The sequence below is a fragment of the Amborella trichopoda genome, chromosome 11, assembly GCF_054954075.1.
Source record: "Amborella trichopoda isolate Santa Cruz 75 chromosome 11, AtrichopodaSantaCruz75HAP2 v2.0, whole genome shotgun sequence".
NCBI classification, from domain to species: Eukaryota; Viridiplantae; Streptophyta; class Magnoliopsida; order Amborellales; family Amborellaceae; genus Amborella; species Amborella trichopoda.
In genome coordinates, this window is record NC_142346.1 from 13,178,926 (window position 1) to 13,251,014 (window position 72,089).

A 72,089-nucleotide genomic window follows, 5' to 3' on the forward strand; every position below is an offset into this window, starting at 1 on the left:
CAAACCACACCCTTTAAAAATTATTAATTTGATTAAGCACTTATTGAGTTAAGTAGGGATCAGGTTATAAATGATTTTAATTTGAAGATCCTATGAGGTGCCGCGATTTTCGACGCATTTTAATAGAAATAAAAGCATTTTTAACTATCGGCAACGCCTCTCAGGCCATGTACTCGGCCTTTGCCAATGCCGAGTTACTCGGACGAATCCTTGTCCAAGTCTTGTACAAAGCTGAAAGCCTTGAAAATTTAAAAATTTGCCTAGCCTATATAGCGAGACCGACCGAGTAACTCTTCCCGGCCAGAGTGGATTCGGGCCAATTGCTCTAGCCTGATATGACTCCAGGTCCTAGTCATGGCAGGAGACTTAGAATTGATCTGTGATAATTTAGGGCCAATCTTAATCTTAAGTCATTGGCTTCCATCCGCCGTCCAATTTAAAGCGACGGATGTGAGTCTTGAGATACATGTATAGAATATATTTGTGTGAAGTTGCATAGAAGAGTTTTCTTCTACATTATGTATTAGGGAAATTTACGGAAAAATTCCATTTTATTTTTAAAATTGAGAAATAATTCCCTCTAGTATATGTTTATACTCAAATCCCACTTTTAAGAAAAACATTGTATTTTAATTTTAATTTCTTAACACGATGGTTTAAGCTCTTGGGCATTCATATTTCTTAATTCTTGCCATCAATTGAAAATAAGTAATTAAATAAAATGAACAAAAACCCCTGAAACTAAAAAAAAATTCAGAGTATTTTGGTTATTTTATTTTATTTGTATTATTATTTTTATTTTTTATAATTATGCGATAGTGAAAAGTACGAACACGCAAAATTAAGATTAATATGATGAATAGAAAATGAATAAAATATAATATTTTCTCTTAAAAGTTAACTTGAGTACATAATATGCAATAGAGGGTGTACTATTTTTAATTTCATAAACAAAAATGGGGTTCTCTCCTAATTTTTATTGTGTATTATTCAATAAAACGTGCATAAAAATGCAATACAATCAGGTATGCAATGGAATTTGGCATTGTACCGGAACTCAGCCAAGTCCATTCGGACTTAGCCGAGTTACTCGGTCTCGCCCTATGGGCAAGGCCGAGTACCCCCAAGTTGTGTGACAACTCGGCATATTTAAAAAACAATTCAAAAAAAAAAGAAAAAAGTTGAAGTTACGTTATATAATTTTTTCTTACATACCTTTAATGTATTTGGCAAAGAATGGTGATGGCGAGTGCTATTTCTCCATGATCATATTTTATATATACATTTTGGATTTTTAAAAATATCCCAAATATATGTTTTCTTTAACTTTTTAACCTTGGTATACTTTTTAAACGTGTTTTAGGTTTTGAATTTACTAATACATATTTTATTTTTTCAAAAAAAAATTGGTTTTTATCTTTTTTTTTGAGCTTTCGGTCCTATGCTGGACTCGGAGATTCGGCAAACTGACTCGCCGCCGGGGCCAAATTCCCATGCCGAAGCGGGTTTCTGTACACTGAAATCTGGTATATTGTGACTTCCAAAGCAATCTGTCACTTAACCTTAGTTATGGACGGTGGGCTCTTACTCCTCTGCTGTCTTTTTCTTGATTTTATTTATTGAGTACTTCTTTTTCATTTATATCTCTCTATGTATTTATTCCTAGTTATGGACACAATTCATTTGGACCCATACCAATATCACGTATACACCACGGGTCTTGAGTCGGGTCCAGGCCCATTGCCACCCCCGCATTGTTGGGACGAGGTATAATAAAGGGCGGGGATACCAAAACAATGTCAGGTAGTGTAAGTTGGGGTTGACCCAGCCCGAAATTTTAGTTTGTGCTTGGATGGGCGAACCCGAATTCATGATAATGAGGACTGAGCTCGACCTAGACTTAAGTATTGGGCAGAGTCTATAAACACCATAAAAGAATTTATGAAGACATGTAAGATACATTCTTGTAAATAAAAATCGACTCAAACTTTAGACAGGTTCGCACCAGCTCAGCCCGCAGCCCTTACAGTAGGGGTGGCAATGGACTGACCAAACCCGGGACCTGACAAGTAGACCAGACCTTTGGTCCAGGTATGGATCTAAATTTTGGACCCAAAAAATGGGGTTCGGGTTCCGGTCTAGGTCCATCTGAACCCAACCCACATTAATGTTGCCAACATGTTTGTTTTTTAGGAATTTTCAATTATTATGTAAAACATCGCATATGATGCCAAAAAAAAAAAAAAAAATCGTAGTTATAGGATGACAATGGACCCAGCCAAACCCAAGACCCGACGGATAGTCTTAACCATGAGTCCGGGTAGGGGTCCAAATTTTCGACTCAAAAAGTTGGGTCCGAATCCAAAACCTGGAGCCAAATACCATTCGAGTCCAAATCGGGGTCCAGCCAAATCCGAATTGGACCCAACCCATTCCCACCCCAACTTAACACGCGGCCAAAACCAAAACCCCGCATGCTGGCGGATGTGCTGAGTATTCCAGCTGGGAAATGCATTTACAGTTTTTCTAGAAAATTGACCATGTTTTTGTGTTTTTAAATTGATATTTTGGAGCTATCTGCAAATTGCCTCTTTTTTTTTTTTTCAAATTACCAACTCGTAATTTCAATTGATACTTTGGAGCAATCAGCAAATTGTCCTTTGTTCATATTACCAGCTATAATATATTTTATCCATGGGATACAGTAATAAGGGGTGCAGGCAAAACGACGAATACTAGCAGTGTAATGGTGAAGAGTGCACCTCTCATCCTTCATTCTCTTATCTCTAAACCATTGTTTCTTCCATCTCTGAGCATGGGGCAGAGGATATAATATTAGCAAAATATCTATTGTTAGAGTTGACATAAGTTATTAGGTGAAGTTCTTTTTATTTATGTGAAAGAATAAATGCATCGAATAATTTAAGGCTGTTATAATTGCCAAAATTAAATAGACTTGGCTAGGTGGCTTGGCTTTGGCGTTGAGGACGCACCCAGGGGTTGACCTCTATATAGGAAATTCCAATATGCTGTTTTTCTAGATTTCCCATTTCAACTTACTTAGCTGTGATTTATTTATTGATAAACTTTTTTTATTTAGGAAATTCTCACTAATCTCCTCATTGAATGTACGGCTATGTTTCTTGCTCGGAAAAATAGTATCTATTGTAACACATTATCTCTAATTTATTTAGAGCTTGTATTGATAAACTTTTTTCATTTAAAAAATTCTCATTAATCTCCTTATTGAATGTACAGCCAAGTTTCTAGCTCGAAAAAATAATGTATATTGTAACTCATTATCTTTTTGCATTGATTATGATACACTAATCATGAGGTGTCTACTCAGCGTGTAAGCTAGTATTAGTGATTATAAAATGGCGATGGAAAACCAAGACGAATCTACTCGAACGCCTGGAAATTGTCCAGTCCGGTCAAGTTGGGTGAGTCTTACCTAACCCGGGATGGTTCACATAGATCACTATGAAGGAAAGGGATCTCCCATTAACGTTCATGTAAACTAAAAAAACTCTCCTTAGATTTTCTATTCAATTTCTCAATTATTTAAGAAATTTTTCGAGCAATGCAAGGGAAATTTATAAAGAGTTCCTATATTTTTTGGAAATAAAAAAACAGACCCACTTATTTTAAGTTTACACTTAGGTGTCATTTCCTCTCATTTTACCCCTGGGGTCTTCCATTTCCCAAGAAAAGGCTAGTTCGAACATTAGATGTTTGAATACAAATACTTTCTAAATGCAAGGAGAAACTGTACATTCAATGTGGAAGTCATCCTCTATTCACTTTGAAAAAGAGTATAGCATAGTTTGGTAGCTCAAATTGTAAAATAATCTCCATAATAGAAGACTTATTTAGATGGAAAATCATTTTTGTTACAAGAAGGCCACAATTACTCTTGGCCATTAGATATTAAATTGAATGGCTTGGAGGAGTCACCAATTTCGAGGAATTCTTTTTTTGAACTTTGAGTATAGTCAATAACATAATTACAACGACTTAATTGAAATCTGAAAGACACAAATGATTGTAACCCTCTGAAATTAAATTCTCTTTATATACCTTTCATCTTGAAAATAATCATATAAGGATTCTAAAGTAGATTAAAAAACTATAAATAATATATTTTACCCAATGGAGCGAGTGTGTGAGCACGAAAGAGCCAACTATGATAAAAAAAGTTTGAACATAAAAAATTTATTGAGATGATAGCCTCTCATTAAAGGGTGAGGTTTATATAAGGTGTCAACCTTAAACAATCACAATAAGGTGCACCTCAAAATTCCAATTTAAGATGTATCTTAGGTGTCGAAACTCTTATGACCACACTAAAACGTATTTTTTTGCCCTTATTATGAAATCAAAAGCTCAAAAAATAATGCAAATCTAGCAATCTATGGACACTGAAATATCTTGGTAATGGACGTTCTAATAGTGTGTTACAAGATGTATTATTATTAATACTTTCAATTCAATTTTTTTTTCATATTCATACATATCGAAGTGGAGATAATCAATTGGAGGGTTTTCTAATGATGAAACAACCTGTTGAGGTGCACCTTACCTGAATAAGGTCGACACCTTATACAAACTGTTTCCCTCATTAAATACACACGTGATTCCCTTTCTATTTGTAACTCGAATGTATTAACGTTTTGATATTTGGATGCCACCGCAAGCGCACACTGCATACTTTCACACTTGGTTAAAATGTAATTTTTTATATAAAATTTGCTTCATGCGGGCTGGATTTCTACAATATACGGTCCACTGGTATAAAGCATCCATCCTAAAGATTGATGCAAATAGGTGGTCCATCTAAAACAATTGTAACAAACGGTCCAAATGTTTTTTTAATATAATTATTATTTTTAGTCTTCAATTTTTTTTTTTATATTCATGATCTCTATGTTAAAGATTATATATTCTCTAAAAATTAAGGTCAAATTTAAAAAATATATTTATTTCCAAGCCCCCATTTCTACAATATGCGGGCCAGTCACATGCTAACGGCATCCTAAAATTTTAGGATCCACTTAGAATTATGGTTATTTTAAAAATTGAGTTTTCAATCCAAATAAGTCTTTTAGAGTATGCTCTAATGGTACGATACTATACACCCTCTTTTTTGAAGCAAATAAAAGGGCTTTTTACTATGAGAGGTGCACTCCGAACATTGGGATTCCGGACCATCCTTGAAATAAAAAAAAAAAAGTGGGTTTGGACATCTGAAAGTCGTAACTGCTTTAACAAAAAATAAAAGACCTCACTTTGTTCATCGGATGTCTGATCTAAAAGTGAAATAGAAATAAAAAATTTTATGATAAAAAAAAAACTTGCGCATTAAAAGAAGGGTGCGTTTTCTACAAAGTTGCAACCCTAAACAATCCAATTATGGTTGACCTCCAAATTTTATCAAAACATGTAATTTTGTTGTAAAAAAATCTTAGGACTATCTTAAAATCTATTTTCATATCTTATTAGAAAATTTTAAACTCCAAAAACGGTTAAAATCAAAGAGATCTATATAAACATATGAAAATCTTGAATATAGACGGTCTAGATAATGTGTTGTAAGATGCACTATTTCTGAGACTCAAAAGCTTTGTTTTATATATATTCATACATTTCGATGTCAAGATGATCAAATAGAGGGTTTTCCAACATTAAAACAACCTTTCCGATAGATTTTTATGGTGCATTTGTAATTCTACATTTTAAAGTTGCAACTTTATATAAACTTTTCCCTTAAAAGAATATATAGATTTATTTTAGGATGGGTTTCTATGAGTCGGCCGACTCATATGTACATATGTGGTCCCCCACCCAAATTCATTTTAGATGATTTTCTTTTTCATTTTTTTTCTTTCGTTTTTTTTTTTTTGTTTTTTGTAGATTCATCATCTAGGCCAAGATGATCATAAATATGAAAAGAAAAATAAACTTTTAAAATTAAAAATATAATTTTGTAGTATTTTTTCTATGCACCATCTATATCTTATATGTAGACAATACACTTTAGATAACGTCTGTCAGTCAGCAGGCTCTTGCAGCTGCATATTCATGAAACATTTTCCTTTAATTTTTTCATAAAATATATGAAGGTTTTTTTATAAATTTCCTGCAACGCAAGGCCCAATTCTTTCGTTTTCTCTTCTACGATAAGTTTTCAATGAACTTTGGGTGAATTAGATAAATAGGGGCATCTTGAAGGTGTAATTGTAGAGTGGGACTTCCGGGCATAGATAGCGACAAAATTGTTTTTTGGCCTTTTTTAACATAACACGTTTGTACAAGTATTATTATATACTAGTAGAGGCACGATCTATTACAACGTTTTAATTTATGCATAAACTTGAAATATTTTTATTCTTTAAATATATAAATAATTTTGACATTTTAAAATCATAGTTATAAAAAATTACTCTAAATAATATTTTTTAGATAATTCAATAGTTTACTTAAAATTTTTGAACCCTTGAAAAATTAAAATAAATATTAAATCTTCTAAATGGATTTGATGTTTTTTTTTTCATAATTCCCGCTTATTTTTCTATAAAGGACTCCTTTCAAGGAAATTATTTAATTAATAGAATAGTTTATTAATTTAATAAAATACTTTATATTTCTTAAGTTGTCTTTTATTAACAATACATACATAATTTTCGAATTATGTACAATGAGAGCATTTACTTTTGATACAAAGAGGTCACAATTACTTAAGACTATATGATGTGAAATCTGATAGTTTGGGTGTGCTACGAAGTTCGATAAAATTTTTTTTGAAGTTTGAGCTTGGTCCTAATTTCACGTCCAATTATCAAAATTAATTGTGATCACATCCAATAATTATGGCCACCTTGTACCAAAGATAATACATGTGGAATTTTGGAATTGTATATAATGAAAACCATTTACCTTTGATATAAGGAAGATACAATTACTTACAGCTATCCATTGTGAAATCTGATAGCTTGGGTGTACCAAAAAGCTTGAGAAAATATTTTCAGAAGTTTGAGCTTTGTCAATAGAATAAATGCAACATCTAATTTTATATCCGGTTAATTGTGCTCACATTTGATGGTCAAAATTAATTATGACCACTTTGGCATGAAAGATAAATAGTCTCATTCTACACATTTCCGTATATTTACTAATGGAGTGACCTTACTTATTCCACAAAGTTGAAAAGAGTGAGGAAAACTTGCTATACAACATGGTCCTACGGGATCATATTGTATATATGTCCTAAAAAATAGAAGACTTATTCAATGACATTTTTAATTTAAAATTAGAATAATGATACGAGAGGACCCTCTCCCACTTATGTGTGTAAGACCCCAAAGGATCACCATTAAAGTTGGTATGTATCTCTAAAAAAATTATTATATGTGTGTAGGACTTAGCTTTTTTATAGATCCGTGCTAAATTTAATGATGATCCTTTAAGATCTTATACACATGAGTGGAGGAGGGTCGATCACTTATCTTAAAATTAATAACTCATTACTTCCTATTCGATGACAGTCGCTAAAGTATCAAGTTTTACTATAATGAGAAAATATAAAATTTTACTATTTAAAAAGGGTTTTTACCCGAGACATCATTTACCCCACGAGCACAAGATAGTGACTTTTCTTTGCTTCAACCCACCATCCAAGCCTATGGAGCGCTTGTTGAATGACACCTGTTGCACAACCAACTGTGATTTAAACATTCTATACTCAAGAAATTGTATTTTTTGTGATAGTAGACCTTACCTCCCTAGGGCCAAACAACAAATAAAAATAAAACAAAAAAAAAAAGAAAAAAAAAGAAAAGAAAGAAAAGGTATGATATAATAAAATGGGAAAAGTTTATATTGAGCAGAGGCTCTAAACAATCAAATTTGAGCCTATCTCAAAAATTTCACTAGAAAATATTGTTTTGACGTCCAAATATCTTCAAATTGATCATCTCGGCATCAAGATGCATTGACATGAGAGGTAAATAGATTTCAATTTTTTGAAATAATGTATTTTATAACACATTTTTTGGCCCGTCAATTTTCAAGATTTTTAAGTTTTCATAGATCTGTCGGATCTACACTATTTTTTAAAATTTAAACTTTATCAATAAATATGAAAATATATTTTAAGGCTATCACAAAAATTTCCACTATTGGAAATTTCTCACACTATTTGAAAGTAGGCTCTAATTTGATTGTTTAGAGCCTAGGCTCTATACAAACCGCACCCTAATAAAATTTTCACATTTTAAATGTGATAAAATAAAAGATTGTTTTGTATATACCCACATCACTGTCATTGCAGACTTTAATTCATGTTGTTTTGGTTTTCTATGAGAATAGTTAACAATATAAAATTGTTATTGTATAAAAAAAGTCAAAATCAAACTTAACCACTCTACATGAAGTCGGACGCTTGGGAGTAGAATACCTTGTGACGCATCCCTAGCCACCAGATTTTCATTTTTATTTATTGGAAATGAACATGACCTTCTTGTAAAATAGATGGCCTTGTAGCAATCCATATTTTAATTTAAATAAATAATTTTTTAATTTGTATATTTTGTACGCCCCACCTTGACTTTTGCGGTGATACACATTGCGATTGATTGAAAATTATCGATAGCAAATAACAGGCAAATACAATGATCGGTAATCCAGAAAGAAATAAATTGAGAAGAAAGCCATAAGAAGAGTTCTGCCATGCACCACAAGATCAAAGAAGAAAAACACCCACAAAAAGGTCCTCTCTCTCACAGCCTCTTTTTTGTTTTATTGTGCGTTCTTTGATACTAACACTTTTTTCCTCTCTCATATATGACTTTTTTTGATCAAAGAAAAAAAAACACCCACAAAAAGATCCTCTCTCTCTTGGTCTCTTTTTTGTTTTATTGCGCTTTCTTTGATACTAACACTTTTTTCCTCTCTCAGAGATGACTTTCCTTGCCATGTGACAAAAGAGATGTCTCATTTTCTGTAAGAGCAACCCACCAAAACTAACGGCAACCTTAAAAAAACCTTACTTATCCTTTTAGTGACAAAGAAACAAACTAAACAAAAATAAATAAAAAGTTTATATAAGTGTGAGGCTTTAAACAACCAAATTAAGGCATACGTCAAAAATTTATTGGAAGAGGTTGTTTTAATGGCCCAAAAATCTTTAAATCTATCATCTCAACCTTAAGATGTATGGACATAAAAGAAAAGATATTTCAAGTTTTAGAAATAATGCATTTTAGGACCATCAATTTTATGTGTTCATGAATCTGCTCGATCTACACTTCTTTTTGAAGCTTTAAATTTTTATAATTAGAGATGAAAATGAATTTCAAGTCATCACATAGATGTCCAGTATTGAAACAACATCTTTTGACACGTTTAAAGGCACGCCTTACTTTGATGGTTTAGAACCTTGGCATTATACAAATCACACCCAAAAAAAATAAAGCCTCTTTTCAAACCTTAACCACGGATACCTTTAAGTTTAAAGAATGGGACTCGTAACAATTTCTTTTTTTTATAAAAGAAGACAATTTGCTTTTATAAAAGAAGACAATTTGCTTTTATAAAAGAAGACAATTTGTTTAGAAAAAAAAGCACGATAATTTATTGACTAACGCTTCTTCTTTTGGCCTAGATATGATTGCTCTAAATAATCAAGTGCGATCATCTTGACTACATACCCTTTCGAAAGGTAATTGAGTTCTAGCCTTGGGGTTAATAAGTGATTCAAAAATCGCGGATTTAGAATCGTCCAATCTAATTTGCAAATTGGCCGAGATTGAACCTCTTAAGGAATTGGTATCACCTGGTCTTCCTTAAAATCCCTTTTCTATTTTTTTATTTTCTACATTTTTTAGGTGTCTATTAAGGAAAAATATGCCATGCACCCTTCCAATGGTTAGAGATCTCCTATGGCCATATCCAACTGCCAAAAATTAGTATCATATTTTTATTTAAATAAGATACTTATCTGAACTTTGGTGCGTAGGTGCATTCTTATAAATATAAGTAAATAAAAATGATTAAAAAATTAAATAAAAAATTACATAAATAACTCTAAATTTATTTTAATCAATATTTTTATTCAAACTATCATTTTATTAAATTTTATTCAATCTTACATATAAAAATTGCCTAAAACCAAAATTTAAGATTAATGTACTTTTTAATTCAATCTGAATCATTAAAAAAGTGCGTGTCCACCTTTTATGGAAAAGTATTACATCTACATGATGTGGACAAGCACCCTCGTTGAAATCTCATATGGCCAATATCTAGTGGCCGAAAATTAGTATTGTATTTTATTTTTTATTTTTTATTTTTTATTTAAATAAAGATACTTATCTGAAATTTTGGTGCCTAGGTGAATTTTTATAAATATAATTATAAATACCTCTCAATTTATTTTGATCAATATTTTTATCTCTCAATTTACTTTGAGAGATATTTTTATCTCTCAATTTTTATCTCTCAATATTTTTATCTCTTAATTATTTTATCTCTCAATTATGTAAATACCTCTCAATTTTTATCTCTCAATATTTTTATCTCTCAATAATTTTGTCTCTCAATTTTTATCTCTCAATATTTTTATCTCTCAATTTTTTTATCTCTCAATTATGTAAATATCTCTCAATTTTTTATCTCTCAATATTTTTCTCTCAATTATCTAAATACTTCTCAATTTTTATCTCTCAATATTTTTATCTCTCAATTGTTATCTCTCAATATCTCTCAATATGTTTATCTCTCAATTATGAAAATATCTCTCAATTATATCTCTCAATTATGAAATTATCTCTCAATATCTCTCAATTATATCTCTCAATTATGAAAATATCTCTCAATTATGAAAATATCTCTCAATATTTTTTTCTCTCAATTATGTAAATACCTTGCAATTTATCTTGATCAATATTTTTATTCAAAATAGTTTTTATTAATTTTAGTCAATCTTACTTATAAAAATGACCTAAAACCAAAATTTCAGATTAATATAAATTTTAAAATAAATAATGAAACTCATTATTTGCTAGCATGGTTCTCTCTTAACCATTTAAAAGTCCCTGAGCATCTTTGAAGCGTCGACATGCAGTGTACGCAATAATAACCCATTTAAAAAAAGAAAAGTTTATATAGAACAAAGGCTCTAAACAAATAAATTAGAGATACCTTAAAAGTTTCACTAAAAAAGGCGTTTTTGATATCCAAATATCTTCAAATTGATCATCTCCACATCAAGATTCATGGACATGAGAAAAAAATAGATTTCAAGTTTTGAAAATAGTGTATCTTGTAACTTTTTTTTGGACCGTCAATTTTCAAGATTTTTAAGTTTTCATAATTATGCTCGATCAACCTTATTTTTTGGCTTTAAATTTTACAATTAAATATAAAAATATATTTCAAGGCTACAACAAATATTTTAAGTATTGAAACCACATTTTTCCACACTATTTGTAGTGGGATCTAATTTGCTTGTCTAGAGCCTCAGCTTTACATAAAAAGAGATTCATGTCCACCAAATTTAATGTAAAATTTAAGTAAACGAAAATGTTTTATGGGTGCGGTTTCTATAAAGATGCAACCTAAAACAATCCAATTAGTGGGCGCCTTAAAATTTTATCATAACATATAATTTTGTTATAAAAGCTTCTTAGTATTATCTTAAAATCTATTTTTATACCTAATTAAAAAAATTTAAATTTTAAAAATGGTTAAAATCAAGTAGATCTATAAATATATGAAAATCTTGAAATGGACGGTCTAGATAATGTGTTGCAAGATACACTATTTTCAGGACTCAAAAACTTTTTTTTTTTTTTTTCATATTCATACATCTCAATGTCGAGATGATCGAATTAGAGGGTTTATTCAACATTAAATCAACATTTTTGATAGATTTCTGAGGTGCATCCGTGATTATACATTTTAAGGTTGCAAGCTTATATAAACTTTTTCCATGTTTTATTATGTTAATCTTTTTATATGTTGTAGTGACACGACTGCAACCAAATGGAAGACACCTGCATAAAAACATAGGCCTCAGCTTCTTCTTTTCTTGCTTCTGAGGCCTCTCTTAAAACGAAAACCAGTGAGAAAAGCTCCTCTCCACCCCTTTCAGGCGGGTTTCTTCATCTCTCTCTCTCTCTCTCTCCCTCTGTTATTGATTTTGCATTGACATGTGCAGGTATGGTAGGGAAGATTGTACTGGTTTTGTTGGTGGGTCTTATGGGAATTACATACAAGACCATTACTCCACCTCCTCCCAAAATATGTGGCTCCCCTAGTGGCCCACCTGTTACTGGACCTAGGGTCAGGCTTAAAGATGACAGACTTTTAGCTTATTTTGAGAAAGGAGATGCTAGAGCGAAGGCCACCTATAAGATTGTCATGGCTCATGGCTTTCACTGTTCTAGATACGACAGTCTTCTTGCCTCTCAGGTATGAGCACTCTCTCTCTTTTCACATATCACTGTGTGTTATTCTCTGGTTCAATCTCTTCACTTCTCTGTTTCCATCTGTGCCTCTTTTCTTTCTCTCTCTCGGTTAAGCAATGCTTTTCTATGCAAAATACTATATTGTTACTCCTTAAGTCAAAAGACTTACTTGGGAGTATTTTTTCAATAAAAAATGAGAATTATTTAGATGATTATTTAAAAAAAAAATTGAAATTTGAGTTTTCTAACATTCTATCTCACCACTCTATCTCACCGTCTAAAAATTGAATGGTTCTTGTTCAATATCAAAACCTTCTTTTAAACTTTCTCATTATCAAATTTCACATTAAATAGTTGTAAGAAATTATGACCACCTTGTATAAAGGATAAATAGTCTTGCATATAATCCTTCGTTTTTTTTTGTTTTTTTTAAGTACATAGAGGATTAGAAAATATTTATTATTGAGATTAAAGATTTTACATTCCCAAACTTTTAGGTTCTAAAAATTAAGTCAGAGTGAGGTTTTTAGCGGAGGGAATAAATGCGCATTGGGGAGTGGAATATCTTTTGGTTGATTTAGGTTCCGAAAATTAAGTCAGAGTGAGGTTTTTAGCGGAGAGAATAAATGCGCATTGGGGAGTGGAATATCTTTTGGTTGATTTTTATTGTGATTGTGCTTGCCATCACCGTTAGTTTTCAAATTATTGATGTGGTCAATTTCGATATGGACCTGTTTTTTATGAGTCCCTCGACTCATACTAATCTCGTGCCATCTAACACTTATTTTTAATTCGGATCTTGGATCCAAATTTGCATATATTTATGATCTACACTATGATAATCATCAGTATAAAACCTAAAAAGGTGCAGTCTTTAAACAAGGCGTACCTTCAAATTTTTTTATAACATGCAATTTTAGTGTAAAAAATTATTAAGATTATCTAAAAATTTATTATCATGTCTAATTATAAAGTTTTAAACTTCAAAAAGGGTTAAAATGTAGATATATAAACATATGAACATTTTGAAAATGGACAGTATAAATAATGTGTTGCAAGATGTACTATTTTTGGAGCCAAAACCCTTTTTTTTTTCCATAATCATACATCTCAATATTGAGATGATCAATTAGAGGGTTTTCCCAACATTGAAACAACATTTTCCGATGGATTTTTGAAGTGTATCCTTAATTGTACATTTTAAAGTTGCAACCTTATATAATTTTTTTCCAAACTAGAATAAAATAAAATAAAAATTTAATACATTTTTTTAAAAAATTCCTTATCCATTGAATAAGAATCTTTAGTTGTAGAGGTTCATTTTAAAGATGAACACTTGCGAGTCCGCAGACTAGTGAATCCGCCGACTCATAAAAAACTTTTTCTTTCAATATTTGTTATCTATTTATTTTTTCTTTTATTATTTTCTTTTATATTTTATTCTTTTCATTGTCATATGATTAGGGGTGAGGTTTGTATAAGGTGCGTACCTTATACTATACAATAACGCACACTTTTAAACTTTGTCAAAAGATGTAGTTTCTTCATCCGAGATCTTATGATGGCTTAAAAATCCATCTTCAACTTTAATTATGGAATATAAAAATCCAATAATATTGCGGATTGAATAGATCTATAAACAATTGAAGTTCTTGAAGATAGACGGTTTAGATAACTTGCTACAAGATGGTATATTAAAAATAAGAAAAAAAATTTATAGGGTCTAGGCTCTAAACAATCAAATTAGAACCTACCTCAAAAATTTTACTTGAAGAGGTTGTTTTGATGCTCAAATATCCTCAAATTGATCATCTGGACATCAAGATGCATAGAATTTAGAAAAAAATGGATTTCAAGTTTTGGAAATAGTGTATCTTGTAATGTATTTTTGGACTGTCAATTTTTAAGTTATTCAAGTATTCGTAGATCTGCTCGATCAGCACTATTTTTGAAGCTTTAAATTTTATAATTAAAGATGAAATATATTTTAAGGCTAGTTAAAGATTTCCAATATTGAAACCACATTTCTCGGTACTATTTAAAGGTGTGCTTTAATTTGATTGTTTAGAGCCTTCGCTCTATACAAACCACAATCTTTCAATATATATATATATATTTTTTATATCTATGTACCTTGATGTCAAGATGATCAGTTAAAAGATTTTTCAACTTGGGATATACTCTTTTGTAGTGGATTTTTTAGGTGTACCTTAATCTATAGAAAAATATTGCAATATTATATAAACTTTTCTTGATAATTAGATGATATACGTTGACTTGTTTGAGGTGGCTTATTTATTTATTGAGTCACTTCTAGGCTGGGTATTTCAAAATTCCCAATTTTTTTTTCTCTTGATCAATCTCCAGATGAAGTGCCCAATATGGGGTTATAAATGTCTATTTTTTTTCTCTCTGAAAAGGCCAATCTCCATAATACATCCCCAGACTTTGGGTTACTAAGAGTAATCATAGTAATTAAATGTACATTCATTTCATTGAACAATCACAAAAATATAAAATTTGAAACCATCACAAAAATATAAACTTTGAAAATGCACTCTAGAAAGTTTAGTTTTAGCCTAATCAACATAAGCCGTCTATTTTGTTAAGGTGCATAGATCTAGGTCTTAGAAAGTTTTTTCTCTTTTCAAAATTTTTGGATAGCTTTGTTATCATTAGTTGAACAGTATTGAAAAAGAAAAAAAATGGTTTTAAGTTCGTAAAGACCTAGATCTTGAAATTGATCAAATGGATGGTTTAGATTCATTGTTGAAAGGGACTAATTTTAACTAAATCGATGCAAATTCAATTTCTTTGTTTTTTTAAAATTGACTATTGGGGAGAAAAAAAAGGTATGTGCAATTTTTAGGGTGAATCAAATGTGACAAACATGATTTTTTAAAAGTGTAATTGCATTATATTGCTATATAACTATGAAATCATTCCCTCAACTTTTTATTAGCATATTTTAATTTTTATTTTTAAATGTTTGGATTTTTCTGAAATATTTAGATACTTTTTTATATATATTCATATTTTATATTTTTGCAAGTTGAGTTAAGTGCAAAAAAGAAAAAGGGCAGCAGCTTTGTGGCGTTGGGAATGTGGCTCACCTAGTTTTGCGTGCCTTGGCTCAATAAATATCAATTTTCATTTGTGAGTGGGCCCGTTATTTGATCTGTGCTTTGGGAAGTTCTTGACCATGCGCGCATTCTTAATTTAATGGTAAATTATTTCAGGATATTGGGAATTTAAATTTGTTTGATTGTCCCTTGTTGTGTTCAACATCCCACCATAATAAATCTAATATTGTGAAACCAATTTGTCTATTACCGATCAACTCAATTTCAAAAAATTCAAATACCCAAGAATTGAATAGATGTAGTAAATTTGAAAAAAATAGGGAAGTAAAAATAAAAAATAAAAAACACAATAACATGATACAAATTACAATCCAAGCACTATTAATGCAAATACACGTAGTTCACCCAAAATTTGGCTATATCTGTTGGGATGGTGATGCAAAATTGTCTCTTACTCAACCAATGACATTTCTCTCATTACAAAGGCATTTTAGTCATTGTAACAATCACATTTTATTTATTTATTTATGGAGGCCTTATAACTCATTAGAGAGACAAACTTGGGGTTTTAAGTGAGGGAGCTCCTTTTTAAAAAGGAAAATATAGAGAAGTATGGGGGATAGAAATTGGGGTTTTTGTACAAACTCTAGCACCATTCTGGTCTCGATTGGGTTGATTTTTCATCGGCGTTTTTTTGAGGTGATAATTTTAGTCGATGGTGAGGAAAAGATGAGTCGATTGATGGTAGTACTGTACTAGGAAATATCTATTTGAGCTTTATTTGTTATTGTATGAGGTAATCTCTACAAATCTCAAACTTATAAAATTTCTCTGTTGATAGTGAATCACTTTCTTGCCTGTTGCCTGTGGATGTAACCTGATTTTTGATGAACCACATATATTGCGTGTTTATGGTGTTTTGATTATGGTTTGTAGTGTGCGGTTGTGGCATTAGAGTTCATATTTTACTTTCTCTTAATTTCATCATATTTTTACAAATTTATTACACCATGAATTTGATTCTAGAGTGTTGAATTTCTTGAAATCAATTTGTTGGTAATTGGCAAGTTAGTTTCGAGGTATTATATTTGTTGTAATGAAGGGTTCACCACAACAAGGGCTAGTTGAGGTTGCATTAGTTCCCAACAAGTGGTATCAAAACTCTAAGGAATTGTATAGTAATTTGGGAAAAATGAGTACTTACAAATTTGAAGTAGATGCGTTTGATGGAAGGAATGATTTTTTGAAGTAGATGCGTTTGATGGAAAGAATGATTTTGAACTTTGGAAAATAAAAGTTTATGATATATTGGTACAACAAGGCCTTCATTAAACACTACGAGAAAATCCAAGAAACTAGAAAGTACGAAGGATAATGATTGGGAAGAAATGTATAGGAAGGCGTGCACCACAATTTGCTTGTGTTTAGCGAATGAAATACTATTTAATATAGTATGTGAAAAAACGAAGGTTGATTTATGGACAAAGCGAAAGCTTGTACCAAACAAAGCTATCAAATTTTCTTGAAAAGAAAATTGTATTATTTGAGGATGAGAGATGATATGAAAGTCTCAGAACACTCAAATGAATTCAACAACGTAATTTGTCTACTCGAGAGTATTGGGTAAACATGGATGAGGAAGATAAGTCGATGAAATTAACTTGTTCGTTACCAAAATCTAATGATAGTCTTGTTACTACTCTTAGTTGTAACAATGAAGAATCCCTCAAGTTGGATTCGGTTTGTAGTGCTGTAGTTGCCAATGAACTTCGAAAGAAGGTGTTGATCGATTCGATGGGCTCAAGAATGAATGTACTAATGGAAAGAGGCTAGTTGGATGAATGGGTCAGTTCATCAAGAGATTCCTCAAGTAGCCAATCAAATTCGAGGGTGTCTTATGACAAAAGAGGTTGTTGATTTTGTGGTAAGGCCGGCCACATAAAGAAAAATTGTTGGAAAAGAAAAAAGTTGAAATCCTCAAAGGGTTCTAGTTCGGGAATGAAAGATCAATGTGAAGTTAAGAATAAAGCTCACCAATTTGAAGAATTAACATTTGGTTATATTGAAAATGAGGTGTTGATGGGATACAATCCCATGTACTATCAAAGTTGGAGACTTAAGAGTAGAGCTACACATCATATGTGCCTGCATAGATTGTGGTTTGATGCATATGAGCTATGTGAGGGCGGTTTGGCCTCAATGGGGAATAATTCAATGAGTAAAACAATTAGAATGGGCTCAGTATAATGGGATGGTTCGAATGCTTGAAAATCGGAGACGTGTGTTGGATTTAAAGCAGATCTTGATTTCACTTTTTTCTCTAGATATGAAGTCTATAAATTTACGGTTCAAGGTGGAGTACTGAAAGTTTCAAAAGGGCCTCTAGTTATAATAAAGAGAGTCCAGGAGGGAAACTTATGTAAATTATTGGGGAGCATAATTGTAAATGAAAAAGGTAAATTTGGTTGTAAACAAAGAAGTTCGACAAAAGGCACATGGTTTGGCAATTGAAGATCTTGGTAGAACAAAACAAGATTTTGATGAAGATATTCGACAAGGTGGAGAATTTGAAGATTTGGGACTTTAACATGGGGATGTGAAGCCGAAAACACTCCATGCAATTCCTTCAAGCCAATGCTCAAAATTTACTGAAGAAAAGGCTGATGTGATTAGAGTGTTGTATGGTACTCTAGTGTTAATTTTGATTATTGTCATGATCTCTATAAAATTTGTTCTTTCAATTGTTTATTGCTCTCTTGATTGGCTAGTGTTTAGCCTAGGAAGAAATATTGGAATGAAGTGAAATGGATACTTCAAAATTTCAAAAGTATGTGCAAGTATTGTCAAAGTTTCAAACATATGCAATGCTTTGTGGGAACAACCTATGCAAAGGATCTCAGGGACATGGGATCAAACACCAGTTGTGGTTGTAGGTGTATAGAAAATGATTCACCTAGCACATGTGCGAGGGAAAGATGGCCTCAATAACTCAAAGATGAGAGTATTGAAGAAGGTAGGGTTACATGAGAAGTACAAATATGAAAGAATATGAACAAGGCATGCTCATAGAGATTATTGGGCTGGAGAGCTTGTGACATTGGCTAAGTTGTTTAAGTCCTTCAAAAATTAATAACCGGATATACGTGGTAAGGTAAAGATGTAATTTTGCATCAATATGGAGATTGTTAGGATGATAATGCAAAATTACCTCCCAATCAACTTATGGCATTTCTCTCATCACAAGGGCATTTTTTTTTTTTTGGTTGATGATGAGGAAAAGAAGAGTCGATTGATGGTGGTAATGTGTTAGAAAATATCTATTTGAGCTTTATTTTATAGTGTACAAGGTAATCTCTATAAAACCTTGAACTTGTAAATTTCTTCCATTAATAGTGAATCATTTCTTTGGCAGTTGCCCATGGTTGTAGCCCGATTTTAGATTAACCTTGTATATTGTGTGTTTATAATGCTTTGATTATCGTTTGTAGTATGTAGTTGTGCCACTAGAGTTCATATTTTACTTTCTCTTGATTTCATCATTTATTTACCAAATTTACTACACCATATATTAGATTCTTGGGTGTTGGATTTCTTGGAATCAATTCGCAATTTGGTTTCAAGGTATTAGATTTGTAGTAATGGGAGGTTCACCATAAGTAGGGGTAATCGAGGTAGTTTCTGTTCCCAACAACATCCATGGCAATTGACAATAATGCATTCACTATTAATAGATGAATTACAAGTTTTGTGGGTATGTGGAGATTACCTTACAATGGTAGAAAGAAATTCAAATTGAATTTTTATACCACAAAGAAATCATCAATTGACTACCTTCTTTGCTACTTTGACCAACGCCGTTGCTGCAAAGAAATGTCGATAGAACCCAGTCCAATACAAAAATACACACAATGCTGAAGTTTGTGCTAAACCCCCAATCTTTATCTTCCCCAAAACCTTCTTTTCTTTTTCTCAAGATATTTCTCTCTCTAAATGGGTAATAAAGACTCAACCAAAAAGTGTTTTTTTTTACAATGGCCATAAATATCCTTGTGATGAGAGAAATATCAAGTTAAATAGGAGGTGATTTTGCATCACCGTCCCAACAATCTCCATCTTGACGCAAAATTGCATATTTAGCTTGCCATCCATATTCAGTTATTCCTTTCTTAAAGAACCTAAATAACTTAACTAATGCCAGAAGCTCTTTAACTCAATAAACATCATGATCATGCCTTGCTCATTTTTCTTCGTGCTTGTACTTTTCATAAAAACTCTTACCTTCTTCATCATTCTCACCTTGAGATCTTGAAGTTATGCTACCTCTTCACATGGTTGCACACCTATAAACACAACTGGAGATTGATCTCTTCTCACTGAGATCCCTTGTATAAGTTTCTCCCACAAAGCCTTGCATATGCTTGAAATCATGGCAAGAATGGCCATACTTCTCAATTTTGAAGTACCAATTTCATTCCATTCCCAATTTCCCTTCTAAGGATAATCACAAGCCAATCAAGAAATGGACTAACAAATGAAATAATAAAATTTACAAAATCTATAGCAATAATCAAAATCAATATTAGAGTATTATACAACACTCTAGCCATATCAGCCCTTCCTTCACAAATTACATTGCCTTGAAGAAAATTTATGAGATGCTTTTGGCTTCACATCCTCTTGTAAAAGTCCCAAATCTTCAATTTCTCTACCTTATCGAATATCCTTCCCAAGACCTTGATTTGTACCACCAACATCTTCTATTTCCAAAGCATGTAGCCCTTGCCAAGCTTCTTTATTTACAACCAAATTTATCTTTTTTTGCACAATTGTACTCCATAACAATTTATACAAGTTTAATTCTCAAATTTGCTTCATCATAACTAGAGCCCCCTTTGAAACTTTGGTAAATATATAACCTTCCATACCCAAAGAAGAAAGTGAAATCACGCTCTTCATTAAATCCGGCATATGCTTTATATTTTCATGTGTCTGAATCACAACATCATACATCCTTATGTGAACCAAACCTGTAATGATCGACTTACTCATTGATGCCAATCTGCCCTCACAAGGGTCATGTGCATCAAACCGCGATCTATGCGGGCATCTATGATGTGTAGCTTGACTATCAAGTATCCAACTTTGATAGTACATGCGATTGCATCCCACCATCAATACTTCATCTTCAATATAACTTGATGTTGATTCTTCAACTTGGTAAGCCTCATTGTTGGCTTCACTTTGGTCTTCTGTTTCTTAATCGGAACACTTTGAGGAACTTATCCTTTCCCTTTTCCAATAATTTGTCTTTATGTGGGCGGGCTTGCCACAAAATTAACAACCATTTTTGTCATAAGACCTCTCTACTTTGATCGGTTACTTGAGGAATCTCCTGATAGACCATTCCATTCATCCAACGGGGCTCGTGCCAAAAGGATATCCATCCTTGAACCCATAAAATCATACATCGATACTTTCTGTTGAAGTTCATTAGCAAGAAGTGCACTAGAAACCAAATCCAATTTGAGATATTCATTTTTATAACTCAAGGTAGTAACAAGATTATCATAAGACTCTGGTAGGGAACAAAGTAATGTCACCACCTAATCTTCCTCATCCATCTTTACTACGATACTTTGGAGTTGACAAATTATGTTGTTGAATTCATTCAAGTGTTCTATCACTTTCATGCATTCTTAAATAATACAATCTTTTGTTCAAGAAAATTCGATTTGTAAGGGATTTTGTTTGATATAAGCTTTCTAACTTTGTCTGATGATTTCACCACCATCCCTTCTGCTACTCTATTAAATTAGATTTTATTTATTAAATGCAAGCGAATTGTTGTGAACACCTTCCTATCCAAATTTCTCAAATCATCATCTTTTATACTTTCTGGTTTCTTGGATTTTTCTAAGAGTGTTTTATAAAGAGCTTGTTATACCAATATGTCGTGAACTTTTATTTTTCAAAGTTCAAATTTCTTCCCTTAAAATTTTCTACCTCAAATTTGTAAGTAGTTATTTTTCCAAATTACTACACTCTGCACTTGAGCTCCGATACCCCTTGTTAGAAATCGTGACTCGCTCGATTGCCCCTTGTTGCGGTGAACTGCCCATTGCAATAAATCCAATACCTTAAAACCAACTTGCCTTTTACCAACAACTTGATTTTCAAGAAAGCCAAATATCTAAGAACCAAATATAGTGTAGTAAATTTAGAAAATAAAAGAAATTCAAGAAAAGTAAAAATAAGAAATCAAAGTGCAACAACACACTAGACAATCCAACCACCATCAATACAAATATTCGTGGTTCTCCTAAAATCAGGCTAAATCTAAGGCCAACTAGCAAGGATAAATTTACTATTAATAGAAGAATTACAAGTTTTGTGGGTATGTAGATATTACCTTATAATAGTAGATAAAATCTCAAATTGATTTTTCCTTTCCACAAAGAAACCATCAATTGACTCTATCTTTGCTACCTTCGACCAACTCCGTCGCCGCGAAGAAATATCTTAAAATCTATCATAGTACAAGGGCACATACAAAGCTAGGGTTTGTGCAAGATTCCCAATCTCTATCTTATGCAAAACTTTTTTTCTCTCAAGAGTTTCTCTCACAAAAAATGCCCCCACGTTTCTCTCTCTAATTTGGTTATAGAGGATGGGCCAAAAAGTGCTTTTGACAATGACCATAATTGCCCTTATGATGAGACAGGTACCATAGGTTAAATGAGATTTGCATCACCATCACAACACAAAGGGGGGCAGCCCACTAGCCAGCATGTGACCTCCACCTTCTAATTTGGTTAGACGGTGGAGATTGCAGGACGTGCTACAATCTTCACTGTCCAAGTCCAACCAAATTGGATGGTGGAGATTTTATGCGGCTAGCAGGCTAGCCCGCATAAAAACCGTGTCCTTATTAAATATAGTTAATTGAGGAAAACATACAAAAGTCGAATGTTATTTTAAATGATGTGATTTCCATGCTAGCTTACCCGCAAGCTTGCTCTATCACCCACAACTGTACAACAAAAGTGGATGGTCGAAATTACAAGAATATCTTGCACTCACCACCGTGCAATTAAAAATTTATAATAGTTTTATATTTTACATTCAAGTTCCACTTTTGAAAGTACATAAATGTATTTTTAATTGTATCATTTTTCTATAGATCGGATTAAGCTCAAATTTAGTATATTCTTACTTTTTCAACATCACACATGAAAAAAAGATAAAAATAATATATCAACAAAATACCCCTATAGCACATAAGGGTAAAATTCATTTTTTATATCTTTTAGGTATGTGTTGATTAGAAATATAGACTTACCAAATTGGAGCTTAATCGAACATAATATATAAAAGATAAAAACTAAAATAGACTAAATGCTTCAAAAATTGTAATTTAAGTGTAAAATGTGAATTATATATGACTATTTTGGGATTCTAAAAGTAAAATAGGGCTTTTCTATTATAGTGAAAATTCTTTACTAGATACACACTTCCTTAAATTGGTTCTAGTTGTTTAAATTTTCTAATGTGAGCTATAGCAAACAAGTAATTTTGTCGCACCAAGCTTACTCAAGAGGATTACTTAAAGAGAGATGAAAAGCCACAAGAGTTTGGAGAAGTTTGTTCATTTCCAAAATTATCGGGTTCTTCTCTTCCTAACATTTTAGGCATAATTTAAATGAGCATTTTGGCTATATTGTCTCTCTTAAGGCAATCATCTTATTCAAATGAGATCAAGTCGCATGAAAAATTGAAGAGAGATTTTGAACTTTTATGATGGAATTAAAGTTAGTTCTTATTTGTTGTGTTTTAGGAATTCTTGGAGGAACATGGGGTGTATATTTTGTCATATGACAGAGCAGGGTATGGAGAGAGTGACCCTAACCCAAAGAGGTCAGTGAAAAGTGAAGCTTTTGATGTTGAGAACCTTGCTGATGCTCTTCAACTGGGGCCCAAGTTTTATGTGATGGGTTTCTCCATGGGTGGCCACACTGTTTGGAGCTGCCTTAAATACATACCACACAGGTAATCAGTGCTAAGCTTTTGCTACAAGTTGCTTTTATTCTGAAGTATAGTGCACTCTCAAATAATATATTTCTCATTGGACATGATTTTTCATTATTTATTATAGGTTGTAACTAATAGAAACAAAATTCAATGAAAATAGGAAAGTGAGTGTTTGTATTAAATAACTAAAGAGTCTCTCTTATTCATAAATAAATGTTTTGGTTCTATCAAGTCACAATAATAATTAATTTTTCTTGTGATCTCGTTTCATCTACATTGAGCAAAGTACAATTAAAATTGACTCAAAAAAGTATCACAAGTTATTTTTCTTTGATTTTGACGCTTTAGTATGTTGCCAGGGTGAGGTTTGAGTCGACTTAGACGAATTTTGAAAAAATGAAAATAACCAAATGAAATCACAAAAATATTTTCCATTCATTTACTTGTCATATCTAAGATGGGGCACTCATTGTTTTTATAAACATATTGTCATATGTTGGATGGAGAAAAAGTAGGTATTCTTAAGTCTTTTCAAAGTGTTTCAAGGACCTAGAACGTGCAGGAATCTAGAATAGGTTTTATTTCATTATTTTTTTTCATTTTTTTATTTTTATTATTTCAACCATGACACATTCTCTCTTTCATAGTCATTGTACGTGTGTAAATTCACAGGCTAGCTGGTGCAGCATTGATTGCTCCTGTGGTTAATTATTGGTGGCCCAGTTTTCCTCCAAGCTTATCCCAAGAAGCATTCAAATGGCAGCTAGTTCAAGATCAATGGGCAGTTAGGGTCTTTCATTATGCGCCACGGTTGACCTATTGGTGGATCACCCAAAAATGGTTTCCAGGCTCCAGCGTTTCTGCAAGTGACAATAAGATTTTCAATCCATGGGATACAAAGTTGATTCCTAACATCACAGAATTCAGAAAGCATTTTGAGGTACTACAACTTTTCATTCTCAATTTCTAAACGCCATTGTATGGAAATTATAGCATCAACATGATATACCTGTTTTTTAGTACACTATTAGGCCACTCATGCGAAAGGGGCTGGGATCGTGGTGGTAGCAACCCTGCACTCTAGTAATCATATTGTGGTTTTCATTCCTACTGACACCACTTTACTAACATATTCAAAAAATTAACTCTTAAACTATTTGAAAAAAATGGGTAAGGGCCAATCTTCCTTACTGAATTACCCAAAAAAAAAAGAGAGAAAAAAAGGCCACTCATCGCCCGTTTTTTTTTTGAAAATCAGTTACTTTTTATTCATTCAATGAACTAAAGATTACAAGAGAATTTAGCCTCAAGGTCACAATTACAACATCTCGAAACCAAACTACAAAAAAGAAACTTACAAACTACAACATACTATACATCAGAACCATTTAATAATGAGACTATTGTCATATGCACCAAAGCCCATCCACCTCTATATTACTTTCGTGGTAAACATGGGTAAAGTTACATTCCATTTCCATACAGCAGTCATTCACTTCATAAATTAAAATGTGAAATTTCCATGGATATGTAGCTCCTTTATTTATCCATTTTACAATATTCATAGAATCTCCTTCCACTTCCACTAGTTTTTGAAAACCCTTCACCAATTTAATCCCTTGAAGCACTACTCGAAGTTCAGCCTCGTTCGCAGTCACTTCCCCTACTGGCCCATGATACTTTAGTAGAACTTTGCCTTCACAATCTCTCACAATTCCTACCACACCTTCTTGCCTAGGGTTTCCCATAGAACACCCATCAAAATTAAGTTTTACCCAGCCAATACTTGGGCATTTCCACAAACCTATCCTAATCTTTTTCATAGTTTTCTCTCTTATTAACGCATTCAAATTGTACATCATGTCCACTTTAGATACACCCCATCAATCTTAGTTGATGACTAAAAATTCAGCAATGTTTTCTACAAATTCAGCAAGAGATAAGACTTTACTATCAAAGCATCTCCTATTTGTTTCTTTCCATGGCTCCCAAACCAGCGTAGCCTTTACTGTTTTCCAAATGTCAACCTTTTTACCAATACCTCCTGTCATCCAATCTCCAAACAAACCATCAATCTCCATAGGTGTATTATTATTATACCCCAAGCACACTAACACCCAAGCCCACACAAACTTTGCAAAGGAGCAGTTAGGAACATAGTTATCATAATCTCTCCACCGACCTCATGTTTCCTGTTCTGAAACCCGATCCTGTATTTCCATTAAGGAATTTTCACGGAAACCATTTTTCGGAACCAAGGAAACTCGTTTCCCTAATTTTGGAATCTCGATTCGACACATCTTTAGAAACCCTTTTTCGGAACCAAGGAAACTCGATTCCTTAATTTCGAAATCTCAATTCAACACATATTTAGAAACCATTTATCGGAACCAAGGAACCTCGATTCCTTAATTTCGGAATCTCAATCCAGCACATTTTTTAAAACATGAACCCATTAATTGTGGGTAGACGTTCTCAAATATATCGAATTTGGATTCTAACGAGGATTAAATCTTGATTCCATGTCAATTGAAGTAGAAATTTTCCTTCGAATGCTTCTAGTGGTTGCAGGGTTTCATTATTTTACTTATGCCACCCTAGACGGCCTTTACTTTAAATTTAAACTATAATTGGTAAATACAACACATATTAAAAGTAAAACCTTAGCATAGACATAATCTTATTTTGTCTTTATAATAATGAAGTCAAAATCACAATTTAGGAATACTTGTCTTTTGTATGTAATGACCATAAGTTCAATAGTCAACACAATCACTTTAAAATTCGAGAAATCTTTTAATAAGAGACATCCAATATAGGCACCAAAGTTGATGAGGCTTAAGACGTGCTTGTGGCTTCCTTTTCCATAAAAATGAAATCTTGATTCCTAGTAGGGGTCGTCAAATGCATTCTATAGTCCATATTATTGTAAATCTCAATCTCAATCTCAAACTAGCATAGATCTTTGATTTGTATACTTTAAAAACTTGATTCCAAATATGTTAGAATCACGATTCGAAACAACAACATATCTATGTTCCACATATATTAGAAACTCGATTTCATAGATGTCAGAAACTCGTTTCCGCATATTAAAGAATCCTGATTCCTAGATTGTCGATTCCAAGGGGATGGAAATCCCGATTCCAAGGAGGACGGAATCTAGATTCCATAGGTGGATGAAACTTGGATCTATTTCAGTCAAAACAAGATTCTCAAAAACTAGGAATCTCGTCTTAGCGATTCCGATTGTACGGACAACAATTCCTAAGACAAGAATCTTCTAGCCAATCGCGATTTTGATTCCTAAAACTATTCGGGTTCCAAGGGGTTTCTAACAACCATGGTAAGGAAATATGTGATCAATTGACTCTGCATCCTTCTTACAAAACATACAAACATTCACTATTATCCGCCCTCTTTTCCTTAACATATCAATTGTTAAGATCCTACGCAGCTGCAATAACCACAAAAAATCTCTAATCTTCAACGTTACATGCCATTTCCATAGTTTTCTTCCATCTTTATTTGATCATCTAACATGATCATCGAACAGTAATTCCACTGAACTTACTATAAAGGATCCATTCCTACTTGGTTCCCATAGAATTGCATCCTTTACATCAGGGCAATAATAAAATTGTTGTAACAACAATAAGCACTGCACATGTTCATTAACAACAAATTCATTAACCCTTCTATATGAACAACTAACATTCCAACTTGAAGAAACACCTTTACCCTCCACCATCTCACTTACCATCTTACTTTTGGAATTGACCTTGGCAGATAAATTAGGAAAATGGGTTTTTAATGCACAATCCCCAATCCATTTTTGTTGTCAAAACCCTACAACATCACCCTTCCCCACTACCATTCTTGAATTGCTTAGGAAAAAACTCTGAGCAATAATTCCTTTTCATATATATGATATGCCCTTTTTATTTGCCCTTCTTGCCACCATCCCAAGTTCCACATCTTCACCATACTTTTCCCCAAGAATACGCCTCCAAAGCCAATCCTTTTACTATGCACACCTCCACCACTATTTAGTTAATAACGCACTATTAATGATTTTCAAACATTTAATCCCCATCCCCCCAATTACAAATTGAAGAACAAACCTTTTCCCATTTAACCAAATTATATTTATTCTTCTCATTAGTTCCCCCCATCTAAATTTTCTCATAATACACACCAATCTTTTTGCAATCTTACATGACATCTTGAAAAGCGACATGTAATAGATGGGTAGATTGGATAATGCAGTTTTAATCATACTAATACGACCCCCCAAGGATAATAACTTGAATTTTCATGGGTCTAATTTTTATTGCATACATTGTATCAGAGGATCCCATAAAGACAGAGGTCTAGCATTATCAAATAAAGGCAAGCCAATATATTTTAATAGAAAACAATCAATCCCGCAGTTAAGCATATCAACAAACTCCTTCACCTTTTCTTCATCACAAGCTACTCCTATCAATGGGGTTTTTGTTAAGTTCACTTTTTGCCCAATAACAACCTCAAAAGCTCTAAAGAATATCTTGAATGTTTCTATTTCCATCTCATTTGCTCCACATAATATCAATGTGTAGTTTGCATATTGCAAATGTGACACCATAGTCCCATTAGTTTTTACTTGGAAACCATTTAGCACCCTTGTACAACCAAAGTAAGTATCACACTAAAAATCTCTACCATTATTGTGAATAAAATAGGGGACAAAGGATCACCTTGGTGAATCCCCTTAGATGCTTTAAAAAAACCTTTGGACGTACCATTGATGAGGATTGAAAAATGTGTTGTTTCCAAACAACCTTGAATCCACATTATCCATCTTTCACTAAAACCCATAACTCTCATGGTATTCAACAATATCTTCCATGCAACTTTATCATAAAATTTCTCAAGATCAATTTTGCAAACAATTTTTACTTCTTTTCTTGTTATACGGGTGCTAATAACCTCATGTGCACGCAATATACTATCTGGTATTTGCCTATTTTGGATAAAGGCTGATTGAGGTCGTTTAATGACCAAAGGAAATACAGTTTTTAGCCTTCTAACAATGCATTTTGCAAGAATCTTATAAAGGCTACTCAACAAACAAATAGGTCTAATATCATGTAGATTTTCAATCACACCCTTTTTGGGAATCAAAACAATGAATGTAGAATTCAAACTAACATTTACAATACCCAACCCTATGATAGAATTCTAACATCATTTTTATTATTTCAATCTTGACCAAGTCCCAATATTACTGAAAAACCCCCAAGGGAAATCCATCAGAACCTGGTGCCGGATCCCCAACCAAGCTAAAGACAACTTCTTTGATTTCAATTTCAGAGAAAGGTCTTTCACTTCAAGAAATTTTTCAAGAAGGGAGTTTGTGAGATGGTACTTTTCTAAAGTTTGTATTAGGTGTAAAACTTGCAGTGAAAGCCCCCTAAAAGTGTTAAATGATTGCACCTTCCATCCCCTCCCAATGTGCACCTTCCATCCATCCATAAGTATTTGCATGAAAAAAATGTGTATTCAAGTCTCCTTCTTTAAGCCTTCTAACTCTAGATCTTTGTCTCCAATAGATTTCCTCTGCCCTTAGCCATTTATGTAGTCGTTTGTTCAAATCATTCGTAAATGACTATATGCTCCGATTCAATAATTCATGTCTCCCACTCTTTTTATGTCTAAATCCTGTAATTTAGACATGATCTCCTCTGTTTTCATATATAGTTAACCACAATCTTTTTCCTTCATTCCACGAGTTCCTGTTTTACCCTTGAATCATTTTTTATGCCACCTAAGAAGACCAACCTTGAATTTCATTCATTCTCCAAGAAACAGTGATCTGATCATTCATGGCTTTGTCCTTAGTCCATGCCATTTCAAATTTGAAATAGCCACAACCTTCCCTTTTAGGTTGGTTTTCCCACAGTAAAGGACAATGAACCGATAAACAATTTTGAGAAAGCTCTAGCTGACCCCTAAGGAAATACTTTAAACCACCTTGGATTTACTAAGAAGCAATCTAAACATGACATGATAGGATTTTCAAGACAATTATTAGACCAAGTGAATCTGGCTCCACTTGCTAGTATATCCAATAATTCAAAACTAGAGATAAAATCTAAAAAAATTCCTCATATAAGATGAAGTGTAATGACTAACACTAGATTCAGTAGGCCATCTAATTAGATTAAAATTCCCTCAATTCACCAAGGCATTTGAAACAAATTCCCCACATGTGAAAGTTCAATTCATAATACATGCCTGAAACTATGAGAGTTTGGACCATACACATTGCAAACCATAAATCGAATACCAATAGAAATAAGTAAAAATATACAAGATATTGACCATTCATCCATATAAAACCATTCACAATTTAGAAAAGTGATGTCTCAAACTGTCCATGTACCCCCTGATAAATCCACATAATTTTTACAACAAAACATAACTGGTCTAGTACCCCAAATAGCTTCAACTTTAAACAAGTTTGGGCTAGAGATCTTCCTCTCTTGAAGCAAAACCAAATCAAGGTTCTCTTTCTTTACCATCGAAGGAGCTCTGATTTTCTTTTAATATCACAGATGCTCTTAGTATTCCAAGTTAAAGTCTTAATCATTGAGAAACAGAGGAGGAACCATGCCTGGTAGCATACCTGCTAGCCGACATGGTTTTAACACCATCTGATATATCTAACTTTCTCGCATTTTTTTCACCGATGCTCCTTCTTTTCCTTTTGTTCAAGCCTTATAAGCACTTATTGTCTCCTTCTTTTTTGCCTGCTTCTTGATTAGGGTCTGCAATACCTAAACGACATCTACAATCTCCTCTACTTAATCAATTGCTTGAATATGCATATCACCAATCATCTACTGAATCAGGACTCAATCTTCCTCTGTAATTTCCTCAGCCAACATCACACTTAATGGACGAGCATTTATCACAGATTCCTCATGCTGCGTATTCGAAGACTCCCTTTTGTCATAGATGACAAGAGGTTAGGCATTCTCCCCATTCATCGTCTCTGAACTCCTCTCATTCACATCAATATTTATGACTTGGTCTTGTGGCCAATCACTCTTATTCGACACCTTTGAAGGTCTGGGTTTGAAACAAACCACCACCTTCCTATAAGATAATAGACGTCTCATGTCACCAACACTTTCTGCAAATCTTACTCCAACATTGTTCTGTTATGTTTCACCCTCTTCCTTTTTCCATATAAGCTAATCTTCCACACCTCCCATCATTTCACTTTACGAAGAAATCTGACTATCCCTCTTCCCACCCACTGCCATATCCTTCTCCTCATTAAGTGATTTCTCCTTCCCAACAGACACTTGGTCTATATCCCGCACAAAGCGTAGGATTTTGAGATCTTTTCGGGAAGATTTTGATCATAGAAACTAGTGCAATATTCAGAATGCCTCTCTAAGTTATGAAATGTGTTATGCTGTGACAACACTTGACTGCCTCTACCATGCTGCCAGCTAATCCCCTTCTCCTTATTAACACCCATATTACCAACCTGCATCTTCTTTACCTTGCCCGGATTACCAACTTGTCCCTCTAAATTTATATTATTCTTCAGCAAGGCCTCCTCATTGTTCATAATATCTTTATGTGAATTACATAAATTTTTAGCTCTCTGGTGATTGGTTATGCAAATTCCCATTTTGCCCCTTCACTTGCCAAACCAGTTTGCCGCTCATTCTCGTTTTTTGAACTTGTTTTGAAACCACTATTTCTTGTACCCCCACATGTCCTGCCCCTTTTTAGACCACTTGAAATTACAGTCCATCTTTTCCATATATTTATTATGAAACTCTAATGGATTCCATTTCCTTCACTACAAACCATAACAACATTCTTATTTTTATGACTCACTTCTTGCTACTCACCATTGGTATTAAACATATTTTTTTGAATAGGTTTAGTGACATCATATTTTTTGTTACTCCATTGATTTAATGTGTTACTACATTGATTTAATGTATCAACACATTTAATCTTGAGCAAAAACTTGGATCATTCTGCCTTAAGAACAATGTTTCCAGGAATGATTATCCCTTACTTTTCTCATTCTCCAGTCAATTTCCATTAATTTACCACAAAGATTTGCAATTGGTTTAAAAACCTTAAAATTCCCCATATGGATTGGGATCCCCTCCACTGTGATCTAACATCTTTTAGGTGTAATTTTTGAAAACTTTAAAGATGCAGACGATTCTTGGATAGCTAATAAGCTACCTTTGTACCTCCAATATCATTTATTTAATATATCATTCCCATTATCCTTTCTAGACAGAAGAAAAAGTATGAATCTATTCAAAAGAAATTTATAATTCGGTTTATCGGATAGATTCCTTACCTTCCATGCCCATCTGTGAAGGCCTCTAATATTTTTAATGGCAGCGAGAACAATCTAATCAATGACAATTTCAAAACTTGCCTTCTTGCTATGCAAATTTCATTTAGAACCTTCAGAATAAAAGATTCATTTCATCGATCCACTAGAACACCAGAATGCAACACTCTATTATTGTGAACACTGGCCTATAAGTTTTCTCTAGCCACTTGAGCATAAGATCTATGATCTGATTTTTCACTTCAGCCACTATTTACAGCTATAGAAATTTACAATTTGGTTTCTCAGATAGACTCCATACCTTCCAAGCCCATCTATGAAGGCCTTTGATATTTTTTAATGGCAATAAGAACAATCTAATCAATGACGATTTCAAAACTTGCCTTATTGCTATGCAAATTTCATTCAAAACCTTCAGAATAAAATATTCATTTCATCGATCAGCTAGAACACCAGAATGCAATACTCTATTGTTGTGAACACTGGCCTATGAGTTTTCTCTAGCCACTTGAGCATAAGATCTATGATCTGATTTTTCGCTTCAGCCACTATTTACATCTATAGCCATTATTCACCTTACACCCCCCCCGGTGCCCCAGCCCCGGCCCCCCCCCGATCCCCGCGCCCTGACCCCCGCTCCCCTCTCTCTCTCTGTCTCTGCTCTCTCACTTTATCACAACTCATAAGTCAAAAGCCATATTTTAGAATTTATACCATTTTGATGTGGAAAAAGTTTATATAGAGCTGAGGCTCTAAACAATCAAATTAGAGCCTACCTCAAAAATTTCACAAGAAGAGGTTGTTTGATGTCCAAATATCCTCAAATTGATCATCTCAACATTAAGATGTATGGACATGAGAAAAAAATGGATTTCAAGTTCTATAAATAGCGTATACAAACCGCACCCTTTTGATATTGTGATAGCAAACAAAATATGAATATGCGTGCCTCATTGATGCGAAAGGAGCTCGGGAAATTAAATCAGGTCTTCTTTTAAACTTAAACAAGGCAAAATTCAACAATAATAGAGGAAATAAAGTGGCTGTAAAATCAAGCCATGGTAAAGAAGAAGCATTCTTTCTTCTTTCATAAACAATTCTCTACAGAAAAAATAAATAAATCCAAGTCTTCTTTATAAAAGAGACATGTTCCACTTTTACATGCCAACAAAAAATAAAACCCACCAAAAGAAACGCTTTCTTCTTTCTCTAACAAACATTAATCTCTCTCTCTCTCTCTCTCTCTCTCTCTCTCTCTCTCTCATTTAGCCTCTTATTCACGGGGTTTTTGGCCAAAGAAATAGGAAAGTGGCTTTCATTTTAAAATCACATGATTACCCACTATCCTTTTGTTTCCAAAAACAAATCCATACTTACCAAATCCAAACTTATCAAAAAACAGGGGATGGGTTACGTAATCTTAAAATACTAAGAAATTTCCTACCCTACCCAAAATAATTTAAGTAAATACCCCTTTGACCATCATGCTTTAATCACAAAATTCCGCTAAAAAAATAAAAAAAAATTGTCCATGCCCTTAAAACAAAGTAAAATAAAGTTTCAAATAAAATTTTTTCCCTAAATTAAATTTGCATCATCTTCCCTGGGTGGGAGAAGACTCACCTTCGTCAGGTCAGCACCGTGGAACACGAGTAAATCTTGCATATTGAAGATTGAAGAGATATTCCATTCAATCGGTAGCTCCACTCCATAAGCATTGTCATTAACCTTGCTCTTGATCTGGTAAGGTCCAATCCTCCCGGATTTGAGCTTTCCGTGGGTACCAAAAGGAAACCTTTTAAGTCTTAAATGCACCATCATGAGATCTCCAATATCGAACAGTTGCACACAACTGTGATGATTCACAACATCATGGTACTTGTCATAGCTCTCCTCTAGCTTTCTTCGAACATTCTCATGCAACTCCTTCATATATTTAGGCATGCTTGTAGCATCTGGATCTATATTCTCATGTACAAGTAAAAAATTAAATTATGAAAAATGTAATGGAGCATACCATAAGCCATTGAAAAAGGAGTGTTCCCTGTAGATCGATTTGGAGAATTATTATAAGTAAACTCAGCTTGTGGGAACACCAAATCCTACACTTTCACTTTTTCTCCAACCAAAATCCTAAGCATGTTACCCACATTTTTATTGATCACCTCAGTTGCCATTTGTTTATGAAACCCATTTTCTGTCATAAAGTCCTTTAAAAATGATTAAGAAACAAGTATCATAATGTGAAGTAATGATCTTCAGAAGCCCATGCAATCGTACTATCTCATTAAAGAAGAGAATAGCAACCATCGTAGCATCTGTGGTCCTCTTACATGATATTAAGTTTGTCATCTTAGAAAATCAATCCACCACCACTATAATACAATCACATCGCTATGCTGTCTAAAGCAACCCCACAATGAAATCCATGAATAAGTCAACCCATGGACTAATTAAGATAGGTAATGGTTTGTAAAGTCCCTTGTTCTGAAAATGTCCCTTGGCCATGTGATATACTTGCACGTGTCAACAAAACGATACACATCCCTCCTCATGTGTGGCCAAAAATATTGCTCCTCCATGTCTTATTTATGCCAAAATGACTACCAAGGCGTCCTCCATGGAGATCCGATATAAGATGCTCTTGTAAACAACTACAAGGAATACATAACCATACACTATAAAATAAATTCCATAAGATTAACTAAAATGGTATTAAGAGGAATGATCACCTGAATTACACTTTGAAACAACTAGTCTGAAATATGGATCCTCCAAATATTCTTTTTGAATAGCTTCAAGACCCACCACATTCAAAACCAAAGCGTGCAAGAGATATGAACGTTGTCTCAACACATCAGCTACTCGATTCTAATCCCCTGACTAGTGTTGAATAGTGAATGTGAACTTGTAAGCCACCCACTTTGCATGTCGTGGACTAAGCTTCTTTATGCTATTAATATACTTCAATGCATCATTATTAGTATATAAGATAAACTCTCGCTACACCAAATAATGTGGATAATGCCATAGGGCTTGGAAAACTACGTAGAACTCAATATCATATGTGGAATACACTCTTCTTGCCTTTTTTTACTAAAAAAGCAATAAGCTTAGTTTCTTAACTAAACATTGCACCAATTATCATGGGAGAAGCATTACAGTTTACCTCAAAAACCTTACTGAAATTTGGCTATACAAGCACTAGAGCATTCGTCACCTTCTCTTTAATGGTTTGAAAAGCTTTACTTGTAATAGAGGTCCAATGTAAAGTTTCACCTTTCAAGCAAGCAGTAATTGGGGCCATAATACTGCTGCAATTTCTGATTTTGGAACCACCCACTCTACGTAGCACACAGCTTCTCAGGATCTACCTCCACCCTATTTGAAAAGATAACATAGCCCAAAAATACTACGCTATTAGTCAACAAGCTACATTTTTTGAGATTGATATATTGTTTATTAGCCCTTAGCATTGTTAGTATCCGGCGAAGATGATCAATATGGGCATTGACATCAACATTATAAACAAGTATATCATTGAAATAAACCACTATAAATTTTCCAATAAATGATCGTAAGACCTGTGTCATTATGTGCATGACTGTGCTAGGTGCATTTGATAAGCCAAAAGGAATTACCAACCACTCATATAGCCCACACTTTGTCTTTAAAGCCGTACTCCACTCATCTCATTCCCATATGCGAATTTGAGGGAAGCCACTTTTCAAGTCAATTTTTTAAAATACAGAAGCCCTGCCTATACTGTCAAGCATATCATCTAACCGTGGAATAGGGAATTGGTGTTTAACTGTTATTTTGTTAATTTCTCTACTGTCTATACACATCCTCTATGATCCATTTTTCTTAAGGGAAGCAAAGTTGGCACTACACATGGACTCATACTAACCCAATCAGCCCCTTTGCCAACAACTAATTGGTCTCCTCGAAATGTGTTAGGAAATATATTTATGATATGATGACTCCATATTGGAGAAATAAACTCGAGGACTAACATAACCAGGGCCAAATTTTCCCTTAAGTTTCATATTTTAGAAACAAGAACGGTCTATACATGTATATATATATATATATATATATATATATATATATATATATATATATATATATATATATATATATATATATATATATATATATATATATGAATGATACATGAGGAGTTCCAAGAACTTCCAACTCCTGTTATAGTTTACATTGACCCTCTATAAGGGGTCAAACACCATGGACAAATGAAGAATATCAATATCAAGGGGCTTATGGGGGCTCGTAAACCAGATTATATGCAGGGGTATTGTACCCATATGTGCTCATTCTAGAATTGAGGCATCAAGAGTCTTGTAATCAACAACTTTTCTCTCTCGTTGATGATCCTTACACCACATAATAGAAGATGACATTATTGGGGAGCCTATCTCTTAACTGTCGGTGCAATAAATATGAAATTGTTCTCTCATCTCTCTCTCTACCATGTAAAAAAGGCAGGAAATGTAGGAATGACAGGTATCAATTTCGTGCTCTTCTTCTCTCAACGAGAAGTTGGTTTAAATAGATCTTCTGAAGTGATAATGATGAAAGCTGATAAGCATATTCAAATCGTTGACCATATCCATTCATCTCTGATGAATCTATTTGAAACGATACTCATGTCCTTGTTCGAATTTGAAAGCACCTCCAGATGAACTTAATCATAACTATGTTCTTGTTTGATCTTGATCTTGTCCTAATATTTGAATTTGAGCATGCAACTTCCAAGATTCATCATGATATTCCAATTTGAAAATAAAGGAAAGTGGTTGTTCCTTATTCGTTGTTTGCTAATCTACAAAGAAATAATAACATGTCCTGGTATTTTCACTGCCGCTCTCTAATGACGAACTCTTTCTTCATGAATTTTTGTGTGGTGGTAGAGGACTCATAGACGAACACATTGGTTTTAATCCCACCTTTAATGGGTTACATAAGAGAGAAATATGACCTATAAAAGTGAATGCATTTCTACTCCATATTACGACAACAAATTTGAGGATTGCGAGTGCAACAACTCTCACCACAAGGATTATAGACCCTAGGAGTGCAATAATTTTGTAGAGGATACTATGACATACATCTCTATAAAATTTGGGCTCAAGGCTCTCCATATTTTGGGCAAAATCATCTATCAAAGGTCAAAATTTTGCATAGTTTTCATGAATATTATTGCAAAGCTTGTCACTTTCACATGAGAGATTGATAGAATGCTGCACTTACATGGCTGATAGGGTATTGAGTCAACAATCCAATAGTTTAGGTCCTATGATAAAACTCCTTATAGATAGAGAAATCTCAAATTTAGTAACTGGAGGTCATCCTGGCTATCTGTCTGGCAAATGATGTATAAGGATCTGGCAACCGATGAATATGGATGGAGGGCTAACCTGTCTCCAAATTACTTAAAACTTTGGGATGATGGATATGATGCATAAAATATGATTTCCCATGAGTTTCAGACCAATCGCCAAACTATTATATTTGGGGTTATTGGTCAAGGCATATTTTGGCCACTGACGAATTATGGCCAGTGGGCCAAATGATGTCCAATTTGTATGATTCTTAGACTAGAGGTATATGAGACCTCATTGAATATGTTTACAAAGACACGCCTCAATGTGATATCATATGATCAAGTTTCTTTATGCTTTGGCTGTCAAACACTCATTTTTTGGCAGACGACAGATTCAAAGATGTAACATACCATATCCAAACTCTTCCTATATTATGTGGAGAGGCGTATTGTGGCCTATGGGATATATGACCCAAAGCTTGTCTCAAATTGAGATGGCTTGATAGTCTTTTATGACTGGTTGTTATCCAAGATGCACATATTTGACCTACGACGTGTTTGAAAGTGTATCATACCGTATCAAACTCTTCCAATACTGTGTGGAGAGGCGTATTGTCGCCTCGGGGATATATGTTTCAAATCTTGGCTTGAAATTAGATGGCTTGATACCTTTGGCTATCATTGGTCATTAGCTAAGGTCTATGAATTGACTGATAACTAGGACTCTTAAGGAATATTAAGGCCCCATATAACGAAACCTAAACACATCATATTTCGTTATTATATCAAGACTACTTCGTTAGCAGCAACTTCACCCTAATATCAAAGTTGATGTGCGTATCTCCCTTAGCCACAAATTTTGAGGAACAATTGTTCCGCATCTTTAAAGAGCCAAAGTCTCCCTCTCTGTAAAAAGCAAAATAACATTTATTTGGGGTATCATAAAATGATGCTACAATATCTACTATCTTGTCAGAGTTACATGAAGTTTATGCAATACTAATGCACCGGTCACCATAGTTTCCGACCACGGGTCTTTAGTGGTGTCCTTGCCATCATTCTTGCCATTATCCTCAATCCACTCTTTCTTGAGCTTATGACACTCTTTTTTATTGTACTCATTCTTTCCACAATGAAAGGATGTGAACACCTTTCTTGGTCATTATTCCATTAGATGCTAAGTTGCTTTTGTACCAAATGTCCGATATAGAACTGAGCAACAATAGAGCTTACAACTTGTCTTTTAGGGGTAACTTCATCGTTTCAAGTTGGTTAACAATGTTTTGCACCTCATTCAACTGCTTTGCAACATATCGCCCATCCTTAAACTTTGAGCTCACCAACTTCTAGATCAAGAATGTCTTATTCCTTAACATCTTTCTCTCATACAAGTCATGTAACTTGTCTCACAATGACTTTGTTAATGTCTCCATTGACACATAGTGGAACATAATTTCATGCAATCATTATCGAATAGTTCCGTGCGCTGTTCAGTCTTGCTCTTCCATTCATCATCAGTCATACCTTTGGGCTTGTGTTCTCCCCCTTCAATGGGTATGTACAAGTGCTTGTAATACGAAAGATCTTCCATCTTTGACTTCTAGATGATCTACTTATTCCTGTTGAGTAATATCATCCTACTCTTGGTACTTGAATCTATGTTTAATCCACACATACCATATTTCCACGCGCCCTCTCTTCTTGTTTTTTAAGAAAAAATTCTAGATTCATGATCATTTTCATAACTAACATTAGCAATTCCTAAACTTTTGGATCCAATATCCATTAAGATAGATCTTGGAGGGAGGATGGACATGAATTCGTGAGTTCGCTGATTCACCAAATACTTTTCATTCTTGGAATGCGCCTCTTCGCTCTTTGATGGTGAAGGGTAAAAGCTATAAAACGTATCTAGTTATAGTCCAGTATTTCAAGTCACAAGAGACTTGTGTAATTTTCTTAGTTAGATAGAGATTCATTGAATCCATCATTTTTAAGTTTGTGTTGTCTAAAAAGGAGGTTTTTTAGTCTTTCCAACTTTTGTTGAATTTTGTGAGAAGCAGCACTTCACCTATTTAGATGTAAATGACTTTATTAAGTAGACAAAATAGTTCTGAATCAGCAAACTTTCCAAGAGGTTGAATTCTTTCTTGTAAATAAACATGGAGAGAGAGAGAGAGAGAGTACCTTCCCTACCTCATTTTATCATGTGTTTGTGTGAATCTCCAGCACCAAGCACGTCAACAAGGAATTTATGAGTCCCTGGTTAGAGATGCAAATGTGGGGTTTGGCAGTTGGGATTATGATCCCATGGAACTCCACAATCCCTTTCCCAATGGTGAAGGTTCTGTTCACTTGTGGCATGGTGATGATGACTTGATTGTGCCCGTTATGCTCCAGCGTTATATTCCCACTAAACTTCCATGGATTAAATACCATGAGCTTCCTAGTGTTGGCCACATGCTCATTTACGACCCCAACATTTGTGACACGATTTTAAAAGCACTTTTGCAAGGAGAGAAGAATTCAAGCTAAAAATTTTCTCTCTCTCTCTCTCTCTCTTCTCTCTCTTATTTTTCTTCTTCTCTTTTGATTTATTTTTAGAGGTGTCTTAAATTTGTGGATGTTGATATTTGTTAGTGGATACTATATGTATGAGAGCATGGATAATGTGGGAAGGTTGGAAGGCTGTTTGTTTGTAACATCACCTGATTTTTCTGAAGGTCTTTTTAAATTTGTTGATGTTGGTGATTGCGACTTTATAGTGGGTGCTACTATATGTAGTTATACTGTAATGAAAGGACTACTTATTTGTAATAGATGTAATGAATGGAGATGTAATTTTGAATTTATAGGTTGTTGGTAGTTGTTTGTGGAGGGAGGGTCATTGACTGAAACATTGTGAGAGAGATGTACCAAGGATGCTCACAAGTGAAGGGGGTATTTTGTGTTTGTTAGGACAATTTTCTAAAGTCATAGTGTAACGTCAGTGAAAAATTAGTTCCCCCATTGCCAAGAAACAAGGCTTTCTATGGCTTTACAAGGGAGAGATCTCTTTGGTCTTGTGGGGAGTCGAAACGACACAGGGACTCAAGGTCTTTTGGGCCATTTCAATTTGTGTGCATGCTAAATTCATAAAAACATGCAACTTTCTTTTTAATCGCCTTGTTCAACTAGTGATGAAATTTAAGACATGATAGTTGTCTTTGCTTTTTTAATCAACTTTTGAGGCCGACATTTAAGACACGAGTATTTCTAGCCAAACCTTTTGATTGACGTCTAGAGGACAGCAATTTTATTTTTAGGCAAATTTGACCAACCTCTAAATGAAAGTTGCACATCTAGCTGAACTTTGTGATCAACCGTTTGACTATGTTTTAAGATAAAGAGTAGTCGTAGGAAAATAGTTTGGGCTTAATTGGTTAGCGCTTGACCATTTGCAACACTACGTCCGAAGCTCGATTCCTATCAAGAGTAACGGCCTTATCCCCATTGTCTCACCCAAAATAAAAAGATGAGTAGTTGTATTTCTCATCACCGCCAGAGTTTCCAAAAGCCAATTTGGTAACTTAGAAAACTTTTCAAAAAAAACCTTTCATTGCGTTGGGCGAACTTTGGCCACTGTTAATAATCCCTTTCTTGTTTCATTTTTTGCGTTGATTGACTAACACTCAAAAATCTTTTACCACAGTTAAAGAAAAAATTCTTATAAGTTGGGATTTACCTACTCGATTTCGTTCAAACTTGTACCAAATTGAAGTTCTTCCAACTTGGAGTTATTCAAAGGAAAATAGTACGAAATACTATGTTTTTTAGAGGATTTATTAAGCATGCAATAATGTTTTATTGGCTTAGTTGTATCATGGGTGTATTCTCAACGTAGCCATTTTGCATCATTGATCTTCCTAAGTTAAGGATGTTAAATACCTCGATATCAGTAAGAGCAACTCGTGCCTTTTGGTCCAATAATTGAAGCCAAGGAATTAGTAAAATCTAAGCTCAGTTCATGTAGCCATTTTCAAACTTAGTATAGTGGAATTCTCGGAGGGCTAACTTTTGTTTGGGACTTGGCCTTTGTAAGGATAAACTTAAAATTGTTAGTTGGAAAATGTTTCTATACTTCCCCTACATCATAGAAGATCTATGCTTCCCCTACTAACCAGCCGTCCAATTTTGATCAAGAGAGCCACTCACTGTTTGATCTTAGATCTGATGTTTCAAAGTGTTCTATTTTTATTTTTTTTATACAAATTGTATGAATATGAAATTTGGTACGTGCCATCTTCTTATTGGGGTTCACCTATAAAAAAAATATTAAAAATAATTTTTTGATAAAAATTATGACCAAAATACCCCTTGAATATTTCAGGGGTATTTTGGTCATTTTATTTTATTGAAAATATTGGTTTTATATTTTTCGCTAGTGCGAGTTTAACAGATGTACAAAATTTGATATCAAAATAATTTATAGAAAAAAATTAAAAATAAAAAAGTGTAGAGACAAGACATTGTGATTGGGGCAATCTTAGCCCTCCATTCATAATGGACGGTTGGATAAGGGGAAGTATATAAGCTTTATGTTGTAGGGAAAACATAAAAAGCTTGCCTTTGTTAATTTGTTGAGTAGTTTTAGATACTATTAGGGCAGGTTGGATCTTATTCAAGTGTTTGCCCTTGGTTATGCACTTTGTCCTCAGTTTTCCTTGTTTATCACGGTAATGAGATATTTTTATATATAAATATCTAATTTATTTATATTAACTAAAAAAATTCATAATCTTTCTCCAAATCGGTCGAAACACTAAATTGCTTCATTTATTCGCAAAACAAAAAGTAAACTCCCAAGCAAATACGGCAACATTGCCATTAAGTGCAACGGGCCCGAGAAAAGGAAAGAACGAAAATAAGTGTACTTCAGGCTTTCATATCAAGGTAAGAAAGAAACTAAGTACTTCGGACTATCAAGAGATATGTTGGACTTTTAGAAACGAGGTTTGACCCTTGTAATTATTTACCAAGAAAAATAAGAGAGTGCAGTGATAAGTAGGACTTCGTGCTCGAAATGTAAGTCTTCTATTCATACTTCATGGGTAGGTAATCTTTTGTTTATAAACATGTTAAAATTTATAAAACAGCGCTTGGAAAATAAAAGATTTCTAGTGAAGGTAAGTAATTGCACTGTTATCATTTGTCAGGATCGGATATACTCTCGGATCAGTACGGGATTCGGTCTAGTCGAAATCGGTTCAACAACGACCCAAATCGATTAGACAAGATTTTATAAAAAAAAAAAATAGATATAGTAATTTAAAAATAAAATATATTAACAAAATTTACCCAACTTCATTTAGATAGTCGAATTGGTTAAAACTGACTGATCTGACCGACCAAAACCTGTCAAATATTGATTTCAACTAATTTTGGACCAACTCTAATTTTTACTTTGAACTCCACTAGTTAAAGTGCCTTCGGCAGTTCGACCAGTCGAAGCTCTAGTTTCATCCGGTCCTCGTAACCATGATTATATGATCATTTTTTACAAAGTTAGTGTTTTAAACAGGGCAGGAGGGAGTATCACTCTTTTGGGCGCGCTAGGGAATTTGCATTTCTAGAAGCAGCCATTGTGTGCATTGTTCAATAAGGTTTTCAAAAAATAAAATAAAATAAAATAAAAGTGTCCACATTCTTGTTTTAAGAGTTTTAGGCATTGGTATATCTTTTTTTTTTTTTCTTTTGTTTTTTCTACATTTCGGAGATTCCAACCTTTTATATATATTTTTCTCTCATATTTAGGAGACTCCAACCTAATATTTTGTTTTGGGGGAAAATAAAAAATGAGTGGCTCGAGCAAAGGGTTGCAAATTTCTATAACGCTGGGACCACCAAATAATATTATTTTAAAACCAAGTTTCCCTTATTTCAGTTCTATGTGCAGGGCAATGGGAGAAAACCAGTGTAGAGAAAGAATACGTACTTTTACTGTAAAATGACATTCTTGACTTGTGGTCTCTTGAAAAACTGAATATTTCGAACCTAGGTTTCAAAACCCAAACTGTTGGGGGACTTTTGAGGAGAGGTGGGTCTTAGGTGGTCGGCCACCCACCTACAGTACATGGTCCGGCCTTCCTACAACATAGAACTCTGAACCATCTATTGGAGAGACGATAGTATGAGACTTAAGAGCTTGAAAGGTGCATACTTTCATTTTTTTTCTTTTTCTTTTTCTTTTGGGATTTTTTCCGAAGGTAAATCCATGGTGATCTGCAAATTTCCTCACTAAATTTGTTTTCTTGCGGATAGATCACCAAATTAGATGGTCATGCAAGACTAGATAATATTTTCTAATAAAATGCATCACAATGACTCGTGCCTCAATAGGGCATACTAGTTTCTATTGCCACCATGAATGCTTAAAAAATAAAATAAAAAAGTTAAAAAGCATGTCAAAGTTTTGAGAGCTTCTCGGGCGGGAGGGGGGGGGGGGTGCGGGGCGGGGTTTGTTAAAAGCATTTATTTATTATTTATTTATTTTTATTTCCCGGTTAGGTGAGTTTGGGGGGGGGGGGGGGGGGGGGGGGGGGGGGTTTAAAAGCATTTATTGATTTTTTATTTTTTATTTTTTTATTTTTTTTATTTTCCGATTAGGTGAGGTTTTGTATAAAGAGCCCACCTTACCCTATAGAAGGTGCACCTCTAAATTTTATCGAAAAGTATGGTTTTGGTGTCCATAACCTTTCAGTGACTTGAAAACTTATAAACTTATGTTCAACCCTTATTATGAAATTCAAAATTTTAAAAAGGGTGTAAATCGGGTAGATCCATAAACTCTTGAAAATCTGTAAAGTAGATGGTCTAGGTCACTTGTTATAAGATGCACTATTTTAAGGACTTCAATTTATTTTCTTCTTTAAGTTCATATATCTCTAGGTCGAGATGATCAATTGGATAGTTTTCCAACTTTATAATACTCTTTTTTATTGGATTTTTTAGTACACCTTACTTCTATAGTATAAGGTTGCAACTTTGTATAAAAACTTTTTCTCATCCAACAACATAACTACAGTTAGGTGACATCGTTTCTTCATTGTGTTCGCGTGTGGAATTTCAGATCAAAATATAAGAAAAAAGCAATAATACTAAGAAATATAAGAAAAAAGAAATACTTAAAAGAAATAGGTTTTATATAAGGATGAGGTTTCTATAAGATGTAGGATTTATGAAAACAAAAAAAAGCTTCACTTCAAATCCTTATTTGGAAAGAATTTTCAACAAAGGAAATATCTACGATGGCTTTAAAATCAATTTCTAACATCAATAATAAAATTTAAAATGATAAAAATGGTACAAATTTTGTGGATATATGAACCCTTATATTTAGGGCACAATGTACTGTCTATATAATTTGTTATAATATACACTATTTTTAAAGCTTGAGTTTTTTTTTTTTTTACAACCATAACGTTAAAGTGGGGATGATGGATGTGACGATTTTTCAATGATTGAATTGTAATTTTGGATGAGTTAGGAGGTGAGGCTTTAGTTACTTCGATAGAGCTGCAGGCCAGTCAAACCATTTTCCTATGCGGTTAGTACATGTGTAGTACATGTGAAAGTTATAAATGAGAGGACTCTTTTGCACTACATCCTACCATTTGTCCTACTATTTGGCCTCTGCCAAAACGTTCCAAACATAGGAGAAAGCCATGGCAAAATTGCCTTCAGGTAGGCTCCTCCATCTCACACTAGTATCAGTAATATGGTGAGGTTCCCTCTTCCCTTCTCTCTCCTCTTCCCTTCTCTCTAACTCCCAATCCACCTCCATTGGTATTCGTCTATCTGTCCATTTTTATGGAATTGTTGTCCCAAAAATGATACCATTTGATCTCTCTATCAACCAATCTCTTTCCCCCACTATCATATATTCCTGTTTAGTGTTTCATATGAATAAAATGATGTCATTTACAGGTGTAATGGGGAAGATATGGCTGCTTTTCTTTGTGGGGTTTTCTGCCTATTTGTACAGGCTCATCACCCCTCCTCCTCCAAGGATATGCGGTTCTCCCAATGGCCCTCCAATTACAGGACCAAGAATCAAGCTCAATGATGGCAGATTTCTTGCTTATTTTGAGAAAGGGGTGCCTAGAGAGAAGGCCCACTACAAGGTAGTCATGGTTCATGGCTTCGACGGTTCGAGATGCGACAGTGTTCTCGCCTCCCAGGTGTGTATGCAAAACTCCATCTCTGTGTGTGTATCAGAGAGAGAGAGAGAGAGAGCTTCTGTCTTGTCCCTCCATCCAGTGCTCTCACTATAGAGGAAGAGCGGTAGGTGAGGGCTTAGTAATACATATTCTCTTGACCGCCCATACAAACAATGGATGGTTGGAGATAAGCCGTTCTGTCCTTCGGTATGAATCTGCTAGCTGAAGCACAGTAACTTCTTATCTCCACCTTTCCATGTTAAGCATGGACGGTGTAGATGTATGTATAAGTTCTTCACGTGACAGTTTACATTAAAAGTTCCCTCTGTGGAAATGGATTGGTGCGCCGCCTCTTTTGCACCACACATTTGGCACCGAAATTTTTCTAAAGGATGGGCCTTTTTTGACTCAGCCAACTCCACCATGGTTGTTTTTTTTTTTTTTTTTTTGTTTTTTTTTTTTTTTTTGTTTTTTTTCACGGTGGTGATCATAGATATGAAAAAAGTAGGAAATATTATTGCCCTACGACTTTTTAAAATACTAAAACAAATTATTTCTTTTTGAACTTTTTCCTGTGCGAACAAGCCAATAAATTTACGATCAAAATACCCTTTCCACCCCCATTATATACATGTTTTTATGGTTCGGCTCCGACACAACCAGTCTGGCATTATGAAAACGATGTGCCAAGACTGGTCAGACCCTATGAAATCAAGTGCCTGATCGGTTCGACAAATTTTTTGCCCCAGACTAATCCAACACAATTTTTGTGCTTGATTGAACTCGATCCAACATATTTTTTCTCTGGGACTCATTTTGCATTCTAGCACAATAAAAAGAACCAAACAAAAAAAACGGCTGAAGTAAATATCGACGTATTTTGGTTAAAAAAAAAAAAAATTTAACTTTAAGGTATTTTGGTAAAAAAAAAATATCTTTTTAACTTGGAGGTGTTACTACCAAACAAACGCAATATTGGGATTTATAAAGTGAAAGCATTATGAAAATTTAATTTTAAAATATGCTTTTTATAGATAATTTTTCACACGGTGCATATTTGTTTGTCCGGTGGACCTTAAAGCACGTCCATCTTTTGGTAGGTCAGCAGGTTCTTGTGCTCACTAACTCGCGTTACCACTTTCTATAACTAAAAGTTCATGGGCTCCTATGGAGCATATAATCTACTCTATTCACTCTTAGTAAATCTAGCAAGACCACTTCAAAAACACCATAAATTAATGAATATATATATTTTGAGAATGGGGTTGGGGTCATAGTTGTAGCATCACTTCTATCCCAGGTCTAAGCTTCTATTCTCATGTAAAACATTAAAAAATTATCAATGATTTCAAAATCGGTAGGGGCTCGTCATCTCCACTGTATTACCCAAAAAAAAAAAAAAAAAAAAAAAACTAGCAAAACTATGCATAGGAGTATTTTGAAACTTTGTAATTCAATGTTTTCTAACATGCCTCTGTCCCTGAGCCACGGTGAATAACTCGGCCAAATAGAGTACATCATTCGAAAGAACCTAAAATTTTTCAAAAATAAAAAATTACTGGAAAAATAAAATAAAAATTGCAAAGTTAACATATTAGTTGGATCATGTATTTTCAAGATTTTCAATTCTTTATAATTAGTTATGAAAATAGGTTTTCAAACTGGCGTACTAGTTTTTGGCAATGACACTTCATCTTCTGGCAGAGTTATGCAGTGCACGTTACTTGTGTTGTTTAATACTACAACAATTTTCTTGCAATAGCTTTCAATAGTATGAGCTTGATCAGATTGTGAATAGTGTATTATAGTGTTTTACAAATACATACACAAGGAAATTGAAAAATGCTGCAACATTTTTCCTAGAATAGCTCTCTGTTGTGCCCTAATACCATTTATTGTGTGTGGAAGCTCTAAATCCAATGGGTTAATATTTTGGCAAATAAAGTAAAAAAAAACAAAAACATGAAACACATACAACAACAACAACACAAAGATTTACGTGGTTCACACCAAAAAGACTACATCTATGAGCATGGCAAACTGAAATCCACCATAATAATAAAAGTTACATGAACGATTTTGGAACAAACCTTGACAAAAATACAGGTGAGCAAACCCTTTTAAACCTACTCTCCCAAAGGGCACCATGTTGATATCTCATCTCTATTCTATAAGTAGACAACTGTCTAGGAAGATAACAACTTTGAGAGCAAACGAGATTTTATTTCACTAAAAAAGGGAAACAATCCAAAATCTCCATGGGAACCATTTCTCTACAAAAAACCAATATCTCACTCAGCAGAAGTCTTCAGGAGGCATCATCAATGATTCTCTTCATAAGAAACTCTCTTCTCTTTAAGAGGAGATTGCAACTAATGCACAAGAGGCTCTATCTCCCTCTCTCTAGAAGAACCACCATTTCCATATGGCGACCCAAATAGGGCACACAAAATTCTCTGTACTTTTATCCCATATATATAAGATTTGAAGTCCATACTAAATAAGAAACGTCCTATAGATATCACATATATTTCAAAAGACCAAGAAATATATCCAAGGGTCCTAATCTTTTTAGATTTCTATTTCCTTTAGTAAACTTATCAAATATCAATTTCAATCCCACATAATAAGGGAATATCTCAATCCCACATAATATGGAAATATCTCAATCCCACAAAATTTGGGGATTTCCTTATGTGGGTGATTTTGTATAGCACCAAATCCAACAATCTTTACCTTGATATCAAAATCATTTGCTCAACATGCCAACATTCTTTGGATAGCTTCATAAATTTATGATCTTTTGCCCAATAAATTCATTCATCATTCTTGCTGAAAAATAATGTTTGGCGTCAAATTTCTTCACGTCAAACTTTGCATTCGAAACTTTTATCGCCGTATCGAAAACCCAAAACCAAGGCTCTGATACCACTTGTTTTGGATTTTAGTTTGTCATGCTCGTGGATGTAGCCTTTTTCGATTGAACCACGTAAATCTTTGTGTCCTAGTATTATATGTTTCATATTTTTTTTTCTCGTACTTTATTTGTCAAAATATTAACCCATTGGGTTTAGAGATTTCGTGCACAATAAGTGGTAGCATGGCACAATAAGTGGGTATTAGAGCACTATAGGTGGTATCAGAGAGGTTTTGTGTTGTCGGCATGGCAGTAAAGGTTTCAAATGCAAAGTTCGAGGTGAAAAAATTTGATGGCAAACACTATTTTTTAGCAAGAATAATGGAGGAATTTATTTGATAAAATATGATGAATTTATGAAGTTATCCAATGGATGTTGACATGGTGAGCAGGTGATTTGATATCAATGTGGAGATTGTTGGATTTGGAGCTATCCAAAATCACCAACATAAGGAAATCTCATATTTTATGGGATTAAAATATTTCCATTATTTGGGATTGAGATATTCCCTTAGAGATTGAGATTGATATTGATAAGTTTCCTAAAGGAAATAGAAATCCAAAAAGATTAAGACTCTTGGATTTATCTCTTGGGTTTTGAGATATATGTAAGATTTATAGGAAGTTTCTTATTTAGTATGAACTCTTAATCTTATATATATTGATGAAAGTATTGAGAATTTGTGTGTCCTATTTGGGTCACCATATGAGAATGGTGGTTCCTCTAGAAAGAGATGGAAGTGGAGCCTCTTGTACGCAATTTCCTCTTAGAAAAGAGAGTTTCCTATGAAGAAATGCATTGATGGTGCCTCTTGAAAATTCCTACAGAGTGAGAGGGTGGTTTCTTATAGAGAATTGGTTCCCATGGAAATTTTAGGTTCTTTCTCCTTTTAGTGAGATAAAGTCTCGTTTGCTCTCAAAGTTGTTCTCTTCCTAGACAGTGATCTAGTTATAGAATAAAGATGAGATATTGACATGGTGCCGTTTGGGAGAGCAGGTTTTAAAGGGTTTGTTCAACTTGTGCTTTTTCGAAGTTTGTTCCAAAATATTTGATATAATTTTTTTTGGTATAGTGGACTTCTGTTTGTCGTGCTTGTAGATGTAGCCCTTTTAGTGTGAACCCTGTAAATCTTTGTGTTTTTGTGGTGTGTATTTTATGTTTTATTTATTGTTCTTTATTTACCAAAAATGAACCTGTCGGGTTTAGAGCTTCCGCGCATAACAAGTGGTATCAGAGCACTATACTCTCAACTTTACGATCTTGACCAGATTGTTGATGCTATATTTTAGGATTTTACATTTAGTATTTTTAATGTAAATTTGATTATGCTGAAATTTTAGAAGTTTACACAAACTTAGGGCACAATAATACATCCAATGAATTAAAATGACTAAAACACCCATTAATTATTCATTGGTATTTTGGTCATTTTAAATTAATAAAAGCATTTTTCTAATGCTTTACCCATTACGCCCTATTTGAATTGTAGACCCCAAATTTTAGATTGATTATATTTTTTAAAAAAACATAAATGCTAACTTTCGCAGAGTGTATGCACTCTCAACAGTCCGATCGGAAATTCAATGTAGCCCACTATGAGAAGGACATGTAGTTTACCTGTATATATATATTGTATTGTATGTCTTTTAACTATGTTTATAGTTGGGACTGGGGTAGTGGTTGTAGCATCCCCACTCTCAAATCACTTCATTGTGGTTTTCATTTCTACCGATACCATCTCACTAATACCTTCAAAAAGCTAACTGAATTACCTAAAAAAAAAACTATAGTTTATACTTCTGATTCCCCACACATTTTATGGTCCAAAAATATCAAAATTAATTCCACTAAAGTGAATAAAGAGTTCTTTCATAGAAGGTTACCTAATTCTACTTGCTAGTTGATATCTTAAAGACATACATGTGATTTAGTTTGCAAATTGAGCTGCATGATTCCCAAAGAAACATGAGTATTTGAGTCATCAATTAAGGGGATTTTTAGTTGTTCAACTAACTACACAAGTATTTTGTTTGTAATACTCTCTCATCACATTATGTACCTTATGATCGATCCATTTTTGTAAAGAATGGCTTCTGGTTTTGGTTTTAGGAATTCTTGGAGGAGCATGGGGTGTATATTGTGTCATATGATAGAGCAGGATATGGAGAGAGTGACCCTAACCCAAAGAGGTCAGTGAAAAGTGAAGCTTTTGATGTTGAGAACCTTGCTGATGCTCTTCAACTGGGGCCCAAGTTTTATGTGATGGGTTTCTCTATGGGTGGCTACACTGTTTGGAGCTGCCTTAAATATATACCACACAGGTGATCAGTGCTAAGCTTTTGCTACAACTTGCTCTTATTCTAAAATATATTACATTCTCAAATAATATATTTCTCATTGGACAAGGTTTTTCAGTATTTATTACAGGGTGTAACTAAAGAGTCTCTCTTATTTGTAACATAAGAGTTTATGAAAAAAAATGTGCCAGGTTTGATTTTGTAATGTGTATTTGGTTATAATTTACATACACATTATTGGGATCAATAAAGGATAAACTTTCAGCACATTTTGGGACCTCTTAGGCTTACATTCTCATTTCAACATGTATTAATATGCAGGCTAGCAGGTGCAGCCCTCATTGCCCCTGTAATCAATTACTGGTGGCCTGGTTTTCCTTCGAATTTATTGAAAGAGGGATATAATTGGCAACTTGTTCAGGATCAGTGGGCACTTAGAATCTTCCATTATTTGCCATGCTTAACTTATTGGTGGAACACACAAACATGGTTCCCAGGATGTAGTGTTCCATTGGCGGACCCAAGGATTTTCAACCCTTGGGATACTCAGATGCTCCCTAATATCTCAACGATGAGAAAGCCATATATGGTGCTTACAATCTTTGCAAGCCATTTATGTTGAAATGAATATGAGTGAGAGAGTCTTTACTTCGCTTATTCGAATTTTCCTCATTTCCCTTGTCCATTTTTTTTGTTTCTAACAGGGGCAAGCAAGGCAACAAGGGATTTATAACTCCATTGTTCGAGATCTGGTAGTGGGGTTTGGCACTTGGGATTTCGACCCCATGGATCTTGAGAACCCCTTTTCTGATGGAAATGGCTCAGTTCACTTGTGGCATGGAGACGACGATCGAATAGTGCCCCATATGCTTCAACGTTACATTGCCACGAAACTGCCTTGGGTTCATTACCATGGGCTTCAAGGTGTAGGCCACATGCTCATATATTCTGACTATATGTCTGAGATGATCATAAGGGCCCTCTTGCACGGAGCCAATAATTCTAACTAGTTTCTTTCTAATATACATTGTTTTGTAGTTTTAATTTTGGTTTCTAGTTTGAAAGTCTTCTAGATTTTTGAATGTTAGTATCTATTTGAGTACTTGCATACAGGGCTTATAAGGTGTTGGAATACATGTGGTAGGATGAGAAGCTATTTGAATCAAACATTGTGAAGGAATTTTCACAAGGCAAAGATTATATTTTTTCTTGTTCTTATAAAGGATTTGGCGTTATAGAGGCATGGAATTAAGTTGTCAATGACAGCTTCCCATATTCCGTTCTGCAATTTCTTCTATTCATTTTGTCTTACAAAAATTGTCGAACTTTGGAGAAACAGATCATCCTCAGCTACTAACTTTCAAGTTTGTAGATTTTTAATTTGCACACTCACTCTCAACAAATATCTGAAATTCTTTCATATTCCACGCTTCAAATGCCTCAAAATAGATCCAAGATATAGAAATTATTTATTTATTATGCTTTGATATTCACACAGGAATCAACAGGAGATCCCCTTTGGTAAATGTGAAATTGATTTGAAAAGTTTGATAAGAAAATTGAACGCATGAATGCATGGAAGAGACATCTTAGCTAAAAGTAAATAGATATATCTCTATATCTATATACTACCTAATCCATGACTCTATAACATTTGAGTAAGCATGGCAAAGGGCTGGCAAGCCCAAGCCCTAGCACTACTCCCTTAGGGCTGGCCCAGGCTTAGCCCTGCCCTAACCATGCCAAAGAGGCCCAGACCTAGGCCTGGCACTAGACCTCTCGTGGGCGTTTGGGCTAGGCCAAGCTGGACAAGAAAAAATTGAAATGTTATCCCTTGATCTATGAGATGTAAGGTGATCCAATGGTTCTTAACTTAAGGTTTGTGAAATGCGAATTGAATTACACCAAAAGTGGGATACTTGAAAGCGAATTTAGGGTTTCATGGGGGATAAGGGTATAACCGATTGCAAGCTATTTGATGTGATGTGTGGTCAGGATTATGGCTAACTCTCTTGCCCCTTGGATAATCTAATCTATGGACCATATTCAATTTCAAAAAGGAATCACACTCAACCTAACTTTACAAGGTAGTTCCCTCACTTAAATAAATTTGAAAACTTTCAAAACCCAAGAGTGGCAAGTCTTTCTTCCATTGCTCATTCCTTTGGATAGAGAAAAGAAAGAGATGATATGGGAGAGAGGCACGCCCTCCTTTCCACCATGAGAGCTTTACTTGAAGTTCTTCGAAGGATCAACATGACTTCACGCGAGCATTTTTTCTTGCTGTAAAATCAGCTATAATGGTAAGGTAACTCAGACCCTTTGGCCCTTTTGACTCGATTATCCTTAAATTGAGAATAGCATTACCCTATGTCTAGCTTTACATATATCACTTTGGCATGATTTTGATCACTCTTTCTTGAGATTTACTTGGCTGAAATTTCCTGTATTTATATTAGATAACAATAAACAAAGTCTCTTTCTATCGCTCTCAGGGCGTGTTTGGTAACTGGAAGGTAAATATTTTCTGAAAATTGGAAGTTCTTCTTTACTAGGAAGAAAGAAATTATTGTAAGAAGTTTTGGGTTTCTGGGCTTAATAACCTGTTGGAATGTAAAAGAAGTTTGATAACAATCAAAGACAAGACCAAACAAAAATCCCAACTCTTCAACTTAAAATCTCAAGGGAATTGGGCACCATAGCACCAGGCTTTGTAAAGTAGTGAATGAGGAGTAAATTTAGATGGATGTTAGTAAACTCTGATGAACCTTGAATAATAGCAACCATGTGCATTCTAGGTTAGCATCAAATGTATATCTAGAAGGGTAATAGAAATAGCCTTCTTGTTTTAATACATCCTATACAACAAAATATTTGCTAAAATAACGTGATCATAAGGAAGAGTGCAAGTGCTTGTTATACTGACTTGGCAAGAAGATACAAAGATACAGGAAAATCTGAGTGAACAAATAAGCTCATATATAGATGAGTCTAATAACTATGGGGAAAAAAAAAATTAGCATAAGTGGAAGCATTCTAAAAATTTTTAAGGAACTATTATCAATTAGAACTACCCAATACAGGACCAAAATACCCAATATTCATTCAAAGAACCAAAGCACAATAAAAAAATAACCCCTCCATACTATATTGCTACCCAAATAAGGTGACCTCCAAAACTAGAGATGGCTTAGTAAATTATGTACAATCAGAGCAAACAAAAAAGTGTAGAGAGAAAGATAAAACAAGGAGATGGAAAAGAGAGAGAGAAGATAGATAGAGGGAAGAGAGAAAGAGAGAGAAGAAGAAGACTTATGAAGACTCGCACGGCCTAAAGGGGCAAGAAAGCGATCTAAAGACCGAGCCCTGAAAGAATTGCTTTCCAAGGAACCTAGCAAAAGTGTCTGAGCTAGAGAAAGGAAAGAAAGATAAGAAGGAGGAGGTGGAAGAGAGATACAAGATAGATAGAGGGAAAAGTGAGAGAGAGAGAGAGGGATAGAAGAGAGGAGAATGAAAGAGAGAGAGAGAGAAAGGGAGAAAAGAGAGAGAAAAGGGGGAAGAGAGAGGGAAAAAGAAGAGGGGCAAAGAAAGAAAGAGAGGGAGAAGATCGAGTGAGGGAGCATGGGCTCACTGCAGGCCCATGAGCGGGAGAGAGAGAGAGAGAAAGAGGGAGAGGAGAAAATGAGAAAGCGAGGAAGGGAGAAGAGAGAGAATGAGGGGGAGAGAGAAATAAATGGGCCCGTTGCGGGCTCTTGAAGGGGAGAGAAAGAGAGAAGAGAAAGAGAAAGGGAAGAGAAATTACGGGGCCCGCTACGGGCCCGTGAGAGGGTGAGAGGGAGGAGAGTGAGAGAAGGAAAGAGAGGGAGAGAAAACACTAGACGGGCCCACCACGAGCTCGTAAGAGGGAAGAAGAGAGAGAAAGGGAGAAAGATAGAGAGGGGGTGCAACTTAGTCGGTGGCCTAGAGTGGAGAGGGAGAGAAGAGAGGCAAAGAGAGGGGAGAGAAGGGGAAGGAATAGAAAGAAACATAAAAGACAGAAAGAAAGAGCGAAGTAACAAGAAGAGGAAAGAGAGAAAAAAGAAGAGAGAAATAAGGAGAGAGAGAACAAGAAAAGAGAGAAGGGAGAAAGAAGAGGGAGAGAGAAAGGAGAAAGAGAGAAGAGATAAAAAGAAGGGAGAGAGATGAGAGAGAAGAGAGAGGAAGAAAGAGAAAAAAGAGAGAGAAAAGATAGAAAAAAGAGAGAAGAGTGAGAGAAGAGAGAGGAGAGAGAAAGTGGACCAGGTACCTAGGCTCATACGATGGCTTGAGCCAAGCAGCTAGGTGAACCCACAATGGTCTCTTGAGGGCTCCTTTAGTGTAGACTTGAACCTTGGATTAGAGGGTTAGGGTCTAGGTTTGGGTATGGGTGAGCCTAGGCAGGTTGAGACGACTAGAGAATAGGAAGTTGGAGGTTTGGAAGTTGGGAGTTAAAAGTTTGGGATCCAAAGGAAATTATCCAAAGTTATATTGTTTTCTCTCTCCTCTCTCTTGAAGTTAGAAGCAATGCACAAGCAAAGGCTTGAAGCGGAAAAAACCCAATATTTTGATCATGCTTCCAAATGTAGGTTACAATTTGTGTAGAGAACTTATATAGAACACCCTTGAAACATGAGTAGTTGCCCAAAACATGACCAAATTGTTTAAAATTACAATTTTAATGAATTAAAATAGAAATCTCGTTTATGGCAAAAAATATCATTTTACCCCTAATATATTTTGGAAAATGACTCAACCATTCCTCTTAGAGGGGCCTCATGTTTTTGCCATGCCTCGGAGCATATTATGGAGCTTTTCAATGACAATTCAGACGATCAGACACTACAGAAATGATGCTTGTATCATCACAAACATTTTGATACCCATTATTGAGCTTGAGTCAGAGTTTTGAGGTTGATCCCAAAATTTGGCTAAACTCATGAACTTTTAAACTTTGAGCATTGGTGTACGATGATCTGTCATGTCTTTAGTCTTTTTCTTGGTCACAAATCGAAGGGGAGATCATTGTGATCATTTTACAACGAAAATCCCTTGATTTGGTCACCATTTGAGCACTTTCCAAATTATGGACGTCGATGGAAAATGGGAGTCCGGTAATCGAAAACCTATCCTTTCTTGAACTTGAAATTAGACATCTTTCGGTCTTCAATCTCGAGCAAATTTTACTTCATGATGAAGCCTTCTGAAATGTGGTCGCAATGGACCTACATTTGAGGCGACTCAATGTCGGGGCTTCAAGATACGACCCTTTGAATGATGGGATGTTCGTCTTTAATACTTTGCAACAAATGAGTTTCAAAATCCAACTTCTCTCTATAAATTCTATCGTCTCGAGCATCATCACAAGTCGTGCCATATACCAAAATGAGCCGCTTGATGAGCTCTTCAATATATCAAAATTTGAGATAAATTGGCCTCAAAATGAGAAAGTTATGATCTTCACAAGACAATCATGAAATTTAATAGCATACTTTCCATAAATGAAATGGAAACTGGTTCACCGAGGCTGCACCGAAATAGTGTAAAACCTACCCATTTTTTGTAAGTTAAGCTCAGAATGGTTCAAGAAGATCCAAACGAGCCGAAAATTGATATCTAGGAGTTTCTAGGCATTTTAAATCCAATGGTGGTGGTCTGATACTTGTTAGAAGCCTCATTATACGAAACTTTGTTGGTGTGCTTAGAGCCCTCACATGCTTTTTGAGGTCGATCCGGCACCTTTTCAAGTTCACCCAAAATTAGGCTCATTTAAACAATGCTTCTTAGTCAGCATGCGTGGTTGGTACCAACGAGACTAGGTTGCAGCTAGCTCCTTCCTTATTCTCACTGGGGATAGAAGTATGTCAAAATACCTTGTAACAACTTGTCCCTCTTAATGTTGCTCTTCGAGAGGAGTGAGAAGCATAACATTTGGAATAAAATCTGTCAGAGTTCATCTTTCGAATCCTTATTGAGGCGCTTTTATTGTCTTTTAATGTTCTTTTTTCTTCTCGATCACCGGCATCAATAGGACCTTTGAGGAGGAAATCGTGCCAAGCTTCTTCCGTAGGGGGTGATCGAAGTGGATTCTAACGATTGGGGGCCTCTTTCAAGGACTTGATAGACCCAATATTGTTAAAATCCTTTTTAAAAGGAGCATGGTGGTTGGGGGCCTAGCTTAAGGGTTTTCTTCCCAACTCATCAATGCTCCCATTTGGCCAACTGGTGGGTGCCTTTGGGGCTTGAATCCCAATTCAATAGCATTTTTTGTTCCAACAACTGGGGGCCTTGTTTAAGGGCTTGGTACCCAGTCTTATCAGAATACATATATGTCTGGCAGTCAGGGGCCTTGCTTGAAGACTTCCTTCCCAATCTATCATATTTTTTGAGAAAGGCTAGTAGCAAGGGCCTTTTGAGGGCTTTGTTCTCATTTTACATTAAGCATTCAATATTGATTATTTTGCTTTAGATAGACAATCGAGGGGAGCCATTAAGGGGGCATATGAACTGCTTGACCAGGATTTGGGCTGATGGCACAAGGGGTGTAGTTTTTGGGGCTTACACCCAATTTACTAGGCTTAGTCAGTTTTTTTTCTTCTTTTTTTTCATGCCCTATCTTGAAAGTCTAAACCTGCCGGTAACTATGGCCTTAGTAAGACGATCAATTTTAAGCTTGAACCCTGATCATATTGGGCTTAATAGGAGCCCAGGTGCAAGGGCTCGGTCCACCTCTCAGGAGGAGAGTGGGAAGAGAGGGTTGAGAAACCCTATTCCCGGGGATCATAAAATCTCCAACTCGAAAGTTGGGGTTAAGTAACTCCAAAACCATATTTTCATGTGATTTAAGTGCACACTGTGTTGGGAAACAAGCCGGGCCAACTTTAGGATGGCGTATCCTCAGTGGAGTCACCAGTTAGTCAGCCCTGGTTTTTGGTCGGACAAAAACCCTTTCCTAAAACCTTGGTGTGTTGTGCGTGCATGCTGCTAGAACCAACAAAAGAAAGTTTTAAGTGAGATAGAGCCTACCTCACGTGATGGGGTCGTAAAACGCCTGAGCATTGAGCCCTCTTAAATCACAATTTGGAAAGCCCCCCGCCTCTCGGCTCGGTTTGGCTTTGGCTCCCTTACACAGCGTAGCACCTTGAATCACACATTTGTAGTATGGCTTGAGAATGTTCGATGACCATTTGTTCATCCTCAAAGGTTTTGAGGACGATGAGGTGGACTTTGTGAGGGTTTAAGGGTTTGAGAGTTGAAGAGTGGGTTTAAGAGTTAGTGGGGAGGAAAAAAGAAGAAAAAGATGAAGAAGAAGAAGAACAAAAAGACGAGGTTGAGAGGAAGAAGAAGAAAAAAAAGAAGAGACATGAATCACCCATTAATTTAGTAGCCTTTCGGTGCCACCTCCCATAAGAGGGTTCAACAGTAGCACATAAAGGTACCAGATCGAAGCCTGACCCTCTAGAGGATTCTTAAGGAACTATATTATGGGTCAAGCCCAAGTAGGATGAACCTTAGAAGAACCTCCCAATGGGTGGACGAATAAAGAAGAAGAAGAAGAAGAAGAGATTGAAAAGAAGAAGAAGAGAGAGGAATCACTCGGCAATCTGATAGCTTTCCGGCACCGCCACCCCTAAGACGTGTCAATGGTAATACAAAAAGGTATCAGACCGAAGCCTGAACACCCCGAAGGATTCTTAAGGAACTATACCCTAAGTCAAGCCCAAGCAGGATGAATCGCAGAAGAGCCTCCTAATGAGTGGATGAATAAAGAAGAAGAAGAAGAGGAAGAAGAAATTGAAAAGAAGAAGAAGAAGACGAAGGGAGGCTTCAATAGTAGCATAGTAAGGTATCAGACCAAAGCATGTATACACCGGAGGATTATTAAGGAACTATACTGTGGGTCAAGTCCAAGCAGGATGAACCTCAGAAGAGCCTCCTAAAGATAGGTAGAGCGAGTGATGAGCGACAAAGTGCTCAAGACAAGAGAGAAAGGGGAGTGAAAGAGGTGAGGAAGGAAGAAGAAAAATATGAGACAAGGAAAAGAAAATTTCTCAATATCCAGACATCTGACGTTCCCTCCCACTAGGAGGTATTATCAGGATCGACTGAAAGAGTATTAGACTTCAGCCAAAGTCTAAAACAACCTGGAGGATTCTTAAGGTTGCTATGTTGAGGGACAAACCCATTGCACCATGCGCCTCTGAAGAGCTCACCATAGGCAGTCCGAAAAGAGAAGTGGAGTGAGTGATGACGAAAGAGAATGAGAAAGAGAGTAGAAGAAAGAGAAGGAGGAAGAGAGGAAGGAACCAATTATGTAGGTTTCTTAAGGTCAAGGGAATGGGACAAGTCTGGCATGGCCTCAGAAGAGCCTCACGCAAAGGGTGGTCCGAGTTAGAGCGGAGTGACAAGTGTAGGGGATGTGCGAAAGAAGAGAGTATGTGTGTGTGAAGAGAGTGTGAGAGAAGACAGAGTGTGTGAGAGATGATTGTGTGAAGAGTGTGATAGAAGAGAATGAGATTGAGAGAGGGAAGAAATAGGGGAGAGAGAGAGAGAGGGAGAGAGATTGGTCAAGGGCTTAACCACCGATCCAAGAAGGAGAGAGAGCGGGGGGGGAGAAAGGGAGGGGGAGAGAAGAGAAGAGAAAGGGAGACAGAGGGGCGAGAGAGAATGTGGGTCGGCGGCCTAGGCGCTGGTCCATGTGAGTGAGAAAGAGAGACAGGGATAGAGAGAGAGAGAGAGAGAGAGAGAGGAGAGTGGGTTAGTGGCCTAACCGTCAGTCCAGGTGAGAGTGGGCCGACAGCCTAGCCGCTTGTCCGTGAGGAGAGAGAGAAGAAAGAGAGAAGATGAGAGAAAGGGAGAGAAACAAAAAGAAGAAAGAGGAAAAAAAAGAGAGAAAGAGAAGAGAAGAGAAAAAATGAAATAAAGAAAGGGAAAAGAGAGAATAATAATCATAATAAAAGAAAGGAAATAGAGAGAGAGAGAGAAAGAGAAGAGAAGCGAAAGAAATTTAAATAAAGAAAGAAAAAGAGAGAATAAAAAGAAAGAAAAAGAAGAAAGAGAGAGAAGAGAAGAGAGAGAAAGAGACCGACACCTTGAGAGTGGACGCTCCGAAATATGGATGCTTAAAAATGGGAATGTTTAGACAAATATCAGCCTCCAAATAGAAAACCAAAGGATATCACATTCAGGGCTAAATTCACCCATGCACTTCATATCAGAAATACAAGCTTTATATTATACCGGGCATTGAACAATTTCAGAGATTTAATCATCTGTTACAATTTACATCGATTGAAAAAAAATTAGCTGAAAGCCTTTGATCCTGGCCTTGAAACCTATAAGTTTGTTTTTAAAGGAAGAAAATACACAGTCACATCAAAAGGGAAAAGATAAGATCGATGGCATATCGGCCCATATACCTATGGATGTACGCATGAATATCATCGTAGGAGACGATTACCTCTCTCTTCGTGTCTTGAATATTTCACTGTCTTTTTCACTCTTTATTCTTACTGAGGCAAAACCTCGCAAGAACACTTATCTCTACTGAACTGTGTCTATCAGAAATGCAAACTCGTCTTTAATCGAGAATCCCCTTTTATACTCTTAAATTATGATTTTTAATGGGATAACCATGCATTTCCTCTCTTTGAATCTTCACCCTCCATCTTCATCTTGGGTTTATGCATTCATTTGAATCCTAGAGTCTGTAGAGCATAGTCATTATCTTTATAATTATGTTTACCTCTTGTTTTTATCTTTTTGCATTGCCTAGTCTCACTGCTGGGTTGTTTACGTAGGTATGATTGCTGACGTTTGTCTTTGAATTTCAAACATTTGAACCTCATGAACTCGCGGGAGCAAAATCAGGGATTCATCAGTGTTGTTAGTGAGTGTAGACACCCCATTTTAAATATAGCAAATTCTGTGGTTTCTTGAACCCTTAGGACCACACTTAACATAGTAAACCCAAATCCATGGTTCACACAACCTACCTTGTGACCCAGAACTAGTCTGCCTGCCCGGAACCTTGTATAAACCCTGTTTTGACCTAGATTTCTGTAAACGCCTTGTTTTACCAAAACAATCATTAAAAATAGTAAAAAAATCTGTTTTGACCCAAATTTTATTAGAGAATTTCACAAGAGGCTAAGGAATACATAAGAAGTAAAAAATATCAATTTGGACTAAAATTGGTGTGTGCGGCATCGGGCGTGCCGTCGAAGCGACACGACCTATGCCTCCCTGGCGACATGCCCCCACGCCCAGTGCCGCCCAAATCCGTACCTCCAAATATACGTTTTTGATTGGGGGAATTTGTTTGTTGCAGGAGGATATCCTTCCCATTGGATTTTGACCCCTATAAACCATCTTTTCATGGCATTTTGAGGCGGGGGGATGAGGCGAGCCTCCTACAACTTCAACCCTAAAACCTGAAAGTCTAGAACCATCTATAGGACACAACCACCCTATACTAAGGGATTTAATATCTGGACCAGAGAGACAAAAGATGACCGGTTTTGATATAGGTGAGCCCCAAAAGGCTCGAGAGTCTCGGGCCATCCGGCCCGGTATGGTATCATTCTCAACCCTCCCTCTTTCATCATTTCTTTACTGATTTATTTTATTTTGATTTGTTTTTTATTAATTTTCTCTAAAAAGCGTATTTTGATATCTTGGATTATGCTGGCTCTGCCATCGATCTGAGAGCAGATCTGCTCGTTTCTAGGCAAATCTGGCCCTCAGATATGAATTTGATTTGTCCCACATTCTCTACTATTTCATTTCCATCATTTTAAGGTGTCAGATCTGAGAGACCTTCATTTCAATATCTCTTTGATTTTACACTGTAAACAGTTTGGCGCCCACGAGGCCATCGAGCTTGATCCTAGAATCAAAACTTCAAAAATCTCATAATCATTTTTAAACTTCGTAGACATTTTCTAGGTACCATTTTATGACTGTTCCCAAAGTTTTAGGTGAAAATAAAATATTTTAAAATACAAAAAAAATATTTTTATGTTAGATCTACAGTCCCCTCCTGTCGCTTTATTTTAATTTATTTTCATAAAAAAATATTCTAGTTACTGTTTCTCCAAGTTTAAAGTATGCTTATCTTATCAAGATCTACAAGAAAAAAATATAAAAAATCAAAAAAATAATTTTTTGGGCAACACTAGGCGTTCCACCCAGGCGATACAGGGCGTGCCATCCAGGCGACATGGGTCGTGCTGCCCCGGTCCAGGGTAACACGCCCTCTGGTGCCCCCCATTGCCCAAGTCAGATTTTTTTTGAAATTTTGCAAGCTGTGTCCTGGGTCTATTTTGTGACTGCTCACAAAATTTCAGAGCAAAATAAAATTTTTAAAAATATCTAAAAAATATTTTGCTTGATACAGGTCTGTTCTATCTGTTGTTCTTCTGTTTCACTTTGTTTTAATTTTATTTCATCAAAAAGTCTGATTTTTTTGCTTTTACAAGTTTCAGTAGCCTCATTTCATCAAGATCAGCAAGACAAAAATAAATAAATAACTTTTTTTTTTGGGCAACACCACTTGTGCTGCCCAACCTATATGTGCGACACGACCCGTGCCGACCTATCACAGAGGTCCCAGAAAAATTTTGGGACCCCACAGGCCTGTTCTAGAGCCTTTTTTGTGCTTGTTCACCAATTTTTTAAAAAGATATAAAAATATACTTTGATTCAAATAAGTCTGTTCTGCTCCTGACTTTCTCTTTTTTTATTTTAGTTTGTTAATTTTGACTGAAACCATGTTTTTCTTGATTTCACCATGCTTAGTTTAACTGTGTTTCATAAAACTTAAAAAAGATAAAAAAAATCGACCAAAAAAAAAAGAATACATCGAGGGTTGCTCGTACCCTCCTTGAACCGTGTCCCGTTTGAGTCACCCTTGACCTGGGCCGCACTTGACTTAGCACAGACTGTGCCTGGTCTCATTGTTCTACTTTAACTTCTTAGGGTTGCTTACCCCTCCATCTATACTGTGCTTCAAGTGAGTTTCACTTCGAAGGGCCCATCGCTAAGCACGATCGGTGCCGAGCGCCCACTTATTTTCTTTCTTTGCATTGTGTGTTTGTGTGCTTGACATTATTTTTTGTTGTGTACTTCTTTACACACTCCTGGCACACACCGACCAGGAATCCCGAAAAACTAGAAAACAAATCTTTCGAAGACCCCCAAAATCCGCATTAACGGCGTGAGAGGAACCCAGCTTTGAGAGTCGAGGCGGTTCGGATTCGCGTAACTTTAAATGTGAGCGCCCCTCCGTAATCCTTTTCCTCAAAGCAACTCCGCATATAGTAAGTCTTGAAAAAATCCTATAACATGAGGCCAGGACCTATGCGGGGATCTATATCAGCCTAGCAGCATTTCAGTAGTTAGAAACCCACTCTCAAGCCAAGCCTACTTATAGTACTATACTTGGTCAAAAAATTTCGTATGCTTGCTTGCTTATTGATCTTGGGTCTCAGCCCGAATTTGCTTTTGGTTCAAGCTGAACCCTCTAGGTTCAGGTTCAGACTTGTACCCAGCCTAGCCCAAGTCTGAGCCAAGTTCACACCCAAGTTCGAACCTAGGCCCCTTTTTGGTCCAAGCCAAGGTCTCGTGCCTAAACCAACTTTGATCCAGTCCGGGTCAACACTCGGCCTGATTATCATAACCCTCTAGGTCCAAGCCTCTGCTTGCACCCAACTTAGTCCAAGTCCGGACCAGGTTTGCACCCAGGTCTGAACTTATACCCACTCTTGGCTTAAGCCGAGACTCGGACATACCTTGTTTAGATATTTGTCTTGGTTCTAATATAGGTCTAAGCTTAGAGTTACCTCTAGGGTTGGATTAGGCTTACCCTAGTTCAGAGTCTAAACCAAAACCCGTTGAGTCTAGATTTCAGGCTAAGGTTAGCTTAGTTGTCACTCAAGGTTGGCACCTAGAGTCAGCTGACATCTACCCTAGGCCATCGAGTTTAGATCTTACCCAAGTCTAATTCTAGAACCCTGCCAAGGGCGATCACCATGTCAGTCACCCAAGGCGAATATGATGACCGCCCCTTGGCTAACTCTAAACCGAACCTTCTCAAACTTAGGGACTAGTATGCCGCAATCCCTTGGGATTATGGCCAAAACTCGGGCTAATCCATTATCCACCATCCAAGTCTTCAATTAGAAGCCGAGTCCTAGGGATCCACTCCTAACCTTGAGCTCTGTATGGTCCGAAAAGTTGTCTTTGCCTGAGAAACATTGAACAGCCAGGGGGTTCGGCCAGACATTGCCCTACAGGGAACCTTACGTAGCCACAGTAGGAGCCGTGTGAATAGGGAACCAAAGCAAGAGCCGTGCGAGGGAAGAAGTTCACGTTGTATCTAATGATGCCTAGAAGTCGCACTAAGATAACGGCTCAACGGTATCAAAATCAAGAACCATCTAGATCTAGGGGATCTAACCCAACCTCGAGCCACCGTAGTACAGCCCACAATGTCTTGAACACTGTACGCAGCCGAGGCATCAATCTAGACCAACCCTTAGGTGAGATAGGCATCCAGTTGCTCTCAAAATTCTAGTTGACTTAGGTTACACAGTTCATGCCCCAGTTCATGGGTTGGTCCAAAACCAACCTAATAGTAAAGGTCAACGCATAGCACAGCTGAGTTGGCCGATTCTTCAATTGGTCCCTCTTGTATAACCAGTTCAACCAACCTTGCAGTTTCCACAACCGGTGGCGATGCCTGGGTTAGTACGCCCCTTAAGGACAAATGTTTCAAATTGCCCCGGTAACCGCGGCTCATCCATCACAGGCCCAAGTAGACCAACATTTACCCCAAGTCTTGACTCATTAGTCTATGCTTGGGAACCCACCGACCGGTGGGCCTACTCTCATGCCGAATACCCAATAAGAAGGCACCTTAAAAGAGATACATGATATGCTTGTAAGGATGGGTACGCATGAAATCCTACCCGCAAAGGCCTATGTTCGTGAGACCCTTGGAGACATGGAAGACCTTCCCCCTTGGTTTGTCCTTCCAGAGTTTAAAAACAAATTCAACGGGAAGAGTGACCCAGATATTCACGTCAATGCATACTTCCTCTCCATCCAAGCCTTGCGAGACAGACCTAATTAGTTGAAGGCCCTGTTTTCACAAACTTTGACCGGTAAGTCTTTAAACTACCATTGGAGAAGAATGATCCCTTAAACACACATAACTCCAGACGAAATGTTAAACCAGTTTGTCTCTCATTACCGTGGGTCGACACCAAGATCTCTTTCCCTGGGCGAGCTCAGTGCAACCAAACAAAACCCAGGAGAATCCTTCGAGGATTTTATTGGTCAATTTCGCAAGATGTCCACTTACGGACTCAGCTAAAATCTCCATGGCCTCAGAAAATGTAGCTCCTGAATACATGACCTTCTTTAGCCAGGGACTTATCCCCCACTCTTTCAACTCCATGATTGAGCAAGTGGCGCGACATGAAAAGACGAGAGGGATACCCCTCAGTACTAGGCCCGATAACAAACCCATCACGACTCACCAGAATACAAATAAGTGCAACAGTAAGGGGAAAGCTTCCGGTCAGGTTAACGAAATTGTCGTTAACGGACCAGCTCAAGGTTCAACCACCCAGCACAATAATAGGAATCAAAATCGAAGGGGTCAGCCTAGAGCTAACGCTCAAAATAACAATCGAAGACGAGAGGACAACTTCACTCCTCTTAAAGACTCGAGAGAAAAAGTAATGGAGTTACTCTTGAAGAAAAACATGATTCAACTCCTGCCGCCATCTGAACCACCATTTGAGGTTAAGGATAAGAACAGATGGTGAAAGTGGCATAGAAACCATGCCCATGATACCCCCAAAACTGTTTCTATTTGAAGCGGGTGATTCAAGGGTTGATTAATAGAGGCGGCATCACTGTAAGACCAAGAAATCAACTTGTTGAAGAACCTAATCAAAAGATGGGCATCTTCACAAACCCTTTCCCCAAAAATAGAGCTACAACAACCGAAGAACCGGGAGCTCCAAGTAACTCAAAGGACGATGTTATCATGCACATGATTGAAAACGGAGATGAAGAAGATCATCCCAGCCAATTCATATTTGCTTGTGATCATCATCTCCGAGAAGTTGAAGAAGATCTTTTGAGCCTTCTTAGAGGAAACTCTTCGTCCCCGAACTCTGATGATCCTCCTAAGTGGGACCAATATGACAAAGATGATGCCCTCAAGATTGACATGGTCAAAGCTGATGAAAAGGGATCATCTTCCAAACAAGGGGCCAACATCCCGAGGTCTCCCATTACTCTCGGCTAGGGCTGACCCTATCGAGCTCCAAGCTGGCGAAGTTGATTCCTTAACCCAAAGAGGTCGAGTGTTCAAACCCATCCAATTGATGGTGGACACTCTTGATGAAAGAATGAGAGTCGCTTCAACAGCCAAACCACCAGCAGGGGTTGCTGATCATGAACCTAATAAAAGAACTCAAGGATCCGCAACCACCTATGATCTACCCACTCATCTCAAGAAGATCCAGGCTCAAATCTCTATCTTGGGGCTGCTTATGAATTTGCCGGTACATAGAGCGCAAATTGAAAAGGTTCTTTCTAAGACCCACATCTCGAGCAACACACAATTGGATGAGTTGTGCGGGATGATCAACCAACAGATGGCACCAACGCCAATCATATTCATGGACGATGACATCCCAGCTAATGTCAATCGCTTTCACGTTTAGCCTCTTCATATCACTATTTTCATGAAAGGATATGAGATAAGGAGAGTGCTGGTTGTTAATGGGGCATCCTTAAATATATGCCCTATGAAAACGGTGAAGCAGATAGGCAAAAGCCCAGATGACTTCGAAGCGTGTCAGTTAACCATTGCTGCATATGATGGGACTAAGAGGCAGGTTAAGGGCATATTTCCTCTCACACTCAAGATTGGTCCCACCATTCAGTCGGTAAAGTTTTATGTCTTGCACATAAAACCTTCCTTCAACATATTGCTAGGAAGACCCTGACTCCACGAAAACCTCGTGGTCGCCTCCACGCTACATCAATGCCTAAAATTTCCAACAAAAAATGGCATTGCAAAGGTTTTTGCCGACCCCCCTTCTTTTCTTAATCCTAGCACACATAGCGGAAAGCTAGTCGTAGGGGTCGAGCTCGGGGAAATCCCCCTCGCTTCCTTTGAGCAAGCTGATTGTGCCAACTTACGCCTAGAAGTCGGCATCCCTGTTCCTCATGCAAACTTCTGCATCGATGGAGGACATTATCCAATATCAATATCGATACGGCTCCATGTCCCTTGAAGCTTGGCACATGCTTGTCGCCTAAGGCTTCCAACCAGGCCAAGGCTTGGGGATTCAAGGGCAATGGGTAATGAAGGTTATTTCTGAATCACCCCAAGCCAAAACTAACGATAGGGATCGAAGAGGACTCGGGTGTTCTCTCACTTTATTTCAAAGCCGGATGAAGCCTTCAAGCTATCTAGGTTTTGTATCCGGAGGCATTCAAAGCCTCGATCCTCTCGATGCCCGTCCTTCAAAACGGCCAAAGGTGATCCTTGATTCCCCAATAGGGAATAACTCTTCTTCCACATCTCAGCACATACAAGAATTGGGAATTGAAGACCTTTTCACTGACCTGGATTTGAAGGTATACACAATCGGCTCTAACACAACCAAGCATGCTCATCCGCCAACCCAAACTCAGGAACGAAATTAGTCAATCACTCATCTATCTCAAGAATTGCTGGAAGCATACCAGCAACACCTCCAAGTCTTGGTTTCAAAAAACGGATAGGCGAAGGGGGTCCATCTAACTACCCTGCGCGTTCGGTCCCCAACATTTCTCTCGCGAGTCCCATAAGGGACACCTCTCGCGACATATCAAAAACTGTGGAAAATTCAAAAGATAATAACGAAAATGAATTTTTGAAAATGGTGCTCACTCAAGATAACTCAATAACGGTACATAATACCTAAAACGATGAATTTGGAACCTCCTTATCTTTTGAGGAGTGGGAAGATGTGATTTCCTTTCTCAAGGAATATCGTCATGTCTTAGCCTGGTCATATGATGATATGCCAGGGCTAAATCCCACATTGGTGCAACATCACCTAATAGTCAATGAAGGGCAAGGCCTAAAAGGCAAAAACTCCGACGTCAAAAGACCTACCTTGAGCTCAAAATTAAGGAGGAAATCGATAAACTGCTCAAAGCGAAGTTCATTATCCCTGTCGATTACTCAAAATGATTGGCCAACATAGTAGTCGTACTAAAAAAAGACGGGAGGATTTGAGTGTGTGTCGACTATCGAGACCTCAACAAAGCATGTCCAAAGGACAACTTCTCGTTACCAAGCATAAACGCCTTGGTCGACAATACTACGGGCACGAGATGCTGTCATTCATGGACGACATCTCGAGTTACAACCAGATCCTCATGGCAGAAGAAGACCAAACCAAGACGTCATTCATAACACAATGGGGAACCTACTGTTACAAAGTCATGCCCTTCGATCTAAAAAATGTAGGAGCAACTTATCAATGGGCAATGACTAGCATCTTCCATGATCTAATGCATACCGTTATGGAAGACTATGTTGACAACATTCTGGTCAAGTCAAAGACCAGGTCAGATCATCTCACTAATCTGAGAACCATTTTCGAAAGAATCCTGAAACATCAACTCAAACTCAATCCACAAAAATGTGCCTTTCGAGTTGAATCTGGAAAATTACTAGGTTTTATAGTAAGTCAAAGAGGCATTGAGGTGGACCCGTCCAAAATACGAGCCATCATTGAAATGCCTCCTCCTCGGAACATCAGAGAAATCCGTGGGCTTCAAGGTTGCATACAAGCCATAAAGCTTTTCATTTCACAACTAGCGGATAAGTGCGCACCATTCAATAAACTCCTTAAGAAGGGCACCCTATAAATATAAGACAATGAATGCCAAGAAGCGTTCAATCAAATCAAGGAGTACCTCACCAAACCTCTCATCCTCTGTCCTCCTAGTCTAGATAATCCCCTGTTCCTATACATGTCAGTGAAAGAAAAGACCATTGGGGCAATGTTAGGATAATATAACGACCATGGAAAAGAACAAACGATATACTATGGCAGCAAAACCATGGTCGACTATGAGACAAGATACACAAATGTGGAGAACAATGGCTTAACATATGTGTGGGCCATGCAGAAACTAAGATATTATCTCTTATCTCATTCCGTCAAGCTCATATAAAAAATTGACTCACTCAAGTACCTATTGGAGAGGCCAATCCTCAACGGACCTTTGACGAAGTGGAGAATGCTATTGAGAGAGTTCAAGATCGAGTATGTCACTCAAAAATTGATCAAAGGACAAGCCATTGCTGACCACTTAGCTGAACACGAACTGCCATACAATATTCCCGTTAACACGGATCTCCCTGATGAGAACCTCTTCACAATTGAGGACTTGATTTGGGGCTATACTTCGACGGTGCAAAGCATAAATACGGGTCAGGTATAGGAGTCATACTATGGTCACCCGAGAAGATTTTAATGTCAACAACCATCAGATTGAATTTCCTATGTACCAATAGCGTTGCTGAATATGAAGCCTTGATAGCCGAGCTTGAGAATGCCATTGGAATGAAAATCCAGCAAATACGAGTGATTGGTGACTCCTTACTCATCATAAACCAAGTTCACGGGATTTGGAGGGTGAGAGAAGAAAAGCTCAAACCCTATCAAGAAATGGTGGAAAAGATGATTTCATATTTTAAGAAAATCACCTTTCAGCATGTAAGTAGAGAAAATAATCGGTTTGTTGACACCCTTGCTTCGATGGTTGATATTCCTCCAGAAATCACCACATTGCCATTCTATATCAGGAACAAACATGCCCCTTCTCCACCAAGGATTGAAAAACAAATAGAACAAGAAAATGACAACGATGTGTAAGTATCTCTCATGGCTTTACATGCGCTAGCTAAGCCAAAGCCATGGTTCCATGATGTTCTGTCCCTGTTGAAAGATGGGTTGTACCCTGAAGAAGCCACCAAAAAGGATAAAGAAGCCCTTTGAAGGTTTTCTACGGGATTCTTAGTAAGAGGGGATCTCCTATTCAAAAAGTCATTCGATGACATCATTCTACGGTGCCTTGATCAGTCAAAAATTGACCAAGTACTGACAGAGCTGCACAATGAAGAAGGTCATTCTAGGGTAGCAGCCTTAGCTAAAAAAATCAGGTGCCAAGGCTATTACTGGACCACCATGGCTGAAGACTGCTAAAAGTTTGTTAAGAGGTGTCCCAATTGTCAACTCTATAGAGACCTCATCCATGTGCCGTCCGTATCACTCAACTCAATACCGCCCGTATGGCCCTTTGCCATGTGGGGTCTTGATATCATCAGAATGATATCACCAAAAGCCTCAAACAACCACCGTTTTATATTAACGGCTACAGAATACTTCACCAAATGGGTAGAGACCGCATCATTTGTTAAAATTGAAGGCCAACATGTTGCCTTGTTTCATAAAGAACAATATCGTATTCAGATTTAGTGTTCCTGAGTCGATCATCACTGACAATGGATCCAATCTCAAAAATGAAAAGGTCACTAAGGTGTGCAAAAGGTTTGGGATAACACAGAAATTCTCCACACCTTACTGCCCTCAACGAAATGGACAAGCAGAAGCCACAAATAAAGGACTTCTCAGAATCATAGACAAAATAATAGAAGGTGGGAAAGATTGACATGAAAAGCTAAATGATGCCCTATGGGCCTACCGGACAACTGAAAAGACTCCTATTGACATGATTCCATACTCATTGGTGTATGGTATGGAAGCAGTGCTACCCATCGAAGTTGAGATACCATCTCTCTGAATCCTTATTCATAAAAATCCAGATGAGGAACAAAAGGTCGAAGCACGAATCACTGCCCTCATTAATTTGGATGAAAAACTACTACGAGCAACACAAAATATCGTTTCTTACCAATTTAGAACCGAAAGCGCATACCAAAGAAAGTTGCTCCCCGATAATTCAAAGATGGAGACAGGGTACTCAAGAAAATCTTCCACACTCCTACAAATCCAGCCCTTTAGGCAAGTTCAAACCTAATTGCGAGGGGTCATTCGTGGTTACCTGAGTGCATGCAGGCAATTCTTATAAGATAAAAAATCAGGAGGGGTACGAACTCAACGAACCCATTAATGCAATGTATCTTAGAAAGTCCTACCCGTAATGGGCTAAATTGTACAGGCAGACACTGAGGATGAAGGCTCCTCCTAAACCCTGCAGGTTCCCAACATAACCAACTCAGAAAGATGTAGGAGGGTGACATGATTGGAAAACCCAAGTGCTTTCGATGAACCTTGAAAAACATTGAGACCCTCCAAGATGGAAGCCTGGCAAGAATCCATGGGGCTCTTCATGGATCCGTGAAGCAGAGGATGAAAGCTCTAAAGGTAAAAAGACAACTTCGTGATTTTTTAGTTCTCACGATCCCACACGGGAATCCTTTCATCATCTTTGGGTAGAATATAACAAAGAAAATGACCACCAAAGAGATGGCAAAACTATAAGGCCCGTCCCTTTTGAAAATGTTGTTTCAATTTGATTGTTAAAATCATCCATTTTCAAAAGCTTTCTCCTTTTATAAGGGACTTCCTCCATCACTACAAGAGGTTAAACTGTTAGTCAACCAGGCCTCGTTCTCGAAGCCAACTTCCTATACCTGCTATGAAGGCTTGAGACTAGCTAGGCATTCCATGGTTGTGTGAGTATAACTACCAACTACCACATATAGGAGATGGGTGAACCTCGTCGATGACGAAATTGGCTAGTTTGGGAGCGTTTTTCTCTTGACTGGGTCCCTTGAGGCAAATTAAAGCAAGCTCATCCCTGTGTGTGCGTATGATGACCCAATAGCCGGAAATTCGAAACGAAAACCCTACAACTAGGGGGTTGAGTTTATAAAAATTCAGTTTGAAAAGATGTGTGCAAAGAGAATATCCCGCCATGCTTTGATAAATCAATTGCACACGTACAAGTTAAAAGACCCCCAACAGGGGCAATAAAAAAAAAAGAGATCAAGCAGAACAGAAAACAAAATTTTGAGTATCTCAAAACTCTTATTTTATTCATCCATTAAAATGGGCTTATTACAGGCATTCACGCCATTGAACTTGGTCCTATGACTCAAATTCCAACTATCTTAATAGACTTCAACAAAAAAACAATAAATAAAACTATTGAAAAATAATGTTGATCATGAGCTCAACTTACTCATGCCAAGAAAGAAAATCATTAAAATAAAAATAATAATTTTTTTTTGGTTGGTGGCACAC

The 72,089-nt window shown here is 36.1% G+C and overlaps 2 protein-coding genes across 5 annotated transcripts; both read left to right on the forward strand.

The window, feature by feature from the left end:
• Positions 1-8,693: 8,693 nt before the first annotated feature.
• On the forward strand, positions 8,694-40,154 carry LOC18426925 (uncharacterized). Of its 3 annotated transcripts, none has more exons than XM_088852482.1 (7): positions 8,722-8,767; positions 9,662-9,718; positions 12,025-12,121; positions 12,218-12,471; positions 23,385-23,596; positions 24,251-24,518; positions 39,535-40,154. In XM_088852482.1, the coding sequence occupies exons 4-7, from the start codon at positions 12,220-12,222 to the stop codon at positions 39,838-39,840; spliced, it is 1,038 nt and encodes a 345-aa protein (XP_088708608.1). In that variant the 5' UTR covers positions 8,722-8,767; positions 9,662-9,718; positions 12,025-12,121; positions 12,218-12,219; the 3' UTR covers positions 39,841-40,154. The 3 variants fall into 3 exon arrangements, with proteins under 3 accessions (XP_006836048.3, XP_088708608.1, XP_088708607.1); XM_088852481.1 differs by having other exon boundaries at positions 8,723-8,767; positions 12,025-12,151; XM_006835985.4 differs by lacking the exon at positions 9,662-9,718 and having other exon boundaries at positions 8,694-8,767; positions 12,025-12,151.
• Positions 40,155-44,952: 4,798 nt separating this feature from the next.
• On the forward strand, positions 44,953-51,940 carry LOC148779753 (uncharacterized). Of its 2 annotated transcripts, none has more exons than XM_088852484.1 (5): positions 44,953-45,064; positions 45,271-45,524; positions 50,531-50,742; positions 51,040-51,307; positions 51,423-51,940. In XM_088852484.1, exons 2-5 carry the CDS (start codon positions 45,276-45,278, stop codon positions 51,726-51,728), a joined length of 1,035 nt encoding a protein of 344 aa, XP_088708610.1. In that variant the 5' UTR covers positions 44,953-45,064; positions 45,271-45,275; the 3' UTR covers positions 51,729-51,940. The 2 variants fall into 2 exon arrangements, with proteins under 2 accessions (XP_088708610.1, XP_088708609.1); XM_088852483.1 differs by having other exon boundaries at positions 44,953-45,027.
• The last annotated feature ends 20,149 nt before the right edge of the window (positions 51,941-72,089 follow it).

Bases quoted from the DNA above. Each gene is read 5' to 3' on its own strand.
- LOC148779753 (XM_088852483.1), top strand. The intron at 45,525-50,530 runs GTGTGTATGCAA...TTTTGGTTTTAG, and splicing joins ACAGTGTTCTCGCCTCCCAG to GAATTCTTGGAGGAGCATGG. The intron at 51,308-51,422 runs GTGCTTACAATC...TGTTTCTAACAG, and splicing joins CGATGAGAAAGCCATATATG to GGGCAAGCAAGGCAACAAGG.
- LOC18426925 (XM_006835985.4), top strand. From the start codon at position 12,220: ATGGTAGGGAAGATTGTACTGGTTTTGTTGGTGGGTCTTATGGGAATT. The intron at 23,597-24,250 runs GTAATCAGTGCT...GTAAATTCACAG, and splicing joins CTTAAATACATACCACACAG to GCTAGCTGGTGCAGCATTGA. The intron at 24,519-39,534 runs GTACTACAACTT...GTGAATCTCCAG, and splicing joins AATTCAGAAAGCATTTTGAG to CACCAAGCACGTCAACAAGG.